The following is a 72,089-nucleotide window of genomic DNA, read 5'->3' as shown; positions in this document are numbered from 1 at the left end:
TGGTCATCCTTACCTTCCATATGGGATATTCAGATGGTCTCAGTATGGGAACTCTGATGGTCTCATACCAACTCTGAATTTGTGTCTTTGGTGGTTCCTCAGTTTTGGTAGGCTTAATTGGAGTTTCTGTGTCCGACATGATTGTGTTTGGATCTTTAACTGTATGTATGTTAACAGATATGCTCTGATACCAATTGTTAGGTCACACACACACTGTAGAGGGGGTGAATACAGTGTATAGTACACTCAAATCGAACTTTAAGAACTTAAGTAACAGAAAACAAACTTTATTGAAATAATAAACTCTGTTACAGTATGGAACTGTTACCTCTCAGTGATGAACAAATATCACGAGAGCTGCTAGGGTTACAATGAATAATAACTTTAATTAAGATAACACTTATAGTGTAAACCCTATGTCTGTGTTTATATACTACACAGTTACAAGATACTCGCTAATTGATATGAAATATAATTCTGCTTCCTAAAATATATCAATCAGATATCTTTTCTTCCAAGTATTCCATTCTTCACGGAATTCCTTCTTCATGCATATCTCTTCTTATGTTTATCTTGATCTTCTTTCCTTTAATCAGCTACTGTCCTTATCTGATTGTCCTTCATCACTTAAGTTCTGATATCTATCTTCTGATGATTATCTCCTGATAACATAAGTACTGATATCCTTAAGTCCTGACTTCCAGTATAAGTACTGATCAACAGTTAAGTACTGATTTATCCTGTTCAGTAAGATCTGAAAGCTAAACATAAAACATATTAGCCATGACATTATCAAATATATCTAACACATTGTAAGACCAATAGAAACAAACGTTTGTGAAGGCAACTCGGGTTTAAATTTATCGATTTCAGATTGCTGCACTGGGTTAAACACAATTGTACCAATTCCTTCAGCATTGACACATCTGGTAGATCTTGTATGCCTGTGCACTCTTGAACTAAAAGTGATTGAAGATGAGAAGGAAGTGACGAGATTGATTGAAGGCTGGCGCATCCCATTATAATCAAGCTTTACAACTTTCTTAAGCTCGATTAATCAGGTAGTTCTTCTAACAAGGCGTGATTATTTAAACTCAAATATTTTAGATTTAAAGGAAGTTGCGGAAGGGAGGACCCAAGACTTGTACAGTTATACATTGTAAGAGCTTGTAGGTTTATAAGCTTAGAAAGGCTGAATGGTTTTGCCGAAAAGAGAATCTGTCCCTCATCAGTAAGAGTTAACCTTTCCAAAGAAGACAAACATAGAATTATAAGCAGGGATAATCTTACATTACAACTCAGCGGCAAACTTTTTAACTTCTTCATTTCTACTAAATCAGGTAAACTGACTATACCAGTCTCCCCTATGTGAAGACTTAAATCTTCAATTGAAGTAAGATTCCAGATACTTATGGGCACAAATTTAAGCTTCTTGCAATCTTTGAAATCCAACGCTCGTAACCCACACAGAAGTCCAATAGAATCCGGTTCTTGTTCAATTGCTGTATAAGGTGCATACAGCGTTTCTAAACATTGCATCTTCCCTAACTGCTCAGGCAGTTGCTCCAGGTTTGAACACTTGCTTTGATTTAGTTCCTTAAGCAACTTGAGCTTCCATATGCTATTTGGAAGATTCCTAAGCTTTTTGCACTCATAGAAATGCAGTCGTACCAGATTGATGAGGCTCCCAAACGAATCTGGCAGTTGTTGAATTGCAGATTCACCTGCAATAAATATCTCTAGGCCTTTCGTATTTCCAATTTCTTCAGTTAACTTTCTTAGCTTCTTACTTCCTTATAATTCCAATGTAACCAATCCCTTTAATTTAGTAGTTGAAACTGGCAGTTTAATTACAGCACTACGTGCATTAAGCTTCTTTAAGCCTTTCATCTCACCTAATTGCTCGGGTAGCTCTCTAAGCTTTTCGCAAAATTTTAAGTTCAACTCAACCAATTCCATGAGGTGAGTAATTGAATCTGACAGTTTCTCAATTGTCGTATAACTTGCATCAATCTTCTTTAAGGTCTTCATATCTCTGGTAGTCATTTTAAATCATGGCAATTGCTCAGATGTAAACAACACAAATTACTTAATTGTTTGATAGGCTGTTTCAAATCACCAAAGACAACAAATATTCAAAATATATTTAGTGCACAACTATATATAGTCTTTTTTTTTTCTAAAAAAACTATAATTAGAATCATTTTTTTAAAGACAGAGAAAATAATAAATTCAAATAACTTTGCCTTGTTTGGGAACACGTGTTTCATTTGAAATGATGGATTTCAAATGACATGATTTGAGTTTCATTTCAAATTGTCATATTTGTACTAAAATTTGATTGCCTTGTATTTCAAATGAAATCCAAATATAAACTATTTTACTTATCCAAACATGTTATTTGGCCAAATCCAATATTTCAATGAAATCCAAGTTCCCAAACGAGGACTAAGAACTATAATGATAAATGAGCACATGAATATCGGTTACTAAGAGAGAACGTACAATTAGCCCCTTCCACAAAATTTTAAACTTGCTGGAAGGCATAACAAAAGATACGAGGTTATGTGGATCAAATGTAGAAAGTACATGTGTTCATGGACAAGATTGCACTCTAATGCACCTTAAATTTGGAAACAAATTTTTAAAATTTCCTTCGATATTAGGTGCGCCGATTATTTGAAGTATCCGCAACTTGGACATCCTTTCAACCAAAAAGGTACTCACTTCTCTATAAGTAGAAGTCGTGAAATCTGAAATGAAACCTTCAATATCATTTCTTCCCTGATTTTATCAATAGTGAAAAAAAATATTAAGGAAGACAATATGTAATCAAATACTAGATCATATGATAGCTAAAAGTGACTAAAAAGAATCGATACCAAGGCAAGATAAATTTATTAACCCAACTCATTGTGTTTTATTGCAAGTGATTATTAACACTAACTACAATAGTGTTTGCAATTTTGATTACCTCTATATTTTGCAATGCATTTCCTCTCAATAACAATCGTGTAGTCTTCCTAAGTTATCTTCCCATGTTTTGGATAAGATTAAGCATCTCAAACCTATTCTATTTGTCAATTGTCTGTAGACACATGTCTACTAGATTTGGTATCCCAACAGCGGAAAAGAAATCACAAGATTTAAATACATCAGTAGCCTCATCTTTGTCCTTTCCGACGAAGAAGAATGCAATATCGAGAAAAATTTCCTTTTGCGTCTCATCGTCTAATTCATCGTAGCTCTCTGTATATCATTATCTGGAATTGCTCTAACTTTTTCAAGCTTGTTGTTCCAGAATGACTCATGAGTCCTACGACTCCTACCAAGTAAAGATGAACCTAACACCTAAGAGCTAATGGAAGACAGCCAGCATGAGTTACAAAGCTTAGGGAGAGCTCCTTGAAACTATCAGGTGGCATTGGTTTTCTAAATGCATGATAGCTAAAGAGCTCCAATGACTCGATATGACCTAGTGTCTTCACCATGTATGAATCAAGTTCTGATATATACGCTTTTAATTTATTTAGCAGATTTGCATCTCTCGTCGTAATAATAATTCTACTTCCAGCGGACACGAAGTTGCCAAGGCTTGTTGAACATCAAGAGACGTGTGTGTGTTTATTATTATGAGAGAGAGAGAGATGTGGAAAATATTAACTGTATTATTATTTCAACTGAATTCTATATAATGGTATATGTACTGAAAGAATGTACAGGGCGGGAAAAGTTGTTACGACTAACTAACTGATGCCAAAAGAGGGGTAACAGGATAAATAGTAAAACTAAACCATTATTTACAAAGAGTGATGTTATTATATACTAAGTAATATGTCCAACACCCCCCCTCAAGTTGGAGGTGGAGTGAACACCCAACTTGTGAATGATAGAGCTGTGTTGATGTCCGGTAAGAGGCTTTGTGAGCACATCTGCTAGTTGCAGGGAAGTTGGGACATATGACAATGAAATGAGACCTCCAAGAAGTTTTTCCCGTACAAAATGGCAGTCAATATCGATGTGTTTCGTTCGTTCATGGAACACATGATTTATGGCTATATAAATTGCAGCTTGACTATCACATTTGACAGAAATAGGCAAAATATCAGGTACATCTAGTTCATGTAATAACCGAGATAACCAAGCAAGTTCAGCAGTAATTCGTCTAAGAGATCTATACTCGGCATCTGCAGAAGACAAGGAAATGGTATGCTGCTTCTTTGATTTCCAAAAGACTAGACTACCCCCAACTAAAACAACATAACCACTGACAGATTTTCTAGTATGAGAGCAGGAAGCCCAATCAGCATCACAATATGCTTCCAATTGAATATTAGAAGATTTATTAAAAAACAAACCCTGAGAAGGATTAGCACTTAGATATCGGAGAACATGTAATGCAGCATGCCAATGAGGGAGCCTTGGTGTAGCCATAAATTGGCTTAAGTGTTGTACTGAGAAGGCCAAATCTGGGCGAGTGTTAGTGAGAAAATTTAACTTTCCCACTAATTTTCTATATAAAGCAGCATCTGAGAATAAGTTACCTTCAGTTGGTGATAATTTGACTGATAAGTCAAGTGGATTAACCACGGGAGGACTGTTCAAGTGACCAAATTCTGTAAGAAGAACAGTAGCAAATTTTTGTTGAGAGACAACCATCCCATCAGGAACATTTGAAAATTCTAAACCGAGAAAGTAATGAAGAGACCCCAGATCTTTGATCTTGAAAGCAGAGTCCAAATATGACTTGATGTGAGAGATTTCAACGTCATCATTCCCAACAACCATTATATCATCTACATAATTAGCCATATAAACAACAGAATTGCCAGACTTTTTGTAAAAGAGTGAATGATCATTTTGAGAAGATTAATAGCCTTGAGAAATTAAAGCAGTACTAAGCTTTGAAAACCAGTTTCTAGAGGCCTGTTTGAGGCCATATAATGACTTTAAGAGTTTACAGACCAAAGTAGGATCAGAAAGGAAAAGACCAGGGGGTGGTTTCATATAAACATCTTCATGGAGATCTCCATGAAGAAAAGCATTGTTAACATCAAGTTGATACATTTTCCATCCTTTCTTAACAGCAACTGCTACTAGGCTCCTTATGGTGGTCATTTTGACTATAGGAGAAAAAGTTTCAAAATAGTCTATACCCTCTTTTTGGGTAAAACCTTTAACTACAAGCCTAGCTTTGTATCTCTCAATAGAACCATCTGCATGATGCTTAACTTTAAAAACCCATTTACAACTAATGGCCTTTTTGCCAGGAGGAAGAGGAATTAAGGACCATGTATTGTTAGCTTCCAAGGCAGAAAATTCGTTTGCTATAGCCTGTTGCCACTCAGGAAATTTAGATGCTTCTTCATAAGACTGTGGCTCAGCAGGAGGTAAAGATAGAAAACCACTGTTACAAAAAATGGACTGAATAGGAGAGGATGTGTGAGATATACATAAAGATGTGATTGTGTTATCATAGGAGGTTTCACAAGTATTAGCTTTGCAAGATGATGGAAAAGAATGCACATAATCTTTGAGATAGGTAGGGAGTTGATGAACTCTGGTAGATTTTATAACAAGAGGAGGTGTGAAATGATTTTGAGGCGAAGTATCAGTATTATCAGAAAAATCAGTATCGGGTACAGAACTTTGTGAAATGTGAGTAAAATTGTTATGTATGAGAGACATAGGAGATGTAAAATCATGGTGTGGCAGAAGAATATCTTGTGGAAATTCTGTATCAGGGACATGTTGCGGAAAGAATGTATGAGATACATTTTTAACAAAAGGAAAAATCTTTTCGTGTAATATGACATCTCTGGTAAAGTAAATTTGTTTACTTTGAAGATCTAGAACTTTGTAAGCCTTTTTACCATAGGGATATCCAAGAAAAACACAAGCACTAGCTCTAGGAGTAAATTTATCCCTAAAAGGAGGTGGAATTGTTCTATAACAAAGGCAAACAAAAGGTTTTAAATGAGAAAATGTGGGTGATTTATCAAACAAAAGTTCATATGGAGATTTGCCCTGTAGAACCTTGGAAGGAAATCTGTTAATAAGGTAGGTTGCAGTTAGGACACAATCACCCCAATAACAAAGTGGGAGATTAGACTGAAACAAAAGGGCTCTGGATGTTTCTAACAAATGTTTGTGCTTCCTCTCAACAACCCCATTTTGTTGAGGGGTATAGACACAAGAAGTTTGATGCATAATGCCTTGAGAAAGAAGGTAGGCTTTTGCATCTAAAGAACATCATAATTCTAATGCATTATCAGTTCTAATGCATTGAACTTGGGACTTAAATTGGGTTTTAATCATTGACAAAAAATATTTGATGAAGGTAAAAGCATTACTTTTACAACTGAGCAAGTGAGTCCATGTAGTTCTGGTATAATCATCAACCAAAGTGATAAAGTATTTGTACTTGTTATAAGTAGGTGTATGATAGGGACCCCAGAGATCAATATGAATTAACTGAAATTTAACAGTGGAATGAACAGAATTATGAGAAAAAGGCAATCTGTGTTGCCTTTCCTTAGCACAGATATCACAAGCACTAAGAGTATCAATGTCAGATTGACTAGAATCATTATTACAGAGAGACAATTTCTTGAGTTTAGATAAGGGTAAATGACCCAATCTAGAGTGCCACAACAGGAGGTTCTTATTACAATTTGAACTAACATTCATACTAGAAAAAGAAGGAGTAGCAGCAAATGTTGATGAAGATGATAGAAGATAGAGTCCTTTGTAGAATCTACCAAGAGCCAGAGGGTTCTTCAGAGAAGAACCCTGTAAATAGCATATAGCAAATGTGAAATTAACAGAACATTGCATTTGTTGTGTTAATTTGCTGATGGAAATAAGATTGTATTTGAAAGAAGGAACATAAATCACATCATATAAGACAAGACCATTGTATAAAAATATATTTCCTATAGAGGAAATAATAATGTGTTGACCATTTGGCAAAGAGATTGTGGTATTGTGTGTTATGGGTTTTAAGGCAGTGAACAGATTTTTATTATAGCACATATGGTCAGTTGCACCACTGTCAATTATCCAATCATTTCCTTGAGAATCAGATAAGCAAGCAATTTGTGAGGAAGGAACAGAAACAGTACCAGCAAAGTTGGCAGCAGAGACTTGAGATTGATCAGATAACTGGGATTGTTGTGTTGCAGACTTCAGTAAATTCATAAATTGAGCACAGAGTTCTGGTGTTAGTCCAAGTGATGGTTTTGCTTCAACAGCAGTGGCATTTTGAGTAGGAGAATCAGATCCTGGATTAGAGCTTTCAACAGAAGCAGCAAATTTCTTAGCCTTGGTAAATTTAAAATCAACTGGGAAACCATGTAATTTGTAGCACTTGTCAATGAGATGTCCTGGTTTCTTGCAGTAGTTACAATGTAATGAACTCTTTTTCGCATCAGAAAACCCAGATTTAGGTCTGTTAAACTGATTTTGAGCTCGGGGAAAATTAACATTCAATGCAGCAGAATCAGGCAGCAATTGTCCAGAAGAGTGGATTTCTTTTTGAGCTTCCTCTTGGAGAAGTAGATTGTAAACATGTCCCAGAGAAGGTAGAGGTGATCTCATCAATATGGAACCTCTCATCATATTATAAGTGTCATTAAGACCCATGAGAAACTGTATGACTTTCTGATCCTGTTGAAATTCAGTAAGTTTCTTCGAAGCACCACATGTACAACCACAAGTGCAAAAAGGAACAGTGCAGAGTGAATCAATATCATCCCATAACATTTTGATTTTAGTGAAATAGGTAGCAACAGTAGAATTTCCTTGAGAAATCTCTGATAATTCTTTATGTAGTCCAAACAACTGAGCTCCATTAGAAGTGCCATATCGTTCTTCAAGTTCAAGCCACATTTGATGAGCCGAAGTGGAGTAGATAACACTACGGCCAATAGATTTTGACAAAGCACCAAGGATCCATGATATAACCATATCATTACAACGAGTCCAGCTCTTAAAGGTAGGATCATTAGGATCAGGTTTGGGAAAAGAGCCATCAACAAAACAAATCTTATTTCTCACGGATAAAGCGATCAGAACAGAACGTTTCCAGTTGCTAAAACCATTGCCGTCAAAGACGTCATTTATCAGTTTCATTCCAGGATTATCAGAAGAATGCAAAGTGAGAGGATTATCATGATCAAGATGAGTATGAGATTGAGTGAATCGATGAGGAGTAGATTGAGATTCAGTGTTGTTATGAGAGGTGGATGCCATATGAATTAATTGAGAAATCAGAACAAGATTCAAGTAAAAAATGGTTGAGTCATAAACACAAACACGTAGAGTGCAGTGAGATATGAGAACAGATTTATATGAGGAGACTAGAAACACTAACAATATACACGATCTCGGCAAGATTGTGCAGAAATGAGAATCGATAAGAATAATCGATGAAAAAATGCAAAATTATGAACAGGATTACGAAGAACTACAAATCAATACGAGAAATTTACGAAAATTGCATAAGATTTATCAAGAAGTAGGTAGAAACAAGTAAACTAAGCTTGAGTTACTAGATTAGTATAGAATTGTGTATCTAAGATGAAGAAATGATCAACTTAACTGATGAACAAGATGAAGATCATGAAATGATGAATTATCGCCATTAACAATCATATGTGGAAGTAGACGAGAGAAAACAATCACAGTAACTCCATTACTGCTCTGATACCATGTTGAACATCAAGAGATGTGTGTGTGTTTATTATTATGAGAGAGAGAGATGAGAGAGAGATGTGGAAAATATTAACTGTATTATTATTTCAACTGAAGTCTATACAATGGTATATGTACTGAAAGAATGTACAGGGCGGGAAAAGTTATTACGACTAACTAACTGATGCCAAAAGAGGGGTAACAGGATAAATAGTAAAACTAAACTATTATTTACAAAGAGTGATGTTATTATATACTAAGTAATATGTCCAACAAGGCTTGCTAGCAATTCTGAATAGTTTGATTGGTCCAAATCATCTAGAACAACGAGAGCTTTCTTAAAATAAAGAATTTGTTTCAATTTTCGTATTTTACTTTCAACATCGATAAACTTGTAGTTCTTCTTTCTGAGAAGATCAATTAAGAGTTGCTTGAGTGGAGGAAGTAGAGGACCAATTCCTTGTGAGTACCGTTCAACCTTTTCACTAAAGCAGCTGATATCAAATTTGTTAACATTTTTGTTGTAGAAAGTTTTAGTAATTGTAGTTTTTCCAATTCCACTCATCTCACGTATACCAATGGCACAAACATCATTGAAATCCATGCTTAGTTTTTGATATATTTCTTCAACTTAAAAGTCTATCCCGAATAACTTTTCAAGGTGTGACACTGTTGCAAATGCCCGTATTGCCACGTTCCCCACAATTGTTTGAATGATGTGTGATTCATTCCTGTTTTTAGTCATTAAACAGAATTAGGATTCTATAAGTTTAAAGCATCAACCCTCCAAGAAACTAAAGAGAAGAGGAATCTCATTTACATGCTTACACAAACAATTGTAATCAATCATAAGCAAAAATAAAAAAATTCATTGGATCAAGGAAAGAAAGTCTAACCTTTAATTTCCTGGTGAAGATGTTTAATTTTCTATCTACTTAAATGCAAATAATCAAATTCTAACTATCTAAATAAAATCTTGAGTAGTTATATAAAGCTATAAAATGACTGGTAACTTGGTGGAGAACAAAAACTGCCATTTTGAAAATTAAAATAAAGGGTCTTACTCATTTGCTTCTCTTCTCAGATGGTGTCCTGTAAGCTTAGCTATTTCAGAAAGAGCTGATTTCCACTTCACACTTACATCAGCTGAATATCGCTTTTTATGGCCATCAAGAGCTTTCCCAAAACTACCTTTCTGGTCCGGAACATCTGATGGATCAACCTGAATTTTTGTTTTATCACAACTAAGGATCTCCACAAGCTCGTCAAGGCACCATCGCGAACGAGCATAGTTCTCTGAAAGAACAACAATAAACATATTTGAATTTCTAATTGCGTCAAGTAGAGTGGATGAAATTTCATGGCCCTTTTCAAGTGCATGATCATCTCTAAAGGCTCGAATTCCAGCTTGATCTATAGCAGAGTAAAGATGTGAAGTAAAGTTAATGCGAGTATCTTTGCCATAAAAGCTCAGAAAGACATCCCAAGTAAGCGGAGATATAAAAGAGGAAGAACAATAAGGGTACGTTAATCGGAGATTGCTAGTGGTATCCTTAGAAGGACATTGTTTCTTAATGCAAACACTACGAATGATGATGGCAAGTATGGCAAGTATTGTGAGTATGGGCAGAGCCCAAATTAAAACTACTTGTTTTGAGGTATGCATGGCAAATTTTGCACGGAAGATAATGAGTATGAACTGAACTTTACGAGTATTCTGGGAAAATCTTCAACTTTGCAGATTGCTGTTCATTTTTCTGACTTTTTTCGTTTCAGACTTTTCTACCTTGCTTAGTGTACGTGTAGAAATAGGACCTCTTTCTACGAGAAAATTATATCGTATGCATTTAATAATCTCCGACAAGTTCTTTAAAGTATTATCAAAATTGAAACTCCAAGAGATTTTTACACGCTCTTTAAACTTTAAAAGCTTAACGGATCGTTTAGTTGAGAACACGATATGAGTTTGGAATAAGGAATCGGATTATGCTGGTATGGCTGATATAATGTGTTTGTTTAGATACTAGAATTAAATTGTTTGATTTAGATATTTTTGATTCAGTGATTAAATCAAACTTTTATATATTACAAATGTTGAATTTAAGTTAGTTATATAACTTACAAATAAAAAAAATATGTGATTAAAAAATTAAAATTTTAAAATTTTAATGTTAATTCATAACTTTAAAACAAATAAAATAAAATATTACTAATTTGTATGAAATAAAAATAAGTACGACTTATTTAAGATTAAACAACATAATATTTAAAATATATGTTTTACGATTATATTTAACTTTATAAATAAAAATAAAATAATGAAATTTAATTTGATAACTCATACCCCTCTCTCAAACCCACCTCTCCGCCAAGGTATGAAATCTGATTCTAGAGAGGTATAAGAAATAAGGAATGAGTATCAAATTTCAAAAATTATAAACAAAACACCATGTATGAGTTTGAAATTAATGAAACTCATATCTGATACCAGAATAAGTCGAACCAAACAACCCCTAAGAGTCTTTTCTCTCTCCTCTCTTTTAAGAGTCAACCACTTACTCTTAACCTATATTTTATTATGGAAAATACTAGAGACCCCAAATTTTTATCCCAAAATTTTTCCCAAATCTTATGTGTCACATGAATAGTTGGTAAACTTTCTAATAATAAGATGAGACCCCGCGTGTATTAATATGCGCCCACGAATTAAAATAAGCCATGTGTCAACCACGTCATTTGGTAAAAATTTGGGGAGGAATTTGGCAAACCTAGCACTATTCTTTTATTATAAAATAATTCAACCACCCACTTTATCTCTCAACTTTGAATTGTACTTCTACTAAATAAAGATATTTTAATATTAAAATATTATTTAAAGAATGAATATAAAGAATGTTGTTGGAGGTGAATACACGTTAAGTTGTTAATAATCAATATTTTATAATATATTTGAAAAGTGATCTAAAAAACTGTCGAAGATGCTTTAATAATAAAATTTTATTCCAACCTCAGTTTATGCGATTTGGTTTCTGAACATTGACTTACAATGACTTTTTTCACTATATGATAAAGGTCTTATTAGGTTGCTGCTTTCGTGATGTTGATTTTATTTCATTATATGATAAGACCTAAAATTTAGAGAAAACAAGTCCCCGTAATTTTGAAATAAGCTCTTGCGAGAAGTAACAACTGATTTTCTTGTCAAACCTCGTCACATTAATTTTCTTTTTCCTCCGGCACATTTTCTAACATCCATTTTAACCGCAATCTCAAGCAAAGCCCAAGAGAGAATGAAAAATATTGTTATACAAGTGTGTAATCATTTCATGAGATGCAAGAAAAAATGAATTACCACGAGGCTTCAAATATACGCTCTTCTCTAATCTTATAACTAAGAGAACCTGTACAATGCCTTGCTCAAAGTTTAATACATCTGAATTTAGGTGAAAATAAGTATAACAAAAAAGAAAGCATGACCATCCATAAATCGTTTCCCAACTGCTTGAATCTGCGAACTTCCTAGTTTCATTTGATCATACTTCTTCGCAGTGATGACTGCCAAAGCCTTCAATTCCGGGCACTTTCTCAATTGACAATAAATATGTATTATAATGCACTGTAATTCTATTGACTACATAGGGTGTTATAGGTTTTTGTTATGGTTGTCCATTCTAAGTTACTTGTTTCCAGTAACAGCTTCGGTTTTCTTCCCGTTTTTCCTGCCTGCAATAGTACAAGGTTTATTACTGGAATGACACTCAATATTCAAATTGAAAACTGGACCGATGGAAACATAGACTATGTAGCTTAATCACTTAAAGAACTAAATTGAAATACACGATCAGCCAATATTTATCGATATTACCAAGGAGTCTCTTAGAAAAATAATGAAGTGCTATCACAAGGAGCAAGCATGCATAATGACATCTTGATGATATGGAACCAACGATGCATGCAACATCACAATATCAGTTCTCTCTTATCTGTACTAAGCAGAAAAGGAGTCTAGTTTAAATGGTAAGATAAATATTTCAAAAATGGCTTCCTCTAATTAATGTCCCGGTTCGCTTCCTCATAAACTACTACACCCCCTCTTTTTATGCCAACAAATTGGAGAAAAACAAACTAAAGTCGAAAGCAAAGCAAAATTTGCAAGATGAAGAAGAAACAAACAATACCACGATAGCCAAATATAAAAATATATATTTTTAAAATTCTATTATTGATGAATTCGTTCTTTCATATTCTAAATTATCACCTCTTTGGAACCATGTTCTCCGGACTGCCTGGCGGATCTGACGTTCATGTCGCTTTAGAAGCTCATCGATCTTATGGGATTGAGATAGTAATGGTCCTGAAAATTCAACCTTATCCTCATGATCCTGAAAAACCTGTCTCAAGTCAAACCAAATAAATTCCGAGAATTCACTTTAAGTGTGAATTTTTACAATTGCAAGCTCGTAAAGTATGATGAAATATCGAAATCAGAATCAAGCTAATTCAAATTGATCTTCCAAGTTACAAGCTGTCGATAATTTACATTAAAAAGTCTTTCCGATTTATAGACAACAGACCACACAATATATCATTATATTTTCTGAAAAGAAATTTTGAGCCCGGTATGAATAAACGGAATAATTATATTTTGATTTTAGAAAGATCAAATCAGTAAAACAGTATAAAAAACTTTAGATGCATTTGAGCTTACCGAGATGAATCGCTTAGTAGCCAATTCCTCTCTCTGATAAAGTTTTAGTGACAGATCCTGGGAGTGGTATCCGTCTGAAGCATCAAAGGAATCAGATCCCTCCAACTGAGACCAATTTTTCATCATAGAATGTTTTGACAGCTCATAAGAATCATATCCTCTGGAATTTCCACGACTACCATGCAACACTTCGCCATTTTCATGACGTTTTAGATCATTATCATGGCGTGAATTCAGGGTAACGGAAGGTTCAAACATGAGACTTCTTGAACTAGACCTACTGCGTGAAGACGCAGAAGAATCATCTAAACGTCGTTTCGCCCACGCAAATCCACTTGACCCAGAAACTTCTAATGGCCCTGAATAGGGAATATCCCCGTGAGATGCATTCTTTATGTGGGAAACGTCTTCCTTTAAATCAACCGATGGCTTGCGTGGATGCAACCCCAAGATGGTATCTCCTTTTTTGTTATCCACACCACCACCTCCCTTGATTTTATAAGAAGTTTGATTTCTGCCTGGTAAGTTCTGATCAGATTAAAAACAACCAAGTATGAGAACAGGTTTATTTTAACTATTAAAGCATATACCATCAGATCAGAAAGCAAGCTAAGCATACCAAAAGCGACTTGCAAGTTCTTCTTATTACAATACTAAAGCACATCTAAGAGAGGGTATGCATTAATTTAGATATATACCTCCTCTGGAGCCAATTTGCTGGCGGTGTTTTGTTTTCTACTTAATTTTCTTAATGTTTCAGGTCCACGTGATCTCCCACTAGGCCGTTTCCTGAAACATCAGGGTACATTTATCTTAATACATAAAATCATAAATGCTCCAGTAGGAGGCATTCCTCAGTCTTTAATTGATTCTGAAGATCAGATCTCCATTAATCACTCCATCCCAAGTGATTGAAAAAAAAAATATATTACCTTCTTGCTTCCTCACGGTGCTTTGCATCTATCTCTTTGCTTGGCTGGTACTTTGGCAAGCTTGATGGATCACATGCATAAGGCTTTGTAGTAAAGTACTATATAAAAGATAAAGCAGTAAGAATCAGTAACATTATAGCAAGTGTAGCCTAAAAGAGTGTGAGGAACAAATCTGTTAAAATCTAATGGCACGAAGCAAGAGAACAAATATGACAACTGAAACAATTCATAATTTGTTGCTGAATAAATGGAACAAATCATAGCATCAAGATATATTTTACCAACAGGTTTACTATCAATTATATCCACATCAAAGTGACTACATTGACACATCTTATGCTATCAGTACCTCAGATGCAAGAGCAGAAGTAGCAGTCCCGCGCTTATTAGGCTCAACAGAAAGTAAAATTTCTATCAGATTCACAGCAGTTTTAGGCAGTTCCTTGAAGGACTCCAAAAGGCAACTTTCATAAGGTTGCTGAGGCTTAAACACGGTTGCATGAGTAAGCTTGTTCTTCTTCCAGTAATCATCATTTGGAGACCCGCAAAGCTTGAAAATTTTGTGCAACTGTTCAACCTTCAGTAGATAAAGGACATTTCATTAGCATTTTTAAGAATCTACTATAAGAACGCTAGACAATAAAACGTACATATATTAAAACTATAAATATCAAGCTTTTCTCTTTTGCTAAATAATAGCATGCTTTTAATGATGATCACGCTGCAATTCATTTATAGTAATTCTATAAATATAGACATAATTTGTTAGATAAGATTGTCAGGTTACTAACTCTTGAAAACTCTATACTTCTAGGAGAAATGCAAAAAAATCATATCATGTGCAATTTACTGGTCTCCCATGCTTAAAGGCCAAAACCAACTTTGGGCTTGAAACTCAAGACCTTGCCTCGATTCCATGTTTGATGAATCTCTTAAGACAAGGTTCTGAACTAATTGTCCCATATGTTTCAATGTGATTCTAAACTTACAAGTCTACAATATATATACAATGAATCATTACAATTGTCAACTTCTGAAGTTTAACTCTCAGAATAATATAATTGATGTTTTAAGACTTTTACCTCAGTTCTTCCTTGGAGGATAGGATTTCCAAGGAGAAGTTCTGCAAATAGACAGCCAACGCTCCAAATATCCACAGATGGTCCATAATCTGTAGACCCCAACAAGAGTTCGGGAGGTCGGTACCACAATGTGACAACTCGGCTCGTTAGTGGTTGCCTCTTCCCAGCATTACAGAAGTTTGCCAAGCCAAAATCAGCTACTTTCAAAACTCCTTCATTATTAACCAAGAGGTTGGCACCTTTGATGTCTCTATGCATTACTCCCCGAGAATGACAATGTTCAAGTGCAGATAACAATTGTTTCATGTAGCATTTAACCTACATAATACATTTAAATTTAATCCTATGAATTTAAATGGATCCATGCTTATATTGTCTTGATAACATTAAAAAAAGCTTATAATTTATAATTTTTCAATGCATGTGCTATAATTTAAGTACTTATATTTCGAGAATTACAATTGGTTATACTAAACTTGTAGGAACGATTGAATTAAACTTTAAACTACCATTATCAAAATTGCATAGGAAACTAAAAAGTTCTTTTAAGCTACACACCTATGTTAGAACAACCAGAGACCTTCATACCATTAAAACGAAATTTAAATCTTAGAATGAAATCAAACCTGCGCTTCACTGAATTTAATATCGGGGCTAGACAAGAGTCCAGATATATCGTGCTCCATGTATTCAAATACGAGGTATATGCTACATGATAGCCTTGAAGTAATTATACCCTCCAACTTTATGACATTTGGATGGTCAAGCCTACGCAGAATAAAAATTTCCCTAGCCATAAAGCGAACACTTTCAGGCTCAAAATTGTCAAACCGCACCTTTTTTAAAGCGACTATCTTCCCAGTGTTAAGGTCACGTGCCCGGAAGACACTGCTATATGTGCCCTGTCCAATCTATATAAATGCAATATTAAGTTTAGTTTATCATATGATAAAAACTAGAAGTTTACAGAGCATTGATAATTGAATGTACATCATATAATCTACTGATTTACATAATTAAAGAAAAAAGAACTTTGGAGCAAAGAACCATAAGATCTCAACTTCAGAATGTAATTATTCTCCAAATGAAGTATACTTAAACGCATTAATAAACACGGTATATTAAAAAAACAAGGTCATTGATATTACATTTTTAACGCCAATAACTTGGAAGAGCACAAATTGGAGAAGTTTTGCGTCACACTTGCATAATTGACATATTAGAGAAATCAGTGTGCATGAATGCTTAGTTGAAGTGTTAATCTTAAAACACACTAAAATAAAGACTTTGCAACTAATGTACTTCAGAGATTTTAAACACTGATGGTTCGGGCATCCTAACATCATAAAGACCATACTTTTATTTACACAAGAGAGAGACAAAATAATTGTGAGTATATACACGTATACGCGTAATAGAGTCAATTACTTGGAACACTCTATACGACAATAACCGACTAAAGACTGAACACAATCAAACAAAATCTAGCTGAGCAACTTCAGCAGGTGGAGAAAACTTATGTCTTAGCCCACATTTTCAAAGTGACACATCTACCATAACATTGCATTATAAACCATTTTAACCAAATTTAAATTATCTCAAGTAGTATAAGTAACATTTGCAAATATTGAAAATTTAACAACTTTGCATCATAATGAAACTTTAGTAACTACTTTTTGGTTATAAAAATTTATCATTAATTACCCTTTGTAAATTAAATACTACTCTTAGTAAATACAGTAAAAAAATAAATATATGTATTAACCTTCTCTAATTTCTCAAAAGAATCAGCTTTGAGTGGGACCCATCCCTGAATAGCTTCACCTGCTACAGCACTGAGCCAGGCAGGCCAACCAGCAGCAACTTGTTCACCTTCCACATACTTTTGCAAATTCCCCAACCTAAAACTCGCTACTGACTCACTACCTCCACCATTAGAACTCGCTCTCCCTGACTCACTCAACTCGCTCCCCAACTCACTCCTCTTTTTCTTCTTCTTACTCTTCTTTGTCTCAACTTCCACCACAAACCCATCATTCCTACCCGAATTTAAACCCGAACCCGACCCGGCATTGTCTCTAAACGCCCCGGAATGATCAAATGCTGGCGTCACTGACACAGCTTGCTTCGACGTCACACAACCCATGATTTACACTACTTTTTAACACAAACTAAGCTCGAGCCGGATCAAGATTTAGGCCATTTCATACAAATCTCCATCTGGGTCAAGCTCAACCTTTAATTTTCATAATCCCAAGAATAATCAAGAAAATCAAGAAAATATTATCACAGTCACTTTTTTAGCTGCAATTGGTGTATGTAAATGAATAAAAAGGTGTATATAGATGCAAGTTATAATGGGTAGTTAACAGAAATGAGCGAAATCTACGGGAGATATAAGAATTGAATGATGTGAAAATGTGGGCACATAGTAAAGTTTGTGACTTTATTTATGTGTGTTTGTCTGTGTGTTGTCTAACTTTACAATGAGAAAATGAAAAATGGCAGTCTTTTTGATGTATATGTTAAGTTGGACTTTTATGAAATTGCTTGCTTGATTTTAAATTCCATTTTTTTGTATGTATTGTGTATTTCTGATTTTCTATCCCAAAATTTAAGTTTGAAAATCTGAAAAAATATGTAGAGCCAAGAAATAAGGCTGGCAGGATGTTAAATACATGAGGTCCTACGTTTGATAATGCAGTGGTTGAGACGCGTGGAATGGTGCATTAGGAGAACATTTTAGGTTGGTTTGGTGTTGACTCATAATATATCGACTTTATTTGGATTTTTCTCCTCTTCTTATATTTTTTTTTGAATTTTAAAATTATTTATGAAACACTTGTGACAGGGAAGTACACTGTACACGTATCCCAAATTCTTGGTAATCTAAATTTGAATTACTAAACAGATCCAAATTATTTTAATATAAATTTTTTATTATTTTTATAATTTTAGTTTATTAAATTTAAAAACGATTTATAAATAATTAATGAAATGAATATGTTTTTAGCTAATTAAGTTTATAATTTTAATATTTTTTAAGTGTAGTAAAAGAAATTATTTTAAATTTAATTCATTTATTAGATATAATATAAATAGTTATTCATGTTTAAACACTAAATTTAAGAATAAAAAGTTTAATATAATATTTGCGTATTATAATATTTAAAAGTTAATTTGGATTAAAATTTGGATCGCGCTGTTGAAGTTTGATAAAAAAAATTGGATTAGAGTTTGGATCAATTCGTGATCCAAATTTGAATTTTTAGATCAAAACTGTTGGAGATCGCATAAGTATTATAATATAAGATAAAGTAAGCACGCATATAAGAAAATATTTGCTTTAGATTTTTCTGTTGTTTAAAAAGGGTTGTACGTTTAAAATAATTTAATTACTAATATTTTCAATTAAATTCAAAAGAATTTAAATTTTTTAATTTTGAAATAGTTAATCAAGTCAATTATATACGATCATTTTTGCTGGAAGATCGAAACTATCTGACGCAAGTCAAAGATGTTGCCGGTAGTATGATAGGGTAAGTATCAATCAACTATGTTATATATCGCAAAATTTTGAAAAACCCATCAAATCAAATTTAAAAGATACGTATATTGTATCGATTCGGATGAAAGAAAATATATTACGTAGTTTAGAAAGAAAATATTAGGTAGCCGATTCACCTCCTAAGAAAATTTGTGTAAAAAAATATTTTGTTCACAATAATTTAATAATAAGAATGAAATTTTATACGTGCACACGAGTTTTCAAATTAAAACTTGACAAGTGTCATATCACTTTATTTTCTAAAAAATTTGGGAATGAATTTTAGTATCAATCAAAAATTATTTTAAAAATTATTTCTTTCAAGCACTGACGAATCCGGTTTCGAATATGAGGGGGACCAAAAAAAAATTATAACTATTCAACAAATATACGTAAAATAACAAGTAATCATATATTAATATAATTTAATATTTACAAGATAATCATATTACAGAGTTGTTCGTGAAAGAATTCGAGCTCGGACCCGATTTATTAAAAATACGATCTCGAACACAAAAATGTGTTCGTTAAGAAAACGAGCTCGAGCCGAGCATTTGGCATGTTCTGCTCGAGTTCGGTTCGAAATGGGTTCGAGTTCGGTTCGAAATGGGTTCGAGTTCGGCTCGAAAAAAATTAAAAAATACAATTTTATATATTAAATTATTATAAATATTTTTGGTTGAAAATCCTTTCTTAATTGATGTAGTTGCAAACGTTAGAATCACAGACAAGTTTCCCAACATATATATCCAAGGGTACTCAAAATATTTGTGTTTTAACCATCTTTTGAGCGATGTCAAGAATACCCTTATAAAAAACTGACCTTCAAGTGATTATAGGACGAATTTGATCAAATTCTGAAAAATAAAATTTTACAACTAATTTTAGCTTATAAAAAATTAATAAGAATTGTGTGGATTAAGAAATGATTGGCATGAAATTAACTTCATATTAATTCAATCAAAATCAAAACTAACTTTAACGTGGTGTTGAAGTGGTTAGACTAGAAATACTCGCTTCAATATCTATTCCAATTTTTTTTGTCAACTATTGTTGACTTCTATTTTCATTTATAACTCATAATTTTTTAAAATGAAAAAGTGAAATTTTCACTTATAAATTTTATCACAATGAAAAAAAATTAACTTAAAAAACTTTTAGTAGGTGCAACTTTTTTTGTGACAATTAAGTGATTCATTTTTAATTTGTATATAATTTAAATATATATATTTAACTAAAATAAGAATTTAAGGGGATGGGACGATCGTCTTTATCCTTATAGGATCCGCCTACACTTTCAAGTATAAATATGTACCGTCCCGTGTATTACCGATAATATTACTATACTAATAAAGTAAATTGGTTCATACATTTGAGTGTCTATTTTGACCTTTTATATATGGCAATTAGGGTTGGGCATTTGTCTCACCCGATTCCAATCTGATCCCCGTCACGAATGGGAAGGGAAATTGAGAATTTTTTCGGATATGGAATGGTGATCAGGAAGATATGTGTGAAAATTTGGGGATCGAGATAATGTCGGGAATTAGTCTCTTCCCGCTCCGATCCCCGACCACGAATCATATTTTAAATAAAAATAATATTATATATGTATTTCAAATGAATATTGAAATATTTACAGTATATTATTATTTTCAAATTTTTATCTCCAAAATGATTTAAATTTACTTATCGTGATATTATTTCATTATAATAATATTATTTTTGTTTATTATTGATGCTAGAAATAAATATTAATTCAAATTAAGATTAAAAATTCATATTAAATATTTTTAAAAATATATATATATATATATTATGTTATACTGTGTGAATTTTTATTTAAAAATATTATTTATAATTTAATTTTTGTTATACGAAAAAAATAGAGAAATTCCCCGGATCCCTGCGAGGATCCTCGTTCTCTGTTTTGGACGGGAATCGGGGAGTAAAATAAATCCCTTTTGAAAATCGGGGCTGGTATATGGATTGATTTTGGGTTCCGGGATCGGGGACGGGGATAGCACTTTTCGACCCCGAAGTGACCCGATGACCCTCCTTAATGGCAATCATAAAAGCTCGTTAATTTTAACTGTCAGCATCTTATTATATTCCGACCAGGTGAGATGAGTAATAGATCAATTTTATTTATTTTAATGAAAAAAAAACGATTTTCTTATTATTTAACTATTTATTCTTTTAATTTTAATTTCTTTTTGTCACCAATGTTACTTTTATATTAAATTATACCCAATTCTGTTAAGTTTGACTTATTTCGTTAAAATAAGTGGAAAATGAAGAAAGTGGGGTTCCGGTCATTTACCACTTTTCGGTTAAGTCAATTCATGATCAAATCAACTTTATTTTTTTTGTGATTTTTAGTTCAAGTTATTCTTTACAAATTTAACAACTGTCTAGTAACAACAATCACAATCAAAGTGTTTGGTTGCTTCTCGAAAATTCCGTCGAGTTCAACAAAAAAAACCGGTGAGAAAAATACCAAAATTGATTCAAAACTCAATAAGACTTGATATATATGAACCAATACACTACTACAATACTAAAAGACTATTATACCAACTTTACTAACAAATAATCACTTAAAAATGAAGATTACAGGTGGCGACCATTTTTTCGGCAAACATAAAATCATAATCCAAAAATCAATAAAAAAAAATACATGAAAGGTCAAAATCGAACCATATATGAATTTATAACATCAAAACTAATGAATAATTAACAACAATAAAACCCTAACATTAACATTTTTTTTAGATAAAAGATTTGTTTATAATGAAAAAAATGTAATCTTAATGACAAAAATAATTAAAATGTAAGTTGAGTGGTAGATTTCTCAAAAAAATAAATAGTTGAGTGATAAAACATCAATTTTTCCTATTTTAATTGATGAGATTGATGTTATATGTATGTGCCTCCATCTTATTAATAATATCAGAATAAATCACTTGATATTTTAAAACCGTCTTATGATTCTAAAATATTTTAAATGAAATGAAAATTTGTAACTATATTACGTATTACCTCTGTCCCACTTGATTCTTTAAATTACTTTTTGACACATTTTTCAATACTCGTTTAAAGTATAATTTCATATTGTTTTTTTAATTTTTTTTTCTGAATAAAAATTTTAAAATTTTTATTCAAAAAAATATATTATGAAATTATAATCTATAGAAATCTCAAAATACGTGTAAATAGTGAATATAAATATCGTGGGACGGAGGGAGTAGTGAATGTAAAGATCGTCCAGCGAGTAGCAATTAGCATGAGAATTGTACAGTAAAATAAGATTATGTACGGCATGAGCATTCAAAATCTACCGAATAGTTAAAATTTAAATGTACAAACTGCATAGTGCAGGGAGGCGTCCAGGATCAGGATGGAAGCGGATAAAGTAGGAATGATTGATTAAAGTAAAAGACCAAGAGGGTGTGAAACGTTAAAGTTCAAAGGCAGAAAAACAGGGGAGGGAAAATAACAAATAAAAAAGATGTAAAACGAAAATAATGAGACTGCACCCTCTCCAGTCCACTGCACTTTTCATTCACCTTTAACATTTTATTATTCATGCATCCCCTTCACCATCACACATACACTCGCACCCTCTTTTTTTATGTTTTGGGATCCAAGACAAAATTTATGTATCAAGCTCGGTAGCACAAAGTCACAAGCTCAACACACCTGTTTTTTTCCTGCTAAATAGTTAGCAAATGGATATAATTAGAATCGAATTCTCAAATTAGTAAGATATGAGTTCGACCACTACACCAGCCTTATCAGATACTCAACAAACTTGTTACATGCATGTAATTGTTGATCAGAACTCGTCAAAATATTCCGCCCCAAATCTAAACTAATCCTGTGTATTGAAATCATCAGTAGAGTTTAGATTTGTGTTGACTATAGACCCATCACATGCCCGTTAAACCAAAGACTCACTTTGTCAAAAGTTTGTCAAAAGTCCAGACAAGATAAAAAAGGCCGAGCGTTTAGGAGGATCTTGAACAAACAGAAATGCCTCCGTTACATCCCCAACATTCGCTCGGGTTTACATCATAACGGATGAGCATTGAATGCACAGTTTTGAAGAATATAAATAGGACCGTGAAGTAGGACAAAAACAACACTTTCTACACACTCAAATACTCTACCACTTTCTTATATTTTCAAACCTATTTTACACTTTGATTACTAAATCTCACGCCAGAGGTGAATCGGGGGACAATCACTCGCATTCGCTTCATTTTCAGGTTCAAACCTAAGAGTATTCTAAGACAAACGAAAGGTATTCTTGCATCCACAAAAAATTGGGCGTAACATTCGTCACCGTATGTGGGACGTACGAGAATTGTTGAGAGTTACTGAGAGTATGATGAAAATAAACAATGATGATACGCCGCCTAGCTTCACTCTTCACGATGGGGGCCAGACATCGAAACAGTCGTTGGTTGATGTCGACGGAGTACTCAAGCTGACCCCCGATGAAGAAGCTTTGTTACTTAAAATCAGGGCTGAGAAATTGGCCGCAAAAAAGACAAAGAAAAGCAGAATGAACAGGAGGACAAACAAGCCCAAGCCAAGGCGAAACGAAGGGAAGCCGATGCACTTCGGCTAAAAGATCTACAACTCCAAAGAGAAGAAATTGAGCTACACGAGAAAACACTTTGTGAGGCGATGAAGGCTGATGACACGGTGGTTATCACCAAGCCCAGGAAAGACCGAAGGGGATACAACGAAGAAGATGAGTCTGACTACGATTTGAACCTAAGAGAAAATGCTTAAAGACCTACTATTCTTCGGATTTGAACGGAGAACCCGATGGGTCCCGAATCATGTTGAATAGGCTAGAGAAGTCTATGTTTGGCAATAAGAGAGTCGATCGAGAGCCGATTGTGATGAAAGAAATTGAGCAGTGTCGTCCTCTGCCAGGTGAAGAGAGGCATTTTCCGAAGATGAGCAAATTCAATGAAAAGGGCGACCCCGAAGATCACTGTGATAAATATGAGCTACTGATGATAGGGATGGGCCACAATGACATCATGTTGTGTAAGATGTTTGAAACATACTTGAAGTGATCGGCTTCAATGTGGTACAAGTCCCTTAAGCTAAGGTCAATTTATTTGTACGTACAGTTAAAAAGAAAGTTCCCAAAGTACTACCCCCGTATATGCCAAAAGGCCAAAGACACAGAAGCCTTGGTCCATTGCAGACAAAGGGCGAACGAAGAACTAGGGGGACTATATGGCTCGATTTAAGGAAGAAGATGAAATGGTTACCAACCTGGACAAGGTCAAAGCTATGGGATTTCTTACGGCGGGACTAGAACAAAGGTAAAAATCTTCGTTCCTCTCTTTACGATTTTCGCCCCAAATCCCTTAATGATATTTATGTGAGGGGAGAAAATATCTGAAGAAAGATGGAAAGCATCTGGGGCTATAAGGACTCTCGAAAGGATGACAGAGCTAAGCGATCAGAAAAATATGATTACACCTCTAGGTCTGCCAATGACCGAAAGGATAACAGAAAGGACAGTAAGAGAGAATCTGATTGGGGGGGGGGGGCGAATGACGCCGACATAGAGATTTGGTCACGTTCACCCCTTTGAACACATCTATCCTCAAGATGCTCCATAAAATCAAGGGGAAACCATGATTCGTTCAGCCAGCTAAGATGAAAGTCTCAAATCATAAGAAGAAACCTGATAAATACTGTGATTACCACATAGACAAATGGTACAAAACTGATGAGTGCTACCATCTGAAGAAATTAATAGAATAAATGATCAAAGAAGGAGAACTAAATCAGTTCGTCCAAGATTTGGGTGACATGCTAGGTCCGAAGGACAATCGAGAGGGGGAGCCCGAAGAAGAGGAACCTGAGAGAAGGGACAAAATAAGGGGCGAAGTAAAAATAATCTCTAGGAGAGCAATTTGTTAGATCGAGACAATAAGACTGTGAACAAAAAAGTATGCTCGACAAGTGTAAAACCTATATCGGTTCAGTTCAGAAAAGCATCACATGTCGATAACCTTCAATGACGAAGACTACGAGGATGTAATATGTCCTCACGAAGACCCTCTGATCATCAACCCTCTCATCGAGCAGAAATTTTTTTGGAAAGTGTTGGTCGACATTGGAAGCTCAACCAATATCCTCTTTCACATGACCTACATCAAGATGAACTTGGCGGGTGAATAGATAGAACCTTGCGACGAATCAGCTCTTTATGCCTTCGGAGGGCACCCTATTCAATTTGAAGGTAAGATCACTCTATCATTCATCCCTGGTAAAATGCCTTACACTGTTGAGAAGCAGGTGAAATTCTATGTGGTTCGAATCGAGAATCCATACAATGCCATTATTGGGAAACCCTTTCTGTCCACCTTCCAAATGGAGTCTATCCCCCACCTCAAGCTGAAATTCCCTGCAGAATAGTGGCAGATCCATGATTTTATCTATGGTGTGTCAAATATATAAGACATAATCGTAAAAAAACTGATTCATATATTAATAATAAAATTTACTTGAAAGTTATTAAAAACTTACAATTCTTCTCGAAGAATTTTGATATCTATCTATAATATCACTCATCTTAACATTCAAAATAAACCTCTCTCTTGATAAGTACTTCAACAGTTGACCTCCCATGTTATTGCATAATTTAGTCTTTACTTGTGTTATTCCAGAAAATACTATCTCAGCACTTGTAGTTGTAACAGGAAGAATCAACACTAATTAACTTTTGAAGCAAATACACACTTTCACGAGTCATAGATTTTCCTGTCTCTACAAGATTTACTGAAAGCTCAGCAAGTTTTTTTAAATTCCAAAACCTTTCATCTTCTCTAATAGAAGTTATAAAATTTTCTAGAGAATGCTCCAAGAATAGCAATTAAGTACTTGAAAACTCATTTGGATAAAATCTAGCAAGTCGGGTCAATTTACTTTTATCAAAAGCATTAAATCGATTTGCAGGATTAAAGCAAGATATGCATATTAATAATTCTTTACTAACCTTGGGAAATTGATTTTCAAGTTCTTGTAACTGGAGATGAAAATTTGTTTTTTGCGGGCTCTTACCTCTATACATTCTTCTTCCGAGGATAATGTAATTTGCCTCCATACTTGGAACTTCAACTCCATATTTAACCAAAAAAAATGATTTGTCCATATAAAAAATCCATCCTTCATCTCGCATCTTCTGTAAACTATCCTTAGTTATGTCAACCATAGTCATAGCATTTACAATGTCTTGATCATGCTTTTGCAGTGTCACATGTAACTCATTTTTTTACCCCAAATATAGCAACCATCAAGTGTGCAACAAACACAAAATCAAATGACATCAACAAGTGGGTGATAGATTGTGCCTCGTTGGACTCAAGTATTGTGTGATATAGATCAAGCACATTCAATATTGTTTTAAAATGAGAACATCGACGAGTGTCACATGGTCTACCTAAACCACGTTAGACCACTTCATGTTTCAAGTTCACCCATTGACAACGCTTCAACAAATCGGGCAACTTGTTTTTCTCGGAGAAATTCTATTCTATTTGATGAACCTCCAAAATTTAGGAGAGGCGCAAGTACATCAACAAAACCCAACCACAATCTGAATTCTTCTTAGCAATAGCACCTTGTGTCAATTAAGATGATGTGCAGGGCAATGTACAAAATATGCTTGAGGATATTCATTTAGTACTAAAGTTTTAAGACCGTTGATTGCTCCTTGCATATTACTCGCCCCGTCGCAACCTTGACCACGAACTTGAGAGAAAGTCAACGAGTACTCAATGAGCAGTGACTCAATAGTTGATAAAAGAGTCAATGAAGTAGTATTAGGAACATGCACAATGTCGATAAATCATTTACATACTTCTCCTTTTTTATTTACATATCTCAGACAAAGAGCCATTTATTTCTTATCAGAAATATCAGCAGATTCATCATCAAGAATAGAAAAAACCCACCATTTAGCTCCTCAAGTATTGCCTTAGTTGTCTCTTCTGCACAAGCATTAATGATATCATTTTGAACTATCGAAGAAGTAAGCTGACAATTACCCGCATCGGGTTTCTTGATAAAAAAAAACTTGAGATATCTCCCGTACTTGACCTTTTCATTGTGTTAATATTGAAGCAAATACTGAATACTAGAAAAAATAAGAAATTAAAAAAAAACTAATTGTGACATTTCAACAAACACCTTGCATGCTCTGCTTTTTTATTTATCAAATTGTAATTTTTGATTATTTTGATAAAATATAATACTCGTAAAGATTTTGGAGAATGAATTAGTATTAAAAAGTTGTGTGTTTATGGTGTAAAAAGAAATGTGAAAATTTGGGGTTTTGACAGAGAGAGAAGGAACTAACATCTCTAATTATAAATATAGTTTTAATTTTAAAATGATGCACGGACTTAATTTTTTAAAATTATGCAGGTTTGTTGGAAAAGCCCACCAATTGAAAGGCAAAGTCCAGTAGCCCATTTGAATATCACAACCCAGTTGACTAGCAATATTTATTTTTAAAAAAAACTTGAAAAAAATTAAAAAAATAATGGTGTGTCAAATGACATACCTTGAACAACTATACATCCGTTGATCCGCTAATGCCCACGTAGAAAGGGGTGGGCAATATGAGGGGCGATTAAAAGACCCTCTGAATAATCATGCTGGAAGACCTTGAGAAAGACCAAAAATCAGTTGTACGAATGGACAGATGAAACTGGAAAAAGAAAATGGGCTGAAGTCGAACCCAGTGGCAGCCGACAAACTCTCAACATCGAGTTGGAAAAATTTGGGACAGGCCTGTCGTGTCCCATAGTCGAATCAGCCGCAAAAGTTGAAGAGGTAATTGTATGCGGGTCATTCAGGCAAAATGGTACGTAGAGGGAAGAACATGGAAGCATACTTGAAGAAAAAGGTTATCGCAGTTGTTCAGGAATGTTATGATGTGTTTGCCTGGGGACCAGAAAATATGCCTGGTTTGGATCCCAAGACGGCTAAGCATTGCCTTAATGTTCAGCCTGAGGCCAAACCGGTCAAACAGAAGAAAAGGACGTTCGCCGCTGAACGACCGAAAGTAACCGAGGCTGAAGTAGAAAAGTTGCTAGAAGCACAGTTTAGCAAAGAAATTGAGTATCCTGACTGGCTTGCTAATGTAGTTGTGGTTAAAAATTCCAATAGAAAGTGGAGAATATGCGTTGACTACACAGATCTCAACAATACTTGTCCGAAAGACCACAAACCTCTTCCCAGCATTGACCAACTAATAGATGCCACGGCTGGATACCAGGTACTTAGTTTTATTGATGCATTTTCTGGTTATCATCAAATTTTCATGAACAGTAAAGATGTGCCAAAGGCAACGTTCATAACTCCGAAGCGAACCTATGCATACATCAAAATGCCCTTCGGACTTAAGAACGTTGGAGCCACATTTTAGAGGATGGTGAATAAGGTATTCAAGGAGTAAATCGGGCGAAATATGGAGGCCTATGTGAATGATATGATAGTGAAGTCATTATTTAGAGATTATGCGGATGACTTAAGGGAGTGCTTCGAGACCTTTCGAAGGAACAACATAAGGATCAACCCGAACAAATGTACGTTCGGAGTAGCGAGTGGAAAATTTATGGGTTATATGGTCAGTGATCGTGCAATCGAAGCAAATCCCAAAAAAATTCAAATTGTTATTGTTAGTCACTAGAACACGCGCTAATATTCACGCAAGTATACGCGATCGCAAGTAATATAGAATTATTTCTACTTCGTTCCCACGTGGACTGGTTTAGGTTAACTTCAATCAATGTATTTATGCAACAATGGTATGGTTATTATCCAATGCTAAGACGAATAACAAATTGAGGTTGTTTATACTAAAATTAATTAAGAGATTATACTAAAGAATATTAACTAAGAAAGTAAAGAGAATTGAATACTATATGACACAAACATGGAATTTTAACTTCATTAGGTACTTCATTCAATAGCCTTTTAGTTCTTAACCTTATCATGCAATGGTGACGACATTAACCAGATAACACGAAACTGATAAACGCCAACTTTCGTTGTACGAATATCATACTACTAGACATCCATAAAAGAGATAGAAGTTGAATAGACACCAATTATATTGAGACCCTATATGTATATAGAATTTGATAACATAACGGTTTAATGCACAAGTTATCTATCATGATTACATAGGGCAAGTAAGATGGTTAAAATTACCTGCGAATCATGTATAACAAATACATGAACCTGTGCTAGCATGGCAGGTTCTAAACTCTTAAATTCACTTTCGCTTCATCAAAGATTAACATAGTATCTTATAAGTTTGCGACGCTCATAAGACGAATAAGCACAACCAAAACTAGGATATCATACAATCACCACACACTAAGGCATCGAAACAAATTAGCTTAAGAAATCCATAAATAAATCCGCTAGAACCCTACGATAACGATTAGCCCATAATCGGACTCATCATCAACGTGGGTTCCGATGAAAGCATGGTATAACAAACGTAGCCTTTATACATAAAAAATAATAAACCAAGTACGAAAAGAGAGTATAGGTTCACGAGCAAGAAAACTAGCATCCAAAGTTACAACTTAAAACAAAGAATTATAAGAATAAACTAGATCCTCTTCGCCTTGGTTGAATTGTGCTCTACGGTCTTCTTACACCTTCTCCTTAAGCTCTGGTACGTCTTGTTGTGAAAAACGACCTTAAGTTATGTTTATATAGCAGCCCATGCAGATTAGAAGTCAACTGGATCAAAATCAAAGTAGAAACATGGCGCTATACCAGCGCGGGCGCGCTGTACTTTTGCAATCTTGGCGTGGCCGCGCGCTACTACAGCACGGGAGCGCTGGCTCTTTGAAAAAATTTATGACTTCTTCTTTACTTGCTGATTTGAGTTGGTCTTTTCACGAGCTTTTATTCTAGACACCATCCTAACATCTTATTAGCATCAAAACAATGCCAATTCACCTGAATTCCTGTTAAACGCCTAAAATGCAAAAATACTACAAAACATGTTAAAAACACTAACAAATTGAGTACAAAACACCAATTCAAAGTTTTACGGAGCGTTATAAAGTGGCATAAATGCCACTCAACATACCTCCAAAGTTGAATCGATGCTTGTCCCCAAGCATAAACAGACTCAAAGAACAAGAAAATAAAAATGCATGAATGCAAACTAGATGAATGCAACGATCCCCATAGAATAACTAAACCAATCAATAAGCAACATCTCAACAAATGTTGTTATTCACACAAAGATCAATCAAACCCCACAAATCAACTTACAAACTAGAAACGTGCGTGTGTGCAAATGCTTACAGATATACTATCGCAACTAGATCAATAATCATGACTTAATACTCGTCAAGGCAATCACAAGGTTAAAAATAGAATAAAAAGCTAAACTCAAAATGACTTACAACATTTCAATTTTTATATCGGAGTTATTATAGGGATTCATGCTTTTATTCACAATACATAAACACAAATATGGTTATTTGATCGCGCAATGAGTGAGGTCCACAAAAGACTTATACAATAATACCCATGTAGCGAGCGTTAGGTTAGTGGATCCCAGACTATAAAAAGTCTTACGTCACGAGGCATAAAGTCCCCTATGAACTTAATAACTCGAGTACTAAAGAGCCCGCTCGTGATCATTTATGCATAAACACTTTTTTTTCATTTTTTCATTTTTTTCCTTTCATTTTTTTCTCTTTTTTTCCAATAATTTCTGAACGAGTGCGTTTCGCTCCATCTCGTTCAACCCTAGACTACTCATACAAATATAAGCCGGCTACTAGCCATTTGACATCTAGCCACAACAACTAGCAATGAAATCCAAATTCCTCCAATTTTTAAATATCCATGTGATTTTATCATTAAGAGAATATCCTAAATTCTAAATATAAACAAGTGATTAACCCTCGACAAACAATTAAACCATGATCATGATCTAACACTCAAACTATTTATAAGACTTAGTGAAATACAATTATCTCTAGCATGCAAATCAACTCGATAAGACTTAACATCACTAAACACGACATCACTACACTAGCATCCATATCACAAATTAATTGAAATAATCATCTAAGGGATCATGTTATAATGCAAATGCTTGAAACTATATTAATAAACTATCATACAGGAATAAAAAAACCACTACATGGAAAATATACAACTGTATGAACTAAACTATCATGAATATATAGACTATATGCGACTCACACATAACACATAATCCTTAACTACTACCCCCAAACTTAAAATATTCACTGTCCTCAGTGAAGGTAATAGTAAGGCATTAGGCATACCTAATCAGAATCAGGATCATCACCCTCAAGGGGTGGAGTGTCAGGAGTGTCTGGAGGTGGATACACAAAATCCTCACCAAATACTGGCCACTGGATGTCAACTCATGTGGCTCTGAATGCAATCCTCAGCGCCTGGGTAAGGTCCTATGCAAAGCGACTATGGATGTCATGCATCGCATCCATCTTCCTCAACAAGCACCTATACTGCACCGAACTCATCCCAGCACTGCCCTGTGCTTCCTCCTATTACTGCTACTGGGATCCCGAAGGACCGCTCTCTTCCAACTCAGCTCTCCACGCTGCCTTGCTCGCCTATGTCGTACCACCAGCATATGCCTGAGGAGCTGGCCTTCCACCTGGCAGATGGTCATAAGAATATCCAAGCCCCTTAGGATTGGGCTTCCCACCGTATCACTCCGTCATAATCAACAATGTTGAACTATCAATCGGGGCACTAGGAAGCTGCAGCTGCTCGTGTGCAGGCCAATGAACTCCAACTGTCATGCACAACTTCTTTACAACGGACGCATAGGGTATAGACCCCATAGTATCCCTCGCAAAAACCTCAGAATACCCTGATGAATAACCATCCCAAGATCCACATAGTCTTCCTGAAGAATCCCCCATAACAAATACGCACGCTCCACAATTGTCTCACACACGTGAGAAGATGGCATGATATTAGCACAAATAAAAGAATTCCATGCACGTGCAAACCTGTTCATGCACGAAGCAGGGAACGTGGCATACTCGTTCATGCCCTTCTTGAACTTCCAATGAGTCTCAGGCACACATAAGGTAGCAACAATCAAATCCAATTCAAACTCCTCCGGAGTATTCTCGTTCCAGTTCTCCTGCTCTTCCCTCCTCTCGGGCTGCTCAATCACCCTACGAATCGCCTCAACACTATAATCCACATTCATTCCCCTCACCACGGTGAAACCGTTCTTCTCCACCTTAGCATTAGCATAAAACTCACGCACCACACTCATGGGTACAGCAGCGGGTGTCTCACAAAAAGCAATCAAGCCCATCTCCAAGATCATCTCCAACAACTTACCGTCTTTTTTTGATGGTAAAAAACCTCGCTCCTTCGTAATAGGCTTCGAAAGCAGCCTCGCATACATCGCCTCAGCCTCGGGAGTTGAAGGCCTAGGCATCACACCACCCGCACTCGAAGAATCAGTGGTGCTGCTGCTAACTTGAGTTTGCTGTCTTTTTGGTGCCATTGAGATTGAATAAGTTTGAGAGAATAGAAGTTTGTAAGAGTGATTTGTGTGTTTGAGAGTTTGAGAAGTGATGGAGGAGTTGTGTATAAGTGTATGTATATATAGGAGAGTGAGAGAGGATTAGTTATGGAAAAGGAGTGGGAATTGATTATGGGAATAATGGGTTTAATTTGGAGAGGGAAATTTAGGACGTGGAAGAGTAAGAATCGGGTGGTAATTCATTTTGGAACAAAGTCACCGATTTTTTCATATTTTCTGCTATTTTTTTCAAACACAGGGACTCAGCGCGGGCGCGCCGTGCTTCTAACATTTTAGCGTGACCGCCCCGCTCCACAGCGCGGGCGCACCGTGCTACTGTAGTTGGCCCTGAATTTTTCTATTTTTTTTAATTTTTTATGTTTTTCTCTTTTCTTTCTGCTTCCTCTACCTACTAATGTACAACAAACTTGGGTTGCCTCCCAAGAAGCGCTTGATTTACGTCGTTAGCTTGGCGTAGAATCTCGAGATCAAGTAGACAACAAAACGGCACTAACCACCTCACAGTTTTCCGTATCCCCATAGTAGTGCTTCAACCTCTGACCATTTACTTTGAACGCGTGGCTTGGATCATTTTCAAAAATCTCCACCGCTCCATGCGGAAATACAGTTTTGACTATGAAAGGCCTGGACCATCTCGACTTCAATTTTCCAGGAAAAAGACAGAGACGAGAGTTAAATAACAGAACTTGTTGTCCCGGCACAAATGACCTGAGCACCAGTCCCCTATGGTGCCACCTCTTGACTTTCTCCTTGTACATTTTGTTATTTTTATACGCTTGAAGCCGAAATTCATCGAGTTCATTCAATTGAAACATTCTTTTCTTACCAGCCGCATGCAGATCAAGGTTCAACTTCTTCAAAACCCAATACGCTTTATGTTCGAGCTCCACAAGCAAATGACACCCCTTACCATAAACCAACTGAAACAGCGACATCCCTAACGGAGTTTTCTAAGCTGTTCTATAGGCCCAAACAGCTTCATCAAGCTTTAAAGAACAATCCTTCCTTGATGGACACACCACTTTCTCTAGAATACGCTTGATCTCTCTATTAGACACCTCAACTTGACCATTAGTTTGAGGATGGTAGGCTGTAGCAATGTGATGATTCACATTATACCTTTGCATTATAGCAGTGAATTTGCGATTACAAAAGTGCGATCCCTCGTCACTGATTATGACTCTTGAAGTCCCAAATCGTGTGAATATCTGCTTATGAAGAAAATTAAACACTACCTTCGCATTATTTGTCGGCAAACCCTTGACTTCAACCCATTTCGACATATAATCGACTGCCAACAAGATATACTGATTAGTACAAAATAAGACAAACGGCCCCATGAAGTAGATTCCCCAAATATCAAAGACTTCAACCTCGAGAAGCACATTAAGAGGCATCTCATCCCTCTTGGACATATTACCCACACGCTGGCATCGATCACACTTTAAAACAAAGTGATGCGCATCCTTAAATAATGTAGGCCAGAAGAATCCCACTTGAAGGACACGAGCTGCTGTCTTCTCTCCACCATAGTGGCCTCCATAAACAGTCGAATGACAGTCTCGCAAAATCCCCCCCCCCCCCCGTTTCGCTGTACGGAATACATCTCCTGATGATTTGGTCAGCTCCTTGCCTAAACAGATATGATTCATCCCACATGTACCACTTCACCTCATGAAGAAACTTCTTCCTTTGAGCGTAAGACAAGTCTGGAGGCACGATATTACTCACAAGGTAGTTCACAGTGTCTGCAAACCACGGTTCTTCCTCTTGCACTCCAAACAGCTGCTCATCGGGAAAAGACTCATTTATCAATGTCTTATCCTATGAAGTTGTACTTGGATCTTCCAAACGAGAGAGATGATCAGCGACTTGATTCTCAGTACCTTTTCTGTCCTTGATCTCTAATTCAAATTCCTGAAGCAAAAGAACCCATCTAATCAATCTAGGCTTCGAGTCCTTCTTCGAGATGAGATATCGAATCGCAGCGTGATCAGTGAAAACTGTCACCTTCGTCCCAAGAAAATAAGATCGAAACTTCTCAAAACCGTAGACAATGGCTAAAAGTTCTTTCTCAGTAGTAGTGTAATTTAGTTAAGCATCATTGAGGGTCTTAATAGCATAGTAGACCACATGAAATATGTTGTCCTTTCTCTGTCCAAGAACTGCTCCAACTGCATAGTCACTTGCATCGCACATCATCTCAAAAGGGTCATTCCAATCTGATGCAGTTATGACAGGTGCCGTGATCAAACTCCTCTTCAAGAACTCAAAAGTAGCTAGGCACTCGTCATCAAACTTGAATGGGTCATCCTTCTCTAGAAGATTGCACAAAGGTTTAGAGATTTTAGAGAAAACCTTGATGAAACGCCTATAGAAACCCGCATCACCAAGAAAGCTGCGGACTTCCTTAACAGAAATTGGTGGAGGAAGGTTTTTAATGACCCCCCCTTGGCTTTGTCCACCTCGAGACCCTTACTAGAGACCTTGGGCCCAAGAATAAAGCCCTGTTGCACCATAAAGTGACATTTCTCTTAATTGAGAACCAGATTGGTCTCAACACACCTTTTAAGAACGGCACCAAGATTTTGTAAGCACTCGTCAAAAGAATCACCGAACACAGAGAAATTGTCCATGAACACCTCCACATTATGACCAATCATGTCAGAGAAGATAGCCATCACGCATCACTGAAATGTGGTCGGTGCTCCACACAGACCAAAAGAAACTCTTCTAAAGGTGAAATTACCAAATGGACAAGTGAAAGTAGTCTTTTCTTGATCTTCTGGATCGATACAAATCTGATTATAGCCTGAAGAGCCATCCAGAAGATAGTAGTACTCATGCCCAACCAATCTGTCAAGCATCTGATCAATAAAAGGAAGAGGGAAGTGATCATTTCTCGTGACCTTGTTCAGCTTTCTGTAGTCCATGCAAACTCTCCATCCCGTGACTGTTCGAGTAGGAATGAGCTCATTCTTCTCATTAGCTACAACCGTGATACCTCCTATCTTCGGTACACACTGAACTGGACTCACCAAAGAACTGTCAGAAATGGGATAGATGATCCCTGCATCCAACCTTTTGAGAATTTCCTTCTTCACAACTTCTTTTATGATCGGATTGAGCCTTCTTTGTTTCTCAACAGTAGGCTTGCTACCTTCCTCTAGAAGAATTTTATGCATGCAATAAGAAGGGTTGATCCTTAATATCTGCTATCCTCCATCCAATTTCCGATTTGAACCCTCTTAGAATTTTTAAGAGTTTTTCTTCATCACTACCTGAAAGGTCGGATGCAATAATCACAGGCAAAGTAGATGCATCACCTAAAAAGCATACCTTAAGTGTTCAGGCAATGGTTTAAGCTCAAGTGTAGGAGCTTCATCAATAGATGGCTTGAGGCGCTTTGGAGATTTGTTCAGCTCCTCCATTCCAAGAGATTCAAAAGGCATATCCATCTTCCGCTTCCAAGGAGAAGCATTCAGAAATTGCAACTGCTCATTACCTTCATCATCTTCACTATCTGAATTCCCCAACAAGGCCTTTTATAAGGCATCTGACCTTAACAATTGATCAAGTTCTGAAGTGACCACATAATTGACCAACTCCACCTTTAAGCACTCTTCATTTTCCGTAGGGAATTTCATGGAATTAAACACATTAAAAGTTACATCTTGATCCAGCACTCGCATGGTGAGCTCACCCTTCTGCACATCTATCAAGATTCGTCTAGTAGCCAAGAAAGGCCTTTCAAAGATTATGGGGATCTTCTTATCCTCCTCGAAATCAAGAATTACAAAATCAGTAGGAAAGATGAGTTTATCCACCTTGACTAAGACATCTTCAATAATGCCTCATGGATATGTAATAGAACGATTGGCCAACTGCAAGGTCATATAAGTTGGCTTTGGATCAGGTAAATCCAACTTCTTGAAGATTGACAAAGGCATCAGATTAATGCTAGCCCCCAAGTCACATAAGCATTTGTCAAATGACACTTTTCCAATGGTGCAATGAATAGTGAAGCTTCAAGGATCCTTAAGCTTCGGAGGCAACTTCTGTTGCAACACAACACTGCATTCCTCCGTGAGAGCAACGGTCTCTAAGTCATCAAGCTTTACCTTTCGAGAGAGAATACCTTTCATAAACTTCGCATAACTAGGCATTTGTTCAAGAGCTTCAGCGAAAGGTATGTTGATATGAAGTTTCTTGAACACTTTCAGAAGCTTCTCAACTGCTTATCCAGCTTTTTCTTCTGCAGCCTCTTAGGAAAGGGAGGTGGAGGATAGATATGTTTCTCCCCTGTATTACCCTCAGGAGGAGTGTGTTCAACATTAGACTTTCTTGGTTCCACTTCTGCTTCCTTCTGCACTTCTTCTTCAACTACAGGTTCTTCATCCGAAACTTGAGAGTGTTCGGGATTTGCAACTTTCCCAGACCTCAATGTAATTGCCTTTACCTTCTCCTTAGCTTCCCTCTTTCCTGGAACTTCAGTGTTACTAGGAAGTGTACCAGGTTGACGATTTAACAAGGCATTTGCAATTTGTCCAATTTGATTTTCCAAGGTCTTGATAGAAACCGCTTGGCTCTTACACATGAGCCTCAACTCCTCCAATTCAGATTTTTCATTAGACTATTGCAGCTGGAGTTGTTGTCTTGGTGCATATTGCGGTTTCTGAAAACCAGGAAGGTTGTACTGCTTTGCTGGATACTGCTTATAAGGCTGTCGAACCGCATTCTGAGAATTGCTCCAACTGAAGTTAGGATGATTGCGGTTGTTAGGATGATAGGTGGCTGGCACAGGCTGCTACAATCTCTGAAAGTTGATCACGAACTGAGCTGATTCGCTAGAAATAGCACATTGCTCTTTCTCATGCGCACCAGCACAAAGCTCACAGACACTAGTGATCTGACTAACTTTATAATTAGCCAAAGAATCTACCTTCATCGTCAAAGCTTTAAGCTGCACAGCTATAGCAGTAGCTGCATCCACCTCCAGAATTCCTGCTACCTTGCCCTGAGGTAGTCTCTGAGAAGGATTCTAGTATTCATTAGCAGCCATCAGTTCAATCAATTCGTAAGCTTCATCGTAGCTTTTAGCCCACAAGGCTCCTCCTGATGCTGTATCAAACATGGGTCTAGAAGTAGCACCCAACCCATTATAGAAGCAATTAATGATCATCCAGTCAGGCATCCCATGATGAGGACACTTCCTTAGTATCTCCTTATATCGCTCCCAAGCCTCACACAAAGACTCTCCAGACTGCTGCGCAAATTGAGTAAGAGCAATCCTGATTGCAGCAGTCTTCGCCATAAGAAAGAACTTAGTGAGGAACTTCTGAGCCAAATCTTCCCATTTAGTGATAGAGCCCGGTGGTAGAGAATGTAACCAGCTTTTAGCTTTATCCCTCCGAGAGAATGAGAAGAGCCTTAACTTTATAGTATCTTCAGACACTCCATTGAACTTGAAGGTGTCGCATATCTCGATGAAATCTCTAATGTGCATGTTGGGATCTTCTATAGGAGAACCCCCAAACTGAACTGAATTATGTATTATTTGAATCATGCTAGCCTTGATTTCAAAAGTGTTAGCCGTAATGGTCGGTCTGACAATGCTAGACTGAATATCATTGATCTTTGGATGAGAATAGTCCATCAAAGCCTTTGGATTCGCTTCTGGTTCACCCATCGCAATAAGAGCTTTTTCTGCTTTCTCAACTAAGATTTCTTCTTCAACCTTCTCCTCTATAAGAACTTCTTCGAAAACTTCCTTAGCTACTACTACTTCTTCCTCAACTTTATACAGTGTTCTCTTACGAGACCGAGAACGCGTATGCATACACGCTCGCTAGAGTACCTGAAACACGTCAAGGAAATAAGTAAGTAACAATATCCGAGTCACTGAACTTTAACGAACACTGATGACAAACACATAAACTAAAAATTAACCACGAGTCCCCGGCAGCGGCGCCAAAAACTTGTTAGTCGCTAGAACACGCGCTAATATTCACGCAAGTATACGCGATCGCAAGTAATATAGAATTATTTCTAGTTTGTTCCCACAGGGAATGGTTTAGGTTAACTTCAATCAATGTATTTATGCAACAATGGTATGGTTATTATCCAATACTAAGACGAATAACAAATTGAGGTTGTTTATACTAAGATTAATTAAGAGATTATAGTAAAGAACATTAACTAAGAAATTAAAGAGAATTAAATACTATATGACACAAACATGAGATTCTAACTTCATTAAGTACTTCATTCAATAGCTTTTTCGTTCTTAACCTTAGCATGCAATGTTGATGACACTAATCAGATAACACGAAACTGATAAACGCCAACTTTCGTTGTACGAATACCATACTACCAGACATCCACAAATGAGACAGAAGTTGAATATACATCAATTATATTGAGACCCTATATGTCTATAGAATTTGACAACATAACGGTTTAATGCACAAGTTATCTATCATGATTACATAGGGCAAGTAAGATGGTTAAAATTACCTATGAATCATGTTAACAAATACATGAACCTATGCTAGCATGGCAAGTTCTAAACCATAAATTCACTTTCGCTTCATTAAAGATTAACACGCTATCTTATAAGTTCACGACGCTCATAAGACTAATAAGCACAACCAAAACTAGGATATCATACAATCACCACACACTAAGGCATCGAAACAAATTAGCTAAAGAAATCCATAAATAAATCCGCTAGAACCCCACGATAATGATTAGCCCATAATCGGACTCATCATCAACGTGGGTTCCGATGAAAACATGGTATAATAAACGTAGTCTTTATACTGAATAAATAATAAACCAAGTACGAAACAAGTGTATAGGTTCACGAGCAAGAAAACTAGCATCCAAAGTTATAACTTAAAACAAAGAATCACAAGAATAAATTAGATCCTCTTCACCTTGGTGGAATTGTGCTCTACGATCTTCTTACGCCTTCTCCTTAAGCCCGGTACGTCTTGTTGTGAAAAACGACCTTAAGTTATGTTTATATAGCATTCCATGCAGATTAGAAGTCTTATGGATCAAAATCAGAGTAGAAACAGGATTCCTGGAATTCGACCCGGCGCGAGCGCGTGCTTCACCAGCGCGGGCGCGCTGTACTTCTGCAATCCTGGCGCGGTCGCGCGCTACTACAGCGCGGGCGCGCATGCTCTCTGGAAAAAATTCTGACTTCTTCTTTTCTTGCTTTTATTCTAGACACCATCCTAACATCATATTAGCATCAAAACAATGTCAATTCACCTGAATTCTTGTTTAACGCCTGAAATGCAAAAACACTACAAAACACGTTAAAAATACTAACAACTTGAGTACAAAACACCAATTCAAAGCTTTACGAAGCGTTATAAAGTGACATAAATGCCACTCAACAGTTATCAACATGGAAGCTCCGAAATGCATTCGGGACATTCAAAAATTAACTGGGCGACTAGCCATCCTTCGACGCTTCATATCAAGATCTGAAGAAAAGGCATTGCCATTATTTGCCGCACTCAAGAGGTCCAAGAATTTTGAGTGGGGGCCCGAATTCCAGAAAGCCTTCGAAGAAGTAAAAGAATACCTTACCAAGTCCCCACTCTTAATGAGACCTGATCCAAAGAAAACCCTTCTGTTATATCTGGTTGTGTCCGATCGAACTATGGGGGCTATTTTGGTCAAAAACCATGAAATAAATCAACATCCAATTTTTAGGTCTCCCGCGTGTTGAAGGATGCAGAAATAAGATATCCGAACGCTAAGAAGTTCGCATATGGGTTGGTCATGTCCTCTGTTAGGTCACACACACTGTAGATGGGGTGAATACAGTGTATAATACAATCAAATCGAACTTTAATATCTTAAGTAACATAAAACAAACTTTATTGAAATAATAAACTCTGTTACAGTATGGAACTGTTACCTCTCAGTGATGAACAAATATCACGAGAGCTGCTAGGGTTACAATGAATAATCTTCTCGAATATGATAACACTTATAGTGTAAACCCTATGTCTGTGTTTATATACTACACAGTTACAAGATAATCGCTAATTGATATGGAATATAATTCTGCTTCCTAAAATATATCAATCAGATATCTTTTCTTCCAAGTATTCCATTCTTCACGGAACTCCTTCTTCATGCACATCTCTTCTTATATTTATCTTGATCTTCTTTCCTTTAATCAGCTACTGTCCTTATCTGATCGTCCTTCAGCACTTAAGTTCTGATATCTAACTTCTGATGATTATCTCCTGATAATATAAGTACTGATATCCTTAAGTCCTGACTTCCAGTATAAGTACTGATCAACGGTTAAGTACTGATTTGTCCTGTTAAGTAAGATCTGAAATCTAAACATAAATTATATTAGCCATGACATTATCAAATATATCTAACAATCTCCCCTAACTTGTAAATTAGCATAATATACAAGTTTAACAGATATTTGATGATGTCAAAAACATTAAGTACAAATGCATGAGAATTAGACTAGATAACTATAACTTACAGTCCTTAAAGCTTTACCAATATTCAACTTCTGATAACAACTTCAGTCTGTACAAATATCAGAATTTAAGCAGTTGTAGATCTTCGACTTGGATTCATCATCTGATCTCTCTGATGTCAGGAGTTGTTCTGAGATAATTCTTCAACAAACATCTCTCAACATATCTAAGTTCATCAATCATTCTCCTTTTGGCATCTTTAAGCTCTGCAGTATCTTCACCAATTTGAAAGATTGCAGCTCTGAGATCATTGATCTTTGCTTTTCTTATATCCTGATCCAGTCTGATCAAATAAGCTTTATCAGACTCAAGATTGAATTCAACAGCCCTGTACCCCAGAAAGGTAGTTATAATCTTAGCAGTGTTGGGCTTCATTTCAACTATATCACCATTGTGATCTCTGTACTTTGGAACGTATGTGCTGTCAGACTTAACAGAATAAAACCTTTTCTATCTCTGAATCTGTTCTTTCAAATAGTTTGCAGCAGTTCCTGTTATTCTGTCATCCACTTGAAGTAAGAATAGTACATGCTCCAATTCTTCAAAATACTTCAATGGAATGGCATTTTGTCTTATATGATAAACCCTACCATCTGTCATGAAATACAACAAGATGTATTCTTTCAAGTAGGTATGGTAAACCATCTGTACAGATTCCAGTTGATTCAATCTCTCAGGAGTTGCTCCAATACCTGGTTCACTCAAGGAAGTTGGATCATTGGTAGTGTTATGTATTCTTCTTTCATCAGCACTTCCCAATCCAGTTTTATCTCTTGCTTCCTTTCCAGTAACTACTCTTGCTTCAAAACCACTTGCAGTAGTCTTCAAAGATTGAGTCTGTTTTGCTTTAGTGAATCCTGGTAAGAGTGTCTTTGGTCTATCTTCTGATATCAAGTTAACTTGAGCTATGTCAGAGGTTACTTGCTTCTTCTGAATATCAGAACTTACAATTTCTTGACTCTGAACAACTTGAGCCATGTCAGAGGTTGTTTTAAGAACTTTTCTTGAAGTCAGAGCAAGATTATCCTTTTCATCAGTAATTTCTTCATCCTCAGGAGGCACATAAACCTTGATAGGTTCACCAATCTTTTCTTTACCCTTGGATCTTGGATCTATCTGCAGTTGTGATCTAGCCAATGTTGCTTCAGTATGTGTCCTTTCTTTGATCACAATGCCTTTGAGTTTTGGAAGTGGCTTTTTACCAAAAGCTTCAGATTTAGATGTGACTTTCTCTGATTTAAGCCTGTCTTCTTCTTCCATTAAACTTTCCAAGTCCATTCCTGGATTTTCCTGAAGAAATAACTGTCTTGACATTTCCTCATCAAGATCTAAAAGTTCATCAGAACTTATCCTTTTACCAGCAGCAGAACTTATTCTTTTCCCAGTATCAGAACTTGTCCTGTGACTTGTGATTTCAGCTTTTCTTGATGTGAATCTTCTACCTTGACTATGACCTCTACCCATTCCAGGGTTTCCTTGATCATCTTTTTCATCATCCTTCCCTGTTAGTGTCTTGTCAGTCTTGCATTTGGACTTAATTACTTTCTCCCCCTTTTTGGCATCAGCAGGTAGTAGAAGAGAGATAAGCAATTCCACCGAGGATTGGATTTCAGTCAGTTGTGATTGCTGAGAAACTTGATTTTTTAGAATATCATCAATCTGAGCTTGTTGATGATCTTGAGTCTTCTCAATATAAGCAATCCTGTCAAAGGTAGGTTGGAAGAACTTTTTCTTATCAATTTTCCAAACTTGATCCTGTTTGATAAATTATTCCTGAATCTTGTGTAGCTCTGCATGAGTAGTTGAGTGAAGACCTTGTAGATGTTTAGTACTCAATGCAGTGACTCTAAGCTGGGTTTTGAAATCATCAGAATTTAACATTTCATCAGCTTTAGTCAAGTGCTCAGCAAGATGCTTTTCAGTTGGAACACATGAAACTGAATTCCATTCCTTAGTCCACTTCTGTCCTGCAGGAGTTTCACTCCAAGGTACTGGTGCTTCTCTGGTAACAAACTTCTTAATAAGTTCAAACTTAAGAATAGTTTGTTGAGGAACATGTCCTGAAGGACCTGCTGCATCAGCATCCGCAGTTGGAGCAGCATCACCAGTATCTCCAGCATTTGCAGCATCAGAACTTACAGAATCAGTATCCTCTGATAAAATAATAGTGTGAGTAGCAATGGAGGCTTCAGCATCCTCTAATTGTTGATCTGGTTCTAAGTTCTGATTAACAGCCATATCCTGATGCTCACCTAAAGTCTGATAATCAGCATCTTGATGCAAAGAAGGTGTTGTAGATAACTCTGGAGTTTGAACAGCATCAGTAACAGGTGTTGTGGAAGGATTAGTTGTTGTTGGAGCTTCTAAGAGAATTACTTCAGGCACAACCAAGATTTGGACATCAATATCAGCACTTGTGCCTGGATCAACAGGAGACACAGATGGTGTGTTAGCCTTTTCAGAAACAACTTCCTTAGATGGAGTTGATGGAGAAGAAGTGACTGGAGCAAATTCCCTGTCTTGTGAGATCAGAGATTCCTGATCCCCTTCCTTAGCTGCTTCCTCTTCATCATCTGAAACTGGCCTTTTTGCCCTCTGTTTCTTGTATCTCGTTGTTGATTTGGATTCCTTGGGAGTTTCAGGAACTGTCATTCTTCTAAGCCTTTTGAGAAGCCTAGATCCCCCAATTCCAGAATCCTTCTGAGAAGTCTCTTTCTCAGCTTCACCTACAACAGGTTCTGAAGAAGGAACCTGGTCCTCAGTATCAGATTCATCTCTCAAGGCAATCCTCCTTCTCTTTTGAGGTGTTTGAGGAACAGTCTTTGTCCTCTTTGGCTTGGAGGATGAAGGCTTCACAGTAGGTGCTGAGGATGAGGGTTGATCAGTCTGTGAAGTGGAGAGATAGGATTTGAGATATTTACTGAGGGTAGGTTGAGTAGAATGAGTGGTAGGTGCTGAGGATGATGGTTTTTGAGTGTTTGTTGTTGGTTGGACATTAGAGTAAACAGATCTATAAGTATCAGGATCAGCATTTACTAGGAGTTGTTTTACAGACTGAGGAATCTGTAATGGTCTAACCACTGATTTCTTAGTGTCAGCATTTACCAGGTCATTAAAGTAGCGTTTTGCAACTTTAAAAGGTGGGGTTGAGGAACTGACTAATTGAGGTTCATCAGTACAAAAAGTATAAATAAGTTGACAGAATCTAGCAAAATAGACAACATTCCTATCCTCTGTCATCTTATCCCCAATAAAACCAATTATACCAGTTGCAAAATCAAAATGAGTTTGATGTATAATAGCATACCCGATGTGCTGACTCAGAATTGGGATAGCATCAAAATTCGAACATTTGTTCCCAAAAGCTTTAGTGATGCAGTCGAAGAAGAAGCTCCATTCTCGTCTGATATGAGCCCGTTTCAACTGCCCAAGTTTTGCCAAACTCTTTTCATACCCCAAATTTGCCATTAACTCCTGAAGAGCTGATTCTTATGGAATTGAAAAGGTGCAACCTTCTGGGAGATGTAGAGCCTTGCGTATTGTACCAGGAGTAACTGCATAAGAAGAATCACCCACTTCGAAAACAATACTAGGAGTGCCAAGTCTACCACCATCATCAAAGTGCCCAGTCCGCCAAAACGTCAGAACTTGTTGGCTCGAAAAGACTGAAGGCTGAGTTAATGCATACCCAATCTCACTGTGTGCAAAAAGATCTTGCACAAAATGCAATTCAGATGGAGCTTCAGCATGATCAAGAATTGCAGCATAGTTGTTTGGAACAAACTTAGCTCCATCAATGATTAAATCCTTAGGTGCCATGTGAAAAATTGAGATAAATACGGTTGCCTGTATTGTGTTTGATAAAATGTCTCTATGAAAAATTGTTAGTAGATGAGAAAGGATGAAAGTAAAGAGAGAGAGATAAAAGAGAAAAGTAAATAAAAGATTTGACAATCTTTTCTCTCTGTTACTTATACACCAAAAGTAACCGTTGGGACACCTGTCAGACATGCAGTAATAACGGATAGTTACTGGGCGTGAGAAAATAGTAATCATTACTTGCCCACTTGCCTGTTTTCAAGGAAAAACCGTTCCACTTACCCAGATATTCCATTAATCAAGGTGAAACAGTTGTAATTCAAAATTAAAACCGTTCCCACTGATTTAATTAATTTTCACTGCAACATTAATATTCTGAAAAGAAATCAAGTTAAAGTGACCAAGATAAATTATATGAGTAAGTACTGATAAAGGAAAATCAGAACTTAAATTAAAACAGAATTTATATGGTCTTCAGAATATGAATAATTATCAGGATTTATCAATGCATTACAAAATAACTTAGAGACAAAATCTTGAAACAAAAACAAATTTCATTAATATATCAAGAGAATACATTCATGAAATTGAAATTACATCAGTACTTATACAGGATTTCCCTAAGCCACTAAACCTAACATCAACAGCCTTAGTCCTAGCTCAAGAAGCAGGGCAAGGCTGATGATGAAGAAAAATAGGAAGAAGACGAGATTAAATCATTTCTTCTTCCTACTCTCGACAAACAGAATGATGAGTCGGATGATTCGCTCTTGCTGGCGGAGAGCTTCCAGCCTTTCCTCCTCCAATCGCTCCAGATGGCGATGGTAATCCATATAGAAGAACAGAAGGTGGGTCAGTACCTCCTGTGGGCAGAGTCCCATATCTCCTCAGGAATGGCCGTGACGTGCCATTCCTGCTGCCAGTCGGCACAGCTTAGCTCCATATTGAAGTTTTGGTAGTTCAAAAACATGTTGTATCTGACCATTGTGTTTTTGAAAGAAAAAGTATGAAGGTAAGTTTGTGAGAAAGAATTTGATGGGAAGGCTAATGTGAAGTGGCTGCTTATATAGGCAAGAGAATTCCAGGAGACGTAAAAGTATTTAATGCTGACAGGTAGAATTAATTCTACCTCGTCTCCCCAGACTTGGAAAAAGAATAACCTTCATTGGAAGGAGAAAACATGGTTGAATGCGCACAAGAAACAAGTAAAAGTGGGCTGTTCAAGTACGAATACCATTAACCCTAACCATAGTGACTATTAATCTTCCACTTCAACATATTCTAGTTTGAACCGAGACTGTTATCAAATTTTATCCACAGATAAGTCAAGTAAAGAATTAGACTATAATATCAGAACTTAGACTTATATCAAAACTTAACAGTCATCAGAACATAATTTCTTAACTCGAAAAAGGAATGCCTATCTAAGTAAATCCACATACAAGTTCTGAGTTTTACTCTTCAGAACTTAATCGTCAGAATATGCAACCAGAACTTGTCCTCAGAGTTAGTGCAAAATGACACAATGACTGTTTATCTAAAACAACATAGACCACCACAGTAATTTTCATCATTCAGATGGAGTGATTAGTGTGTGCATTAAGCTAAATTTCAGACAAGGAGTAAAGTCTGATTCACTTCAATACATATTAGAAATAAGGCATAACTAAAATTTTGCTAAAGAGCTGTCATTATCCTGAAACCTACTGATGAATGAGTTCAAGCTTGAGTCCACCTCAACTGTTTTGTGCTAATTTTATGCATCTTTTTAAATTCTATTTTACAGTGGCTTCTCAGTGTAAGTGAATCACGACTGCTTATCAGAATTTATGCTATTATCAGAGTATTTCTCCAGTAATTATAGAGTGTGAAAAGTCACCAAGAAAATATTTTGCTTTTCTAATGCATATTTACTTAATACCAGCAATGCACTTGGGTCGTCCCTTCCACATGTTTACTCTAGATCTCAAAGGAGTACCTGATTTTATTCTTTGATCTTTTTGCTTTTTCTTTTAATAATTGAGGTTTATCAGCACTTAGTACATTCAGCAGATTTACTAGTATCAGAACTTAACAGATGAGTAACATTATTTTAATTTGTGACTTAGTAATAAGATAAATAAAGTAAGCTCAACTAAGCTCAATTATCAGAATTTGCTTGTGTCATAAGATTTCCACAGAAATAATTACTTCTTACATGGGATCATTTGTTTATTGAAGACTACTAGGTCAGTATCTAGCACAGTTATCCTCATAGGATTGAATAGTTACTTAAACAAACATATCACTTATCAGAGTTTAGAAACATATATCAGACAACAATCAGTACTTGAACACATATTTCAATTAATCACAGAATACACAAAGAGATTACATTCTGTAAATACTGATCATAAAGTCTAATGAAATAGAACAAAACTAGACAGATTTAGAAAAAGAACCTGAAACCATTCCAAGTTCATTTACCAATCTTGTAAAAGTGGCTTCACACAGTGGTTTTGTGAAGATATCTGCTAGTTGTTGATCTGTTGGAACAAAGTGCAATTCCACTGTACCTTCATCCACATGTTCCCTTATAAAGTGGTACCTGATGCTGATGTGCTTTGTCATAGAGTGTTGAACTGGATTACCTGTCATAGCAATAGCACTTTGATTATCACAGTAAATAGGGATTTTGAAATATGTTAACCCATAATCCAGTAACTGATTCTTCATCCAAAGAATCTGTGCACAACAGCTTCCTGCAGCAATATACTCTGCTTCTGCAGTTGATGTGGAAATTGACTTTTGTTTCTTGCTGAACCAGGAAACCAATCTGCCTCCAAGAAATTGGCAGCTTCCACTTGTGCTTTTCCTGTCAATTTTACAACCAGCAAAATTTGCATCTGAGTAACCTATTAGTTTAAAATCTGATTCTCTAGGATACCACAATCCCAGATTAGCTGTTCCTTTAAGATACTTAAAAATTCTTTTCACAGCTGTTAAGTGAGGTTCTCTTGGATCTGCTTGAAATCTTGCACAAAGATTGGTAGCATACATGATATCAGGTCTACTAGCAGTTAGATAGAGTAGAGAGCCAATCATACCTCTGTAATCAGTAATATCTACTGATTTACCAGTATCCTTATCCAGTTTTGTTGCAGGGGCCATGGGAGTGGATGCACTTGAACAATCTTGCATTCCGAATTTCTTTAGCAAGTTTCTGGTGTACTTAGTTTGACAAATAAAAGTGACTTCTTCATTCTGCTTGACTTGAAGGCCCAGAAAATAGCTAAGTTCCCCCATCATACTCATCTGATATCTTGACTGCATCAGTTTGGCAAACTTCTTGCAAAGTCTGTCATTTGTAGACCCAAAAATGATATCATCAACATAAATCTGGACGAGAAGTAAGTCCTTTCCATGGTTGAGGTAGAACAGTGTTTTGTCTATTGTTCCTCTGTTGAATCCACTTTCCAGAAGAAACTGAGCTAAAGTCTCATACCATGCTCTAGGAGCTTGCTTAAGTCCATAAAGTGCTTTATCAAGCCTGTAGACATAATCTGGATGTTTGGAATCTACAAAGCCTGGAGGTTGTTCAAAATATACTTCCTCCTCCAATTCTCCATTGAGAAAAGCACTTTTCACATCCATTTGAAAGATAGTAAACTTTTTGTGAGCAGCATAAGCCAAAAATATCCTTATGGCTTCTAACCTAGCAACTGGTGCAAATGTTTCATCATAGTCAATTCCCTCCTGTTGAGAATATCCTTTTATAACCAACCTTGCCTTATTCCTTGTAATTATGTCATCACTGTCAGTTTTGTTTCTGAATACCCACTTTGTACCAACAACAGATATATTCTTTGGTCTTGGCACTAGGGTCCAGACTTTGTTTCTTTAAAATTCATTTAACTCTTCCTGCATTACTTGCACCCAATCAGCATCTTGAAGAGCTTCTTCCACTTTCTTTGGCTCAGTCTGAGAGAGAAAAGAATTGTAAAGACATTCATTTGAAGTACATGTTCTAGTTCTGACACCTGCATCAGGATTTCCAATTATCAAATCAGGTTTATGTGACTTTGTCCACTTCCTTGCAGATGGAAGGTTATCTCTAGAACTGGATGCTCCCCCATGATCCATGTTGTCTTCATTTTCATTTTCTGATGCTCCCCCTGAAACTATGCTCTCTGAGTTGGATTCTTCAGTATTTAGATTTTCAGCACTATCAGAACTTGGCTTATCAGAACTTGACGAATCAGAACTTGAAGAGCCAGATGTATGTTCTGATGTTTCTTGAGATGTGGCAGGATCTTGAGTATGCCCCCCCTTCATTGGTGCATCTTCCCTTGACGTAGTCACCACAGTTTCAATAACATCAGAGTTTAATCCATCAGAGTTTACAGTATCAGGACTTAGACTGTCAGGATTTTCAGTATCAGAATTTGAGTCTTCATTTTCAAATCTCAGCTGATCATGATCAATGAAATCTTCAAGACCAGTAATCTTCTTGTCATCAAAAGAGACATTGATAGATTCCATGACCACTTTTGTTCTTAAATTATAGACTCTGAAGGCTTTTGTGGAAAGTGGATATCCAACAAAGATTCCTTCATCAGCTTTTAGATCAAACTTGGATAGCTGTTCAGGATGAGTCTTGAGAACAAAACACTTGCATCCAAATACATGAAAGTACTTCAGATTTGGCTTCTTTTTCTTCACCATCTCATATGGTGTTTTTCCATGCTTGTTTATAAGTGTTGCATTTTGAGTAAAACAAGCAGTCTGCACAGCTTCAGCCCAGAAATAAGTTGGAAGCTTTGCTTCTTCAAGCATAGTTCGTGCAGCTTCAATGAGAGTTCTATTCTTCCTTTCAACAACTCCATTTTGCTGTGGAGTTCCAGGAGCAGAAAATTCCTGCTTAATTCCATGGTTTTTGCAGAACTCTTCCATTATCAAATTCTTGAACTCAGTGCCATTATCACTACTTAAGATTTTCACAGAATCTTTGACCAATTTATCCAGATGTTTGACATGATCAATCAAGATAGATGCAGTTTCACTTTTTATGTGCAAGAAATACATCCATGTGTATCTGGTGAACTCATCCACTATGACCAACACATATTTTTTCTTTGCAATAGACATGACATTTACTGGACCAAATAGATCAACATATAGTAGATGATAAGGCTCAAGAATTGATGATTCAGTCTTGCTCTTGAAGAAAGATTTTCTTTGTTTGGCCTTCTGACATGAATCACAAAGACCATCAGGAGCAAATACTGACTTTGACAATCCTCTCACAAGATCTTTCTTGACCAGTTCATTTATATTGTTGAAATTTAAATGAGAGAGTTTCTTGTGCCAATTCCAGCTTTCTTCAATTGATGCTCTACTCATCAGACAAATTGCAGAACCATCAGTACTCTTTGAAAGCTTAGCTTCATAAATGTTACCACGCCTGTATCCTTTCAGAACAACTTTGCCTTTAGATTTACTCACAATTTCACAGTGTTCTTCAAAGAAATCAACATGATAACCTCTGTTACAGATTTGACTTATACTCAACAGATTGTGTTTAAGTCCTGAGACCAGAGCTACATCTTTAATTATGACATTCCCAAGATTGATATTGCCATATCCCAATGTTTTTCCAATGTTGCCATCTCCATAGGAAACACTTGGGCCAGCTTTCTCCACAAAGTCTGATAGCAGGGCCTTATTTCCAGTCATATGTCCTGAACATCCACTGTCTAGAACTAGAATATTTTTCCTGTTGCCCTGCAATCACAAAGACCACTAATTATTAGTTTTAAGGACCCAGACTTGCTTGGATCCTTTGGTCTTATTAAGTTTGTTAACATTTGCAGCGGATTTAGCATCAGAGTTTATGTTAACATTTTTCTTGTCAGAACTTACATTATCAGACTTTGAATCAGAATTTATACTAGAAGGAACAATGGAAACTTTCTTCAAAGAAGGTTTTATTTGATAATAATCATAGTACAAACTATGATATTCCTTACAAGTATAAATGGAATGCCATAAACTACCACAATGAAAACAAGGATTTTGTGGTTTGTATCTAACAGACTGACTCTTAACTCCTGATTTTGAAGGTAAGGAGTTAATATTCTTATTCTTCCTATAAAAAGAAGCCAGATGATTAGAACTTCCACAGTTAAGACATGTTTTCCTAGGAGCATCAGGAACAGGTTTATAATCATTGCTTTTATTCACACCTTCCTTTCCATTCCTATTTTTCCTAGGTGATTTTACCTTGTTTGCATTCTTAACATCTTTCAGCTTATGCTTAAGCTGCTTCTTTGTCATTAAGCCTATGTTTACTTCAGCTGTCTTTTCCTGTTTTAGTTTGTCAGAAGTTAATTCCTCTTTAACTTCTGATTTCTTATTTTCAGACTTTACAGTTACAAACTTAACAGGTTTTAACTTGGGCTTTTGCTTAACAACAGGCTTAATTTCTTCAGTTCCTTTATCATTCTTATCCTCTCCATATCCTAAGCCCTCTTTCCAGTTTCCACTACTTAGCAGATTTTGAGTTGTTTTGCCAGAGTTAGTCCAAGTCCTGATAATCTCTCTTTCCTTTTCTAACTCAGTTTTTAGAGATTCATTCATTTTTAGCACTTCATCCCTAACATAAAAAGCATCATCTCTATCCTTCTGAGTTTGATGGAACATGACTAACTCTTTTTCTAAGAAATCATTTCTTTTCTTAAAAGCAAGATTTTCAGAAGTTAATCTTTCACATGTTAAAGTTTGATCTCTATAACTAACAAACATGGTTTTAAGTTATCTTTTCAACTCATTAATATCATCAGTATGAAAAGCATAAGTAGTCTGAGGTACCTTTGTTTCAGCAGCTTCAGAACTGCTCTCAGCACTTTCTTTATCAGCATTTGCCATCAATGCATAGTTTTCCTCACTTTCAGAGTCTGAGGTGTCTGTCCAACTTTTCTGCTTTGTGACAAGAGCCTTTCCTTTATCACCCTTTACCTTCTTGTAATCAGGAGATATGTGGCCTTTCTCACCACAGTTATAGCATTTAACATTGGTATAATCTCCTCTGTCAGACTTTCCTCCTCTGCCTTCAGATCTTCTGAAATTCTTCTTATCAGAACTTATGCCTTTCTTGGAAAACTTCTTTTCCTTCCTGAACTTCCTGTATGCAATCTTTGTGATTCCTTTCACCATCATCTCCTCATCAGCATCAGTCTCAGGCAAACTTTCAGAATCTGAGTCATCATCACTTTCAGAACTTGATGACTCAGTATCAGACTTTATGAAAAGAGCTTTACCCTTGTCTTTCCTTGAGGAAGCTGCTTTGGGGAATTCTTCTTCAGCCTTAAGAACAACTGTCCTTGACTTTCCTCCTTTCCTCTTGCTTCTTTGTTCTATCTCAAGTTCATGAGTCTTGAGCATTCCATAGATTTCATCAAGAGTTGTTTCATCAAGATTGTAGTTGTCTCTTATTGTTGTTGCCTTCAAATCCCAGCATTCAGGAAGAGCTAACAGGAATTTAAGGTTTGAATCTTCAAGATCATACTCTTTATCAACCAATGACAAATCATTCAAAAGTTTGACAAATCTATCATATAGATCATTCAATGACTCATTAGTCTTTGAGTCAAAGTGTTCATACTCTTGAGTGAGTATTGTCTTCCTGTTCTTCTTAATTGTGTCAGTTCCCTGACATCTTGTTTCCAGAGCATCCCATATCTCCTTAGCAGTCTTGCAGTTGATTACCCTGTTTGACATTACATTATCAATGGCACTATGCAGTAAGTGTCGTACCTTAGCATCCTTAGCAATTGATGCTATATCTTCAGCAGTATAATCACTCTTTTCCTTTGGTACAGTCTTTCCTGCTTCACCTGCAACTGCAACAGCAAGCTTGGTTGGTTTGTGAGGCCCTTTACTTCCAGGAACATGGTCATTCTCACCTTCCATATGGGATATTCAGATGGTCTTAGTATGGGAACTCTGATGGTCTCATACCGACTCTGAATTTGTGTCTTTGGTGGTTCCTCAGTTTTGGTAGGCTTAGTTGGAGTTTCTGTGTCAGACATGCTTGTGTTTGCATCTTTAACTGTATGTGTGTTAACAGATAGGCTCTGATACCACTTGTTAGGTCACACACACTGTAGAGGGGGTGAATACAATGTATAATACAATCAAATCGAACTTTAATATCTTAAGTAACAGAAAACAAACTTTATTGAAACAATAAACTCTGTTACAGTATGGAACTGTTACCTCTCAGTGATGAACAAATATCACGAGAGCTGCTAGGGTTACAATGAATAATCTTCTCGAATATGATAACACTTATAGTGTAAACCCTATGTCTGTGTTTATATACTACACAGTTACAAGATAATCGCTAATTGATATGGAATATAATTCTGCTTCCTAAAATATATCAATCAGATATCTTTTCTTCCAAGTATTCCATTCTTCACGGAACTCCTTCTTCATGCACATCTCTTCTTATGTTTATCTTGATCTTCTTTCCTTTGATCAGCTAAGTTCTGATATCTAACTTCTGATGATTATCTCCTGATAATATAAGTACTGATATCCTTAAGTCCTGACTTCCAGTATAAGTACTGATCAACGGTTAAGTACTGATTTGTCCTGTTAAGTAAGATCGGAAATCTAAACATAAATTATATTAGCCATGACATTATCAAATATATCTAACATCCTCCAAAAAATAATGATATTACTTTCAAGGCTGAACGATACAAGTGGTAACAAATCAACCATTGAAGAAAATTCTAACTTGGCCAGAAGCTTCGAATAGTGTTGTGGCTTGATCTATCGAACTTGGGGGATATAACCTTGAGTACATCCTCAGAACCGTTATAAAGGCCCAAACACTAGCTGATTTTATGGTCGAATGCACCTTTTCAGGACCAAAGGACCTTACCCCGGAGGAACAAATTATTCGGACACTGGGGAAATGAAAGTTGTTGGTTGATGGTTCAGTCCCTGGGAAGAAATATGGGGCTGGACTAATTCTTTCTAGTCCGTATGAGTTCAAAATCTGCCAGACAATTCGGTTCACTTTTCCTCTGACCAACAACGAGGCCGAATACGAAGAATTATTGGCCGAAATGGAATTGGAAAAAAGTTTAGAAGCAAAACATTTGAGGGTCTTTAGCAACTCGATGCTGGCATCGAAATATTTTTTTGGGAATACGAACAAAGAGATCCTCGAACGAAAGCTTATGCCACCAAGGTAAGAGAAACATCCTTAGCCTTTGAATATTTTGAACTAAACCAAATAGGAAGAGAGAACAACAATCGATCGGATGCCCTCTCAAGGCTAGCTTTGACAGAAATGCAGAGCCTAACTGGCTCTATTTATCTGACCAAAGCGAAGATGCCTTCGATCGAAAGAAAACAATGCTTGGAAATTCACCGAGGCATAAACTGGATGACTCATATCCGAACTTATTTGGAGAAATGGAGTCTGCCCCTCGACCGAAGGGAAGCTCATAAGATAAAATATCGAGCAGCCAGCTAGACCCAAGTAGGAAGAAAATTATACCGCAAATTGGTTACTTAACCGCTATTAAGGTGCCCTGATTCCGAAGAGCAAGAGATGGCCTTAGAGGCGGTGCATGAAGGAATTTATGGAAGATATCTTATCGATCGATCACTGGCCTTTAAGATCCTTCGTCAAGGATTCTTTTGATCGATTTTGAGAGCAGATGCATGTGATTATGCGAAGAAATGTAAACAGTGCCAACTATTCGAGACATCCCTGAAGCTACCACGAGAGGAAATGACTTCGGTTCTAATCCCAATACCCTTTGCCATGTGGGCCGTGGACATAATAGGCATTCTACCAACCAGCACGAAGCAGGCGAAGTATTATATAATCGCCATAGATTACATGACCAATTAGGTAGAAGCAAGACCTCTGTCCATCATAAATGAAGAGGCAACCAAAAAATTCATGTTGGAACATATAATTTTAAGATTTGGGATACCGAAGGTGTGTGTCTTGGACACAATACCCAATTTATGGGCAACGAGTTCAAAATATTTCTCCATAACTTCGGGATTCAACAAAAATTTAGTTCATTCGCTCTTCCTCAAGGAAATGAGGCGGTCGAGACTGCCAACAAGGTAATCTTTCAAGGCATCAAGAAGAGGTTGGGCGAAGCCAAGGGGAAATATGCAGATGAACTTCTCTGGGTTTTTGTGAGCCTACCGAACGACCCCAAGATCCTCTACAGGAGAAACTCCCTTTAGTTTGGCATATGGCACAGATGCTTAAGAACATGGAAGTGGGCTTGGATTCCTATCAAAGCGAGATCTACAACGTGGAAAATAATGATTTCGGCCTTAAGGCCAATGTAGATCTATTGGTAGAAGAAAGAGAAGCGACTCATAAAAGAAATTTGAAATATTTGCTACAGGCCGCACAACACTATGATTCTTGTATAAAAAAAGATCATTCGGTATAGGGGACCTTGTTCTGAGAGAACTGGCTGCATTTATGCCAACAAAGCAAGGAAAGCTCCAACCGAACCGGGAGGGACTGTACAAAGTTACAGAGGTCGTTCGCCCAGGAACCTACAAGTAGGAAACTTTATCTGGGGACGCAATCAAAAACACGTGGCATGTCCGATAAGAAAAATTTCCCGCATTTCCTTTTAAGAATTATACTTCTGTTGCCCAAAATTGTAAAATGTGTAATAAATGAAGAATCATCAATAAATATGCACTCCTTTTGCACATGTAATCGATTTAAATGTATTTAGAATTGACGCCTGGAAAGGACGAATGAACATCTATCTAGGGGCTATCCCGAAAAAGATAATGTCCTTCATCCCCACGTGCATGACGTTAAAATTTAATTTAAGTGGCTAGACAGACAGAGCGAGTGAATATTATCTAGGGGCTATCCAAAAAAGATAATGTCCTTCGCCCTCTTGCTCCGCCTAAACATTACGAATAAGTAGTAAGAATGAACGAAGTTTTTTCTAGAGCCCGTCAAACAAAGATAAACTCATTCGCCCTTACTGTAAAACTCTTCATTCAGCTATAAATGTTACGCCCTTTGGTACTAAACTATTATGGAAAAAAGGAGCGAACGAGGACTTATCCAAGAGCCACCCAAAGAAGATAAGGCCATCGCCCCTACCATAAAATGATAGGACGAGCAAATTCCTACATAGGGGCTACCCACAGAAGAGAGTTCATTCGATTGTCGCATATCAAAACCAAACCTATTTGAGGGAATACCCGAAGAAGATAGTTCATTTCAAGTCTTCAAGACACAAGATCTACCCTTTAAAAAATTGGGTGAAGGAAACTCGTATATTTTTTGAAGGAGAGCCCTTGTCCCGTTAACGCTTGGGGGCAGAAATGGGTTAAAATAAGAATTGCTAAGGAAAAAATAAATCAAAGATGCGAATAGAAAAATGTTAAGGGATGATAGAAGCCAAAGATACAATATAACAAAAATTTGCTAAGGAAAAAATAAGTTGAAGATGCAATTAGATTCTGAAAATGTAATTAGATTTAAATGGCACGAGGGCCACCAAGTCATACGCCCGAAGGCCAATGTATGAACATACGAAAATAAATTACAAGAAAAATTTAATTATCCGAAAGATCTCCATCTTCGCACGAAGAGACTTTCAAGGGCTCCGTGCCACCAGTTCGACCAATGGAATCTTTGATATAATCATCTAGAAGTTATTTATAGTCCCAACTGAGCTCATGAACCTTCTTCAGCATATGATCATCGCCAAACTAGAAGGAGCGCTCCTCGGTCAGCTCCAGCTTCTTCTTTGTCTTTCAGAGCTCTTTCTGGAACCTCTTCAGCTGCCCATTCTGATGATCAATGCGCCGGTTCGCCCTCTCCAGGTCTTGCCCCAGCCTTTGTTTGTCTTCTATCAGCACATCTACCTAGCCGATCAAGGTCTCATTTCGTAACTGGGCCCTTCAGAGCTCCTCCTCAGCGGTGGTGGCTCTTCGCTCCAGCTCCTCCACCTTGGTCATTCGGCCTTGCATATCCTGCACCTTGTCGGCAACATCAGCAGCCCGACGAGTAGCCTAAAAAAGAAAACAAGGCAAAAGTATTGACAAACTGAATAAAAAGAAACATGTAAGACCGAAGCAAATGCAGGACGAATAAACATAAAAATTAGAACTTATAAGGAAAAGAAAGGACATGAGCTCCGTACAGGCCTCTATTGGCGTGGCCGTAACGTCGAGAGAGCGATCGCTTGAAAGCTAGAGTCCCCGACAGAGGTCAGGGCCACTTCATTCATAGCTTTATGGGTCGGGTAAACGATATAATCGCTCGTCAGTACGCCCCAGTCAGGGACATACATCTGAACGATCCCATCTCAGCCCCTCCGCCGCTTGTTCACTTGCTCCAAGTTCTCATTATCTTGGCCTCCATGGCTATCTTTAGCAGCTTTGGCCGAAATAGGAGGATCCTGTCGGCTAGAATCAGATTCCTGAACCACTCTCTCTCATCTGCCCGAAGGATCTGCTTCCCCCAGCCTGACAGCCTCTTCCGCAACCTTCTTCACCGATGCCTTCACCGTCTTTCTTTCAAGCAAAGCCTCCGCTGAAGACACTGAAAGAAAAATAAGAGGATAATTATACAAAGAGAATAATGCAAACAAATCCAAATATGTACATAAAGGGGAAAATAACGGAGGAAAAAAATTTGTTACCCCCACCTCACAAACCGAGGGTCCAATCGGAGCTTCGGTATTCAGCAGAATTAAACTTAACAACTGTGGCCTTAACTAAACCCTCATACAATTTCTTCGCCCCTTCACTCAGATTAGGCATAAGGAGTTTGGTCAGGTTGACTTCATGCCACACTGAAAACCTGGCAAGCTTAGGCCCGCTGATAAAGCACCAGTGGATGTGGGTAGTCTTGTTGTTCAAATTGGTAGCCGTCCAATCCACCCGACCTACCCTTCGGTCAATGTTATGGGAGCCAGCACTCTTCGGGTTTTTACAAAAATCGTAATGGAACCATAAAAGACGAGGAAATGGCTTCACCCCTCCTGCAGGCATCGGTTCTGAAAGCAGTTTATATAAATAAACTCATTCGGGTCCATCTACCCCAGGGCTATTCCCATCTGTATGAATAGGTGTTTCAGAATATTCAACAGATGCACTCAGAAGCCACATTTGAAAGCGGCTTCGGAAATACTGACCGCACGGTCTCCATCCCCCTATGGGACACCTGGATTGTCGAAGATCCTCTCGTCATCATCAACGTCAAATAGCCAAAACCCCCCTGAGGGATATTGTAGACATCGTACAACTCTTCGGCCCTCGACTTGGGCAATTCTGAGAGGTTACTGGCCGTAAGGTACGAAGCTACGGATCCGAAAAATCTTCGCTTTGTCCGCTTAGGCTGAGACGCGGAAGTTCCCGCCAACATATTCGATCAGTCCATGTCCCTATATTCAAAAATAAAGAGACTGTTAATTCATGTACTCAGATAGATTGCGGGAAATAAATAAAGAAAAGAAGGGTCGAGTACATGTCCCGGGACTGAATGAACGATTTTTAAATAGAATATTGGAAAAATGGCAACGGTCGGTTCCCAAAGGATATTCAAAGGCAAGAATATCCGAAGGAAGTTCTTGCCCAAGAACATCTCGCATAAATTCTTTAAACCTAACATGCACCCAGTAAAAAGGAAGTTACCCCAAGAAACTAAAACTAAAACCCAACGAAATACACACAAAAGGGAAAAACACGAAAACCACCACTTCTCTCTCTCTGCACATGGTAATGAGCAAGAAAGCAAAAGGCATGCAGACATAAAATTCTTTAAAGACATAAAAAATTCACTAATTTTTAAACGACGAGAAACTGGAATGGGATGATCTGGGTACACTGAATTAACACTACCCATCTTGACGGATGCTGCTTGCCTAAATAATGTAAAATAAAGAATGTTTGAGAAGAGAGAAAAAGCTTGGAAGATTATATGAGAAGATGGGAAATGAATTTGCAAATGGCCTTAAAAAGCGTTCAAAAATGATGATTAGGTGGTAAAAAGTGCAACTGTTGACGTTTTAAATTGAACGTTTTGGATATGAGACGGTTGAGATTCAAAGGCCAGGATTAAACACAGACCTCAAGGCTAAGACAACTGTCATCAATAACAACCCCACTCTCAAGGAAACTAAAGTGTATCCCATTGCTCAACCGAAGGACGCCAACCCTGGGGTTCGCACCCGAAAATGGGCCAAAGCATAATATCTATCGTCCGACCCTTAGACCAGACGAAAGACAGAGACATGTTGACTATAGGCCCGTCACATGCCCGTTAGACCGAAGACTCACTTTGTCAAAAGCCCAAACAAGGTAAAAAAGGCCGACCGTTTGGGTGGATCTTGAACAAATGAAAACGCCTTCGCTACATCCCTAACATTCCCTCGGATTTACAGCATAACGGACGAGTATTGAATGCTGTAAGTAGGAGAAAAATAACTCTCTCTACACACTCAACTGCTCTATCACTTTTTTGTATTCTCAAACCTATTTTATACTCAGATTACTGATTCTCACGCAGGAGGTGAATGGGGGGGGGGGAAATCTCTCGCATTCTCTTCATTTTCAGGTTCAAACCGAAAAGTGTTATAAAACAAACAAATTACTCTCTCCGTCCCATAATGTATGAGCTTGTTTGACAAGCACGGTTTTTAAGAAATTAATGCTTAACTTTAGTGTGAACCACAAAAATGAGTTAGTGGGTGTTAAAGTAAGTGTATTATATGAATGTGTGGTTGTGATAATGTTAAATGAATACTATAAATGGAAGGTTCATTTTTTTGGGACATCCAAAAAAGGAAAGTGACTCATATAAAATGGGACAGAGGGAGTAATACTTATGAGTTTCGACCGAAAAGTGTTATAAGACAAACAAATGTAAATTCATGATGTAGATCGGATTTTTGCGTTTCGGTTTTTAACGATTTTTAGTGATTTCGGTTTCGGATTCAGATTTTTTCGATTTTCTGCTCAGACCTAGCCAGTATGTCAGCATAATTCATACCTTGTTTTCTTCTTGTTAATATTATTAATTGTATCAACAAATATACAAATACAAATGTGTTATGCATAAGTTTTTAAATGTGGAACAAATTAATGTGTTATTAAGTCAGTCGAAAAGATGACGGCGAGTTGTTTAAAATATTTAAAAAAAATACTGTACATTGTTTCTCATAAATCATAAACTCAGAAAAAGAAATTTTACTTTAAGTTTTATACGGAAACCACAACAAAGAAATATAAGATTAACATTTAATAATACAATTATAATTAAAAAGTTATGAAAGTAAATGTTTTTAATAGGAGTAGGATAAAATAACAAATAATTTTATTTTGGGAGATTGGTAGTGTGTTAAATTGTCAAAGTTGGCTTCCTAAGCTTCCAATAAATAACGAACAAAAGTGTCAAGCTATCTCATGTCACCTAATACTTTGATGCTCCTGGTGCATGCCCTGGACTGCTAGCAGATGACAGTGTCCAGGAAAATACAAAACTCCCTGTGAGTACAGCAAAGCCCACTATACTGAAAACAGTAAACCATTAATTCCAAACTCTGATACAGCTCCTGTATCAAGGCATTATTGTTGCCTCCCATTATCAATTCAACATCTTTCCTATCGTACAATATTCACTTGATTAAAGTAACCCACTCACCGCTCCTCAACAATGCTTAATCTAATTATGCCTAATCCCAAAGTGTTATTTCATCAACCTTCCCCTTTCTTTTCTTTTCACTTTTCTAATCATCAGTGCGTGCAGTTGCCTAACATGTTATCGAAATAATAAATATTATTTTAAATCCCGACTCCTGATTTTGATATTTTTCGGGATCGAGATAGTCGTGTCTTTTATTAGACTCTGATTACTTATTTTGAAATTTTTCAGGACCGGGATACTCCTATCTCTGTTCCGAGTTTGGAAACCTTTTTTTCAGTATAGGATTCTTTGAATTTCACATTTAAAAACTTATGCATAACACATTTGTATTTGTATATTTGTTGATTCAATTAATATTAACAAGAAGAAAACAAGGTATGAATTATGCTGGCATACCGGCGGTTGGTTGGTTGTGCAATAAGAGTTGACAAGTAAACACATATTTAACTCTAACCGAAAATATAAATAGGAGCTTATATATGAAGTCCAAAAGATTGTGCCCATGTACAACAGCATGAAAATTTATAATGATCAAGAGACATACAAGACAACTCATCATATCACTTTGTAAAATATTTCATTACACATGGTGGGCAATTAGTTAAAATTTTGCTTAACTTCAATGATTAGACTTTGTTAATCAAGTGATGGGGTCATTCAGTATTACTATATCAGTTGACTAATTATTGGTTATAATAGGATTTACAGGACTTGTAGTTGTCTGACTGAGGCTCCAAGTAAGTGAGTATTAAATAATTTCTGAAAGTGATTTAAATTAAAATCAGGAAAACTCAAAAATTAAAGAGATGAATTGATTTATGGAGTAATGGTTATGACAGGTCTATTTATTTTCTTCCCAGTCTTGCATAATTGGAGGAGAAAGTGCCAGGGTGACCCTGTCAACATTTTCTTTCAGTAGTTGCCTAAAATACAGTTGCCTGTCAAAACAATCTTAAATTGAGAATGCCAATCATCAGTTTAATGAAACTTTGAAAACACTTCTTGTAGTTTAATACTAACACCCTCTACATGAGTTTCGGTGAATCCCTGTAATGTGAAATGTAAGAAATCTCAGGAAGGCAAGCACAGAAGATTTACCTTGCAGGCAGCTAGGCGGTTTTTTACCTTCAATTTACCGAGCATTTCAGCATCAGGTTCTGCAACAGCATTCATTCCCAGGGCGAATCATCAGTATAAACGGCTATCTCAATTACATCATGCTCCTTATCTGCAATTTTAAGATGACTTTGGTATGGAAACAAAAAGAGACCACAGTGAAAAGGAAACTACCATTCTCGACCAAGGTCAGCAATGCACACATCATAAGAAATTTAGAATTATTGACCGTGATATGTTTCTTTTCATATTTTAAAAAAATATCTAAATGATCCATCTATTTTACCTGCTGGCATATGCCTAATGCCCCGATTTCAATGATGCACGACATTATACTCTTAAATTTCCTGTTCTATCATTCATGATATATATCTTTATATAAATAAGGATATTCTTTCCACATGCTTTGTCAGTCAGTGCTCAAAATCTTAAAATCATCAGATCCTAACCAACATGACCCTCAGTTATGCTAAGAGATCAGAACCCAAGCAATCTTCAGAAATTTCACTCGATAGATTATAACATCAATGTCATACCAGTAATGTAACATCAATGTCATACCAGTAATGAAGATCACTGAAAGGAAAGTAAGAGTGAGTATATTACCACTGAACTAGATATCGCTGTCATAGCTGATCTGTGCCAACAGTTATAGGATTAAAACCTATTCACCCAAGTTTAAAGAATCTGACAGTTCTCTGCCACTGATGCCCCCGCTTAGAAGGCTATTACACAACTTCAATTCCCAATACTCATTCAGTAATCTGGTGAGGAAAAAGACACTAACTTAAAAGATGCATAAATAAACCAATTGCAGAAAAAGTAGCAAGTTCGAATGAAAACAACAAGCCACGCAGAGCCATCATGAAATAAAGCTAAGATGAAAGCCTAGGCTGGAGGAGGGGAATCGCCCTGAGCATTGTCATTCCTGTAAGGAAAACTCTGAATCATACGATCTGAATCCTAGAGGACGGGAGAGTCATCTCACTGAGAAGAAGAGAGGTCATCCTGTAAAAGCAGCAATGCCAACAAAAGGACAGGGAAAGTCCTCTCAGGGTCGAATAAACCTGATGCTTAACAGCAACAATGTTAATCGTCCTCCCCAACAATGACTGACAATCCCAGGAAGGACCGCGTCAACATGTGCAACTAAGAATGCTGTAAACTCCGAAGAGTCCATGTACTCATCTATGAGTCTATGACAGTGTCCCTCCTCTTCTGAAGCTCCAGCTGCAGCTTCCCCATCTTCTCCTGCGCTGCCAAGAGCTCGAGCTCCACCTCCATATGCCTCCTCTGAGAAATGGAGGCCTCCTTCACAGCCTGGTCCGTCTCCTTCACCTTGTCACCCGCCTCCTTCCAGGAGCCAGCCTGTTGAAGGGCAGCCTGAAAGTATGTGTTTGTCTGGAAAGGAAACATAAAAAATATCAGTTACAATGTTAAAGGAAAACAATGAAGGCATATATAAAGTACGAGGAATATATAAAGAAAGTTTGAAAAAATAACTTACTATGCATATTGCGTTAACAGTGAGAGCTTCTATCTCCTCGAGAGTAAGGCTCATAACCACCTCAGCCTGGTCTCTAGGAGTGATCCCCTTCTTCGACCCCTCCGCTAAGAGCTCAGTACTCCCAACTACTGAGTCCTGCAGATGCCACGGCATCTTCTAAATCCTAAATGTGTAAAAATGATTTTCCTGCATTTAATTCTTGCTAGAAGCAAGTGATACAACTAATGTATCCAATCAATAGGATTATTAACTAATCTAATAAGGAGTGTGAGTATTGAAAAAAAGTATTCTTTGTGGGAATCCAGATTAGCACTTCACTATATAGGAAAATGCTTAACTTTGATCTCTGGTTGTCAAACTGGTACTTATCACTTTAATTTAAAATTGAAAAGGTTGGAGTAGATATACAATTTCATGAAGAGTGATTGTTAAGAAACAGACAATCAATAAGAACACACTACCAGCCTATTAAGCTAGGCTGGTACAAATAGGAAAAAAATTCGACCAAACAAAATAAAAAGAAAGAACAATATACTTTGGCATAAATCTTGAAAGTGTCTAATTGCAGTATAAATAGTTCATTACCCCCATCAATCATGCTAAAGTTGTAGCATCCCGGCCAACTAACTACACACATGACAGAGCTTCAATGTATTGCCAAACTCTAAACCTTCCACAATACCAATGATAAACATTTTCCAGACCGAAGTCTACAGCAAAGTCCCGTATAATTTTGAAGCTTTTATCCACGAGATTGTAACATATAGCCTTACCAGGTATTTCCAATACCAATAACGAATCCTCCAGGAATTTTTCTCTTCTAATAAGTGAAAGCACAGCAACTGCATATTTTTTCGTAGATGTGGATGACAACAAGGCTTGTTTTCAGTCATCTCTGGGAAAACTTCAGAAATTGGAGCAAGATCAATCGAATACTTAATAAACCACCCTGAATAATCACTCTTCATATCATATACGCTGAGTGAAGTAACACTCAAACCAACCCCAATAAAATGCAAATGGTCTTCAGACTCCCCAAAATATGAATTCATTGGAAACTTCATGGCGATAGGAGGCCTTAGAAATGTTCCTAGCCACCCTCATCCACGTTAAAGTACAAACAATCAGAGAAAGTCGATTCCAGTACAGATTCAAACTTTAAACCACCCAACCAATGAATACACCCACGTCCAAGTTCATATTTAAGGCCTTATTAAAAGATTGTACAGACAGCCTCCGAGACCCGGTTTCAGAGGAGTAACTATGAAAGTCACCAGTATCTGAATCTGACTGCGATGTGGTAACAAAAGCAATAACTTTGAAATGAGGTGACTTTGAAGGATCAAATGCTAAATTCAGACAAACATTTAAACCATGGACATGATAGTATTGATGAAGGGTAACTAATTGATTGGTTGAGGGGTTATATACATAAATATTTTCCTGTTTCCAAGTAGCTAAGAGGCAAGTAGAGCACAATAAAAGGCCATTGCAGGATCGGAGAATACGAATACGTTGAGGATCAAAAGGGTCCTGAGCAAAAGTGAGGGTTCTGTACGGGGAAAAAGTGTTTGGATCATCTAAAGGAACGAAATAAACCTCATCAGGGCAAGGACCACCAAAAGCAGAAGGAGGAGGACATTGCATAAATAGACCAAAAGCACGGGGAGGAGGGAGCAAATTACAGTGTGAAGTGGGTAGTGGTGATGAGATAGAGCCATTTTTTCGAAACACACTTGAGTGACTTGAGTTTTCGATAAGGAACACGAAACAGGATTGGTGTTAATAGATCCTCATTGTTTAGAACAATTCCTTCAGAGGAGAAGTTGAATTGAGAGGCAACACTTTCGAATTTGAATTGACAAGTAGACGTGCTAAACGATCTCTTCAAACATTTTATAAGCCACGAGGAAAGTTTGAATTGAGAAGTAGATGTGCTACACAATTTCTTTGAACAATGTCTAAGCCACCTGGACTTGTTCATGGTTATTTTGCAAGATAATAATAGCCTAGATAATACCGATCTTATAATGCTAGATAATACAATCCTATAAATCAAATTCAGATTAGGAATTTATTGCTTATCAATTATGATAATCAGAGTAGGATTGGTTGAGTTTGTATTTCTGATTCTCCATCTAAACAAGTAGTATAACTTAACAATTTATCAAGGATTGTATGATCTCGTGTTCCGGTTGTTACTGAGGTAAATCGCAGAATCACAATGTATCATGCTTTGGCAATTATTTATAGAATGGCTACCTGCGAAGGCTCTAATCTTAATCTTTCCCTACTTAATCTCTAATCTTAATCTTTTAGCTCTTTTATCTTATCTTATCTCTAGCAGTAGGTTCATAAACCGGAAGTTCTTGTCCCTCCATTACACGGATCCAAGGGCCTAGGTATTCTAAGTTCTAACCTTATTCCCTCCCCACTCTCAGGAAGGTTTTATATATAGATTTCTGGTTGGACATATGTAAAAGTAGTTCAACTCATTTTAACGATCACAGTGTGCTTAAACAAACCAAAATACAGTTCGGAATAAATTCATATAGGCATCAAGCAGGCAGTCGCACCTACAATTTCAATACTGTTGCAAAGTTTGCTGAAATTGAAATAGTTCGATAATAAATTGTGAGCTAATTCGAAATGTCCTTCAGGGCATTAATCTCCTCTTCTCCGGTTGCAGACATCACACTCACAGCTAAGTCCTTCCCATCAGCAAAACTATCGTTAATATGACCATTCCAAATACAAAAGCAATGGCCATACAATTATTAGGACTAAATCTCTATGGTTCATAATTTAGCAACAATTTATTAAGGAATGCAAATACATTTACTCAATATGATTGATTATTCGTTGTCTATTTTGTCCTTTACTTTACTGGCTATGTATGAGGGCCATCACTAGTTGGTAACTTGCAGGCAGCCGTCCGGTCTTTTGACTTTAATTTTCCAAGCATTTCAGCAACAGTTCTGCAGCGGCATTCATTCCCAGGGCGAATCACGTCGCCATAAACAGCCATCTCAATTATATCAAGCTCCTTATCTGCAATTACAAGTTACATGCACGGTTATGATTACACGGATAAAGTTTTTGAATATAAATTCTAATGGCAAAATATTTGATTTTAAAGTTGCAACCAAGTTAAAAAAACGGTACACACACACACACAAACACACACACACACACACAAACACACACACACACACATATATATATCAATCTCTTTACTGCATATTTAAGTGAAAAAAGAGATAGAGCTACATGCCGGCTGCGTGGCTTAGGTGTTCTACACATCTCAACACATCACATAATATAAATTATTCAGCTGTATATATTCAACATGTACCAACTTCTTCCACATTAAACATCTCTAAATGTTTTCATCATTGATCGGAATATAGTGGGTGCTGCAAAGCAGCATGTTTTCATATCATCACTTCCCCAATTCTATTTAAATTGGAAGTATTCTACAAATTACAAGGTATTATTAGCATCTTCTATATAGACGATTTTTGGAATGGAAAAGAAGAATACGACAGTGAAAAGGAAAATTATGTCCTCATCAAACAAACGGTACAAATACACATTATTGGAATTGTTGCGTACTGGTTCAGCCATTAGTGCTTTTTAATGATGACATAAATGTGCATATTGAACTTGACACAGCATATTTTTCATCCACTCGGTCAAAGCTCATAACTGTAGCAGATTGCTTGTGCAACTTCTTACTTATAAATTGCAAATCAGTATAATAGTTACATTAGCATATCAAAGTTCGCAACTATTCATACAATTTTTAGATCTTAAAGACTTCTGCTCCGGTATACAAATTTTATTCATGATACAGCTCTGACCATGATTTTTATTTTCTTTAATTATTTTCTATATATTTAATGATGCATCTATTTTGCCTATTGGCACATGACTAATTCCCCTATTAAGGTAACACTACTTAATACTCTTAATATTGTTGTTCTGTCAGTTATGATAATTATCTTTACTTAAATAACCAATTTATTTCCACATGCAGTGTAAGAGCTCAAAATCTGGAAATAATCAAAATGCTAACGAACATGATTCCGAAGCATGCTAAAAGATCAAAAAACCAAGCAATCTCTAAAAGTGGCACAACATTATAACCTCAATGTCATTCCAGTAATGAAGATCATAGAATAAAAAGTAGTGAGTATGTTACCACTGAACTTGATATCACACGCATACTGTTGTAACTGATCTGTGCCAACAGCCTCCTTGTCGGATTTAAACCTATTCACCCTGGTTTGAAGAATCTGACAGTTCTCTGCTACTGATTCCCCACCTACAAGGCTATCACACAACTTCAATTCTCAGTACTCATCCAGTTTTTGTGAGGAAAAAGACACTAGCTCAATCACAAAGAACAGAAACAGCAAACACAACAATTCAACAATAAAACTGTTCAAAGCATACAGTCCTTTAAGTGGCAAAAGCACTAGCACTAATAAAAATCAGTATTCATCATTAATAAGGTTGATATTTGCCTGCATCCCCGTCAGTGGTGAAACCACAATACTTATTAAAATCAGAACTATCGAAAGGCAGATCTAAGGAGGTTAAGCTGCTTCGCACTTGGAGTCAAGAGTATCATTAGCTACTCTAGAGGCTTCTTCACGAGCCTTCTTCACATTTGGAGTCAAGAGTATTCATTAGCTATTAGAAATATTATATACAAAGTCAGATATAAGGAGGTTGTGTGCCGGAGGGAGGCTGGGAAGATGTAGTGGTGTTGCAAGGCGGAGCCTGCTTCCCCTGGTGAACAGACGAGCCTATCATGGCGTAGGGTGTTTTTATACTAAGTTGAGCTGGGAACCCTTTTTCGGAAAACCACAGCAAACCAAGCTTGTTGCGGAGACGGGCTTACTGATATAGAGTTGCTAAAGGGTAGCAGATTCAGGCTCATTTCAATTACTCCATTTTGAGTTTTGTTTAGATGGGAAAGCCCATGAAAACAAAGTTTTAGGAATGTTTATGAGAGGTGAAACTTTTGCGAAAAAAGTGTGTGAACAGTTGAGTAAGATAAAACCTAGATATGTGAGGCGGAGCGTGGTCCCTGGTTTGTAATTAAACTCGTGCAACACGTAGGCACATTATAGACATAAATGTATGGGAATTTTCATTGACCCATATTGTATGGGTTGCCTAGAGTGAAGCCATTGCCATGGTGGGATGGCCTGTCCAAAAAAAAGTTTCAATACTCTTGGCTAGTGCTTCACATACCTAACTTCTTACGCAGACAAAGGAGGGAAATTCTGAAGTAGCGGCAAAGAATGTAGAGGCTGATGAGCATTTTCTTGCTGTTAAGAGTAATTTGGATCAAAACGACATCATGGAACACGCTCACAGGTCCTTCATGGATGGAGTGGGGCTTAATAAGCCCAAGATTGAGCAAGGCCGTTGACAGAATCATGCGAGAAATTCCATCTCACTACCTCTCAAATTCAGGAAACCCAAACGGGTCGCATCTCATATGGGGGTGAGAACAAATGACACGGCCCTGAAGTTCTTAAGCATGTATTGGTCCATTCTTGAGTCTATAGTTTCTGGTTTTGGCGATAATGAAAGGGCCAACACAAGAACGTGTTTTTTTCTTTTTCTGGTTGCAAGTTCGTATCATTTCATTTGTCTCGCCATCATCCTCTGGAATCTGGATCAAATTCACAAGGTTCAGGAGACTGATGTACATAGAAATTTCCCTTGCAAGCCTAGGAATACCAGAATCTTCATGGGTAACGCGAAGCAGAACAATCTCGTTTGGGTGTCAAGCCCTCTAAGCTACGAGAACCGCTTCATCATTAGTGAAAGCTTTAGGTTCATCAACTAGTTCATATAGAGAGAGGCCATTATTGTCTTTGAGGCGCTCATAGTAGGCAGTAGGCACTACCGAAGTCTTCAATATTGGTGTCGGCGCAACTAGAGCAAATTTAAATGAGGATGATTTCTTTAGGAATAATAAGCTAACCTCCAGACGATGCAGAATTTCCTCAGCAAGGTCCATTCTTCATCACTAAAGACAGTCCGCTTCTCTAGGATCTACCTTCCTGATCTCAGTCATTGTCTCAGCAGGTATAGGAGAGTCTAGATGATGCAATGACATCTCATGTGGCCATCAGTTTTATATCAAATGTTGGACTGTGCCCTCTTTTCACAAGGACATACATGAAGCGAACATGCTGTCCTCAAGGAAGACAGTGATGCTCAAATCTTTGTAAATAAGGCTTCGAAGTGTCACATATATACAAATCTTATATTTTAATTGTGTTTGGTTGGGATAAATGAAAATGGAGGGAATGGAAAGGAATGAAATTTGAACTATAAAATGTGCGATCCTTTACAAGTTTTATCATAACAAATTAACCCTCACTCATTTTTCTCTAGTTCTCGTTAATTTCATTCATTCCACTTCATTTGATTCTATTCTACCCAACCAAACAGAACAGTAGAGTTAGTTCAAATATTAAGATTAAGTTTTTTCTTTAAAAGACCGATGTTCGAACCCCGTTAACAACCTAATTATCTTGGAAGTACCCTCAAAATTCTCCCTCTGCCATTACACACATATACTACAACAATTTAGCAAGCTTTCTACAAGAACAAACAAGCAAATACAACCAATCAAAATTTAAATACCCATCAACTTTAACAATTACAAGCCCCAAATTAACAAAATACAAAATCCCCATATGGAGAGGGGAGAGAGAGAGAGAGAGAGAGAGAGAGAGAGAGAGAGATGAATGACCTTTGGAGTAAGGAATGATATGATCATACTCAAAGCAAAGACAACCCTGGCAATTGCAAAAGCGTTTACAGACAATATTACCAGCAGCATCTTTACGCCATCTCTCAGGATGCCTGCCTAGTACAACTTGAGCATTAGCCCAGCACTTGGATTTAGCTGTGGTGCCAAAGAAACGAGGTCTGTCTTCTTTGCTACCGCCGGCGGGATTACCACGGCGAGGAGGTGATGATGAACCTTCTGAACTCATCTCCTCTCCGGCGGTCCTGTTTTTAATTTTGCTTTCTATTTTTCTTTTTATTTGAGTAACCTTTAGAGTTTTATTTAATATGATTTATTTTTTATTTTGTCCATGTAAGCTTTCTAGTTTCTATAGTAGAATCTCCCAATATGTATTTTCAATTAATAAATAATCACATTAAATTAATATATGTTTTTTTGTCAATTTGTTGTAGTTTATATAGGCCCTACGTAAATAAAAACAAATAAGCGTTATATTCATATTAATACATTTTTATTTAAGTAATATATGAATATATTTCAACATAAAATAATTTTTGTACACATTTATAAGTCATACATTTTCGAAAAATATTTATAAACTTGACTGTTTTTCCTTCCTAACATAATCTCATTGTTAATTTTGTGCATTATATCAATGTTCAATATAGAGATGCACAAAAAATTTATTATGCCAAAATTTATCAGAATTTTAAAAGACCCAATTTCTTTAAGAAAGGAACGGGTCGGGTTGGGACGGATCTGACCAAGTTTCTAAAATATATAAGTTCCGTTTTAAATTGCGAATCGAACCGCCTTTTATCCAGAGTTTTTAAAAATATTTTAGTACCAATTTATATTTTGTGCCTTCGATTATTAATATAGTTTTGATATCGAAAAAAATAATATACTCCCTCCATCCCTCCAAAATGTTTACATTTGAGTTGAACACAGAGTTTAAGAAAAATGATAAAGTAGTGCAAGAAAATTAAAAAAGTGAGTAAAGTAGTGAGACCGATTAATATTATATGTATAAAGTGGGTATAGTGGAAATAAGTAGTGAATGTAGTTATTTTTTTCAAATGTAATCAATTGGGAGGGATATCCTAAAAAGGAAAGTGTAAACAAATGGGAGGGACAGAGTGAGTATTCTTCATCCCTCCAGGTTCCTTACATTGAGAGCTCGACACGTATTTTAAAAATTTTATGAAATATATTTGTCCAATTTTTATGATTTTTTTTTTATTTTAAATAAATTATAATATTTAAACTTTTAAATAAAAAATAAAAATTTAAAAAATAAATTAAAAAGTATATTTCATAGAGTAAAGTACACGTGTTCACGTACTTAGCCTGTCAGATTCGTTGAAATATTAACATTAAAAAACTATCGCTTACAGCGACACATTCTATTTATCAAATCTCTCTGTCTAATGTGAAAGTCTTGGTTTTTCTCTCCGGCTGGATTTTCAGAATCGTGGGAGTTTATCTTTTTCAGTTTTCAAATGGCGAGATACCAGAATATTGATAATCAGATGGCGGGATTGGGTATAGAGGATGAAGAGAATGAAGAGTTTGTTTTTGAGGGTGATGTCGAAAAAGAAGGTAATAGATATGAGCTCTGTTTAGTGGGACGTTTCCTCACTGAGAGAAATATCAATACGAGGGCCATGAAGACAAAAATGGCGGATGTATGGAAACCAACGATGGGGATAAATATAAAAGAGATTGAGACTGGGATTTTTTTATTTCAATTCTATTATAAGGAGGACATGTTATGGGTGTTAAATGGTGGACCTTGGAATTTTGATAATGTCATGCTGCTGGTGGACATCATTCCAATGGGGATCGATCCTGGGAAAGTACAGCTATGGTTTCTTAAAATTTAGATTCAAATTCATGATCTACCTAATGGTTTCATGACGGAGGCTGTTGGAAAACAACTAGGGGATTTTTTTGGTGAATTCCTGCAATATGATGCTAATAATAATACAAGTATTTGGCGTGACTGTATG

At 36.6% G+C, this 72,089-nt stretch overlaps 3 protein-coding genes and 1 non-coding gene across 6 annotated transcripts; 1 reads left to right on the top strand and 3 right to left on the bottom strand.

The window, feature by feature from the left end:
- Positions 1–12,026: 12,026 nt before the first annotated feature.
- Positions 12,027–17,944, bottom strand: LOC141723610 (protein IMPAIRED IN BABA-INDUCED STERILITY 1). Of its 2 annotated transcripts, none has more exons than XM_074525454.1 (9): positions 17,182–17,944; positions 16,043–16,327; positions 15,417–15,734; positions 14,684–14,911; positions 14,335–14,432; positions 14,101–14,191; positions 13,403–13,930; positions 12,953–13,076; positions 12,027–12,417 (listed from the first exon to the last, which is right to left on the bottom strand). In XM_074525454.1, exons 1-9 carry the CDS (start codon positions 17,560–17,562, stop codon positions 12,371–12,373), a joined length of 2,100 nt encoding a protein of 699 aa, XP_074381555.1. In that variant the 5' UTR covers positions 17,563–17,944; the 3' UTR covers positions 12,027–12,370. The 2 variants fall into 2 exon arrangements, with proteins under 2 accessions (XP_074381555.1, XP_074381554.1); XM_074525453.1 differs by having other exon boundaries at positions 12,953–13,085; positions 17,182–17,940.
- Positions 17,945–37,800: 19,856 nt separating this feature from the next.
- LOC141663266 (small nucleolar RNA R71) lies at positions 37,801–37,907 on the top strand. Its single transcript, XR_012551344.1, has one exon. It is a non-coding gene; the product is annotated as a small nucleolar RNA R71 (small nucleolar RNA).
- A 20,113-nt stretch (positions 37,908–58,020) lies between these two features.
- Positions 58,021–63,995, bottom strand: LOC141723609 (uncharacterized). 2 transcript variants are annotated; one of them, XM_074525452.1, is made up of 4 exons: positions 63,294–63,902; positions 62,393–63,187; positions 61,769–61,898; positions 58,021–58,409 (listed from the first exon to the last, which is right to left on the bottom strand). In XM_074525452.1, exons 1-2 carry the CDS (start codon positions 63,444–63,446, stop codon positions 62,975–62,977), a joined length of 366 nt encoding a protein of 121 aa, XP_074381553.1. In that variant the 5' UTR covers positions 63,447–63,902; the 3' UTR covers positions 58,021–58,409; positions 61,769–61,898; positions 62,393–62,974. The 2 variants fall into 2 exon arrangements, with proteins under 2 accessions (XP_074381553.1, XP_074381552.1); XM_074525451.1 differs by lacking the exons at positions 58,021–58,409; positions 61,769–61,898 and having other exon boundaries at positions 62,975–63,187; positions 63,294–63,456; positions 63,879–63,995.
- Positions 63,996–65,766: 1,771 nt separating this feature from the next.
- LOC141723608 (uncharacterized) lies at positions 65,767–70,383 on the bottom strand. The gene is made up of 3 exons (XM_074525450.1): positions 70,078–70,383; positions 67,498–67,620; positions 65,767–66,344 (listed from the first exon to the last, which is right to left on the bottom strand). Exons 1-3 carry the CDS (start codon positions 70,322–70,324, stop codon positions 66,184–66,186), a joined length of 531 nt encoding a protein of 176 aa, XP_074381551.1. The 5' UTR covers positions 70,325–70,383; the 3' UTR covers positions 65,767–66,183.
- Positions 70,384–72,089: the final 1,706 nt, after the last annotated feature.

Source organism: Apium graveolens, chromosome 5, assembly GCF_009905375.1.
Source record: "Apium graveolens cultivar Ventura chromosome 5, ASM990537v1, whole genome shotgun sequence".
Classification (NCBI taxonomy): domain Eukaryota; kingdom Viridiplantae; phylum Streptophyta; class Magnoliopsida; order Apiales; family Apiaceae; genus Apium; species Apium graveolens.
Note: the sequence above shows the minus strand (reverse complement) of the source record. Positions and strands in the feature narration are given on the sequence as shown.

Coding starts and splice junctions, on each gene's coding strand:
- LOC141723610 (XM_074525453.1), bottom strand. CDS start 17,562: ATGGGTTGTGTGACGTCGAAGCAAGCTGTGTCAGTGACGCCAGCATTT. Junction 15,735..16,042: donor TTAAATTCAGTGAAGCGCAG/GTTTGATTTCAT, acceptor TGTATTATGTAG/GTTAAATGCTACATGAAACA. Junction 13,931..14,100: donor GCAAATTGGCTCCAGAGGAG/GTATATATCTAA, acceptor TAATCTGATCAG/AACTTACCAGGCAGAAATCA.
- LOC141723609 (XM_074525451.1), bottom strand. CDS start 63,446: ATGCCGTGGCATCTGCAGGACTCAGTAGTTGGGAGTACTGAGCTCTTA. Junction 63,188..63,293: donor CTGTTAACGCAATATGCATA/GTAAGTTATTTT, acceptor TTTCCTTTCCAG/ACAAACACATACTTTCAGGC.
- LOC141723608 (XM_074525450.1), bottom strand. CDS start 70,324: ATGAGTTCAGAAGGTTCATCATCACCTCCTCGCCGTGGTAATCCCGCC. Junction 67,621..70,077: donor TATCATTCCTTACTCCAAAG/GTCATTCATCTC, acceptor ATAGCCTTGTAG/GTGGGGAATCAGTAGCAGAG. Junction 66,345..67,497: donor GTGTGATATCAAGTTCAGTG/GTAACATACTCA, acceptor TTGTAATTGCAG/ATAAGGAGCTTGATATAATT.